The sequence below is a fragment of the Phyllobates terribilis genome, unplaced genomic scaffold (assembly GCF_046119375.1).
Source record: "Phyllobates terribilis strain yellow unplaced genomic scaffold, ASM4611937v1 Scaffold_11__3_contigs__length_659146591, whole genome shotgun sequence".
Taxonomy (NCBI): Eukaryota; Metazoa; Chordata; class Amphibia; order Anura; family Dendrobatidae; genus Phyllobates; species Phyllobates terribilis.
Window position 1 is genome coordinate 289,575,321 of NW_027362771.1, and position 72,089 is coordinate 289,647,409.

The window sequence follows — 72,089 nt, forward strand, 5'->3', positions numbered from 1 at the left end:
TAACATAAAGTCAGCCATGCGTACCAGACTGGTAACGGGCAAGATTTCCGTGTCCTCACCAAGATGACGACTGACCATGCTCTCCTCCTCCTCCTCCTCCTCCCCTCTGTCCTCAAGCCACCCACGCTGAACCGACGATATGACACTTGTCAGGTACTACCGTCTAAAGCGCATGATAGCAGCTCCTGTTCTTCCTCCTCCTCCTCCTCCCCCCCTCATTGTCCCCCAATGCACGTTGGGATGAGATGAGGCTGGGCTGTGTGTAATCGCCCACTACGGCTCCTTGATCCATCTCATCATACTCTGGCTGCAATACCTCCTCTTTAATTCTCTGCAGAGAGCGTTGCAAAAGACAGACAAGTGGGATGCTGACACTAATGATGGCATCATCGCCACTCACCATCTTGGTGGCCTCCTCAAAGTTTGTCAGGATGGTACATATGTCAGACATCCAGGTCCACTCCTGAGGTCTTATGTGTGGAGTCTGACCTGAATATCGACGGCCTTGTTGCATCTGGTACTCCACAACTGATCTCTTCTGCTCACAAATCCTTTGCAACATGTGGAGGGTAGAGTTCCAATGTGTGGGGACATCACACACCAGTCGGTGTGCCGCAAGCTGCAAACGCTGCTGTAACACAGCAAGGGCAGTGGAAGCTGTAGCTGACTTGCGAAAATGAGCTGACAGGCGGCGTACTTTCACGAGCAGATCTGGCAACTCGGGGTACGATTTAAGAAACTGCTGAACCACGAGGTTAAGCACATGAGCCAGGCATGGTACGTGTGTGTTCTCACCTCGCCTCAGAGCCGCCACCAGGTTACGGCCATTGTCACACACGACCATGCCGGGATGTAGGTTCAGCGGTCTCAGCCACAGATCTGTCTGCTCTTTCACAGCTGTCCACAACTCACAAGCATTGTGAGGTTTATCACCTAAGTTTCAGCACAGCCTGTTGCCGCTTGGCGGAGGCAGTATTGCAGTGCTTCCAGCTTGTAACTGATGTGGTGATACCTGAGATGGAGGCTGAACATGAGGAGGAGGAGGAAGATGATGCGCAGGAGCTATACACTGTGGGGACAACTATGACTGACATAGGGCCCGCAATCCTCGGTGTGGGGAAGACGTGTTCCGACCCAAGGTCCGACTGGGTCCCGGCTTCCACTATGTGTACCCAGTGTGCCGTCAGGGAGATGTACCATCCCTGGCCACAAGCAATTGTCCACTTGTCCGTTGTCAGGTGGACTCTCCCAGTAACTGCATTGTTGAGGGCACGGCAAATGCTTTAGGACACGTGCTAGTGTAGTGCGGGGATGGCACACCGGGCAAAATAGTGTCGGCTGGGGACCGAGTACCGAGGGGCGGCCACCGCCATAAGATTGCAGAAGGATTCCGTCTCCACCAGCCTAAAAGGCAGCATTTCCAACGCAAGCAGTCATGAAATGTGCGAATTCAGGACTGTGGCCTGTGGGGCGTTAGGTGCGAATTTCCGCTTTCATTCAAAGGTCTGGGATATGGACAATTGAACGCTGCGGTGGGACGTGGACGTGGACGTTGATGCATTTTCTTGAGAAACTGCCATAACAAGCGAAGACTGAGAGGAGGGGGCATCTTTACATGCAGTATGGACAGGGGATTGCCTTGCACACACAACAGGGGGATGTATTGCACGCACAACAGTGGAAGAAGCAGTGGTGACACCAGCTGACACTGGTCGTCGACCCTGGGTTTCGCCCCACAAAGTCGGGTGCTTTGCTGCCATGTGCCGGATCATGCTGGTGGTGGTCAGGCTGGTAGTTTTGTCACCCCTGCTGATGCTGGCATGGCAGGTGGAACATGTGGCCTTTTTGGGGTTATCAGCAGAGTCTTTAAAAAAATTCCAGTCTCTGGAAGACCTACCGCTTGTACTGGCAACGTCCCTCGTGTTGGTGTTTTGGGGAACGGTTGCCCGCCTTCTGTCTACGGCCACCACACTGCTTCTTCCTGCCTGTTGGGGTACTCTGCCTCCCTCCCCCTGTGTGCTGCTGGCCTCACTCTGCATGTCCTCCTGCCACGTTGGGTCAGTTACTAGATCATCCACCACCTCCTCCTCTTCCACTTGCGCACCACGATGCTCCTCCTCACTTCCTGGCAATTGTGTCTCGTCATCGTCCACCTCTTGTGACAAATTGCCAGCGTCAACTTCCTGTGGCCGTGGCTGTTGAAATATTTGGACATCGCTACATGGGATCTCCTCTTCCACCACTTCAAGCGTATCAGGCGAGGGGCACAAATATGGAAATGGACCAGTGAACAGCTCTTCACAGTGTCCAAGTGTGGGATCAATTGCTGTTTGACGACACTCGGCATGGTGGGAGGAAGGAGCATCAGGGTGAGGAGGAGTAGGAGGTCGAGACTCATGGCTACTAATAGTTAACCGTGTGGAAGACAGACCGGAGGTGGTGGTGCCCATGTAACTGGAAGTATTATCTGCTATCCAATTAATAACCTGTTCACACTGATCAGTTTTCAATACTGGTGTTGTTTAGTGCTTCCCTAGTAATTCGGTCAAGAAGTGGGAGCGAGAAGATGTAGCTGTTGGTTGTGGCACATTTTCACCTTGGCCACGGCCCCATCCTCTGCACGAACCATGACCAGAACGTCCACTTCCACGTCCCTTGCCACGCGCCTTGCCTTGTAAAGGAAGTAAAATAGCTTACACTTGCACTAGCAATGGAAAAAGGGTAATAAAAAGTAAATTAGAACCGTGGAAGAGGAAAACCACAGATCTATTTCTGTGGCCTATACACGACACTTTTAAAAAATCTGAACAATCAGGGAGAAACTATTACTGTTTTTCTTTACATAAAAAATAACAAAACCTGAATAATAGAGATTTTTTACCGTGGGATTGCAAAACCACAGTTATTGTTTACTGGGGTATACCAGACTTTTTTAAATATATAGATTTGCGGCTGAACAGTGAGCGACACACTCAAACTGTGTTTTTTTAGATACCAAAGGCCCAAAACTGGATAGTACAGAGATTTGACCCGTGGAACTGCAAAACCACAGTGGGATTTGTCGAGCCTACACCAGACTATTTTCAACAGATATACTTTTGTGTCACAACAGTCAGGAGACACTACTGTTTTTCTTTACGTAAAATATACCAAAACCTGAATAATAGAGGTTTTTTACCGTGGGATGGCAAAATCACAGTTATTGTTTACTGGGGTATACCAGACTTTTTTAAATATATAGATTTGCGGCTGAACAGTGAGCGACACACTCAAACTGTGTTTTTTTAGATACCCAAGGCCCAAAACTGGATAATACAGAGATTTGACCCGTGGAACTGCAAAACCACACAGGGATTTGTCAAGCCTACACCAGACTATTTTCAACAGATATATTTTCTTGTCACAACAGTCAGGAGACACTACTGTTTTTCTTTACGGAAAATATACCAAAACCTGAATAATAGAGATTTTTTACCGTGGGATGGCAAAACCACAGTTATTGTTTACTGGGGTATACCAGACTTTTTTAAATATATAGATTTGCGGCTGAACATTGAGCGACACACTCAAACTGTGTTTTTTTAGATACCAAAGGCCCAAAACTGGATAGTACAGAGATTTGACCCGTGGAACTGCAAAACCACAGTGGGATTTGTCGAGTCTACACCAGACTATTTTCAAAAGATATATTTTTGTGTCACAACAGTCAGGAGACACTACTGTTTTTCTTTACGGAAAATATACTAAAACCTGAATAATAGAGATTTTTTTACTGTGGGATAGCAAAAACACAGTTATTGATTACTGGGGTATACCAGACTTTTTAAAATTTATAAATTTGCGGCTGAACAGTGAGCAACACACTCAAACTGTGTTTTTTTAGATACCAAAGGCCCAAAACTGGATAGTGCAGGGATTTGACCCATGGAACTGCAAAACCACACTGGGATTTGTCGGGCCTACACGAGACTATTTTCAACAGATATATTTTTGTGTCACAACAGTCAGGAGACACTACTGTCTTTCTTTACGGAAAATATGCCAAAACCTGAATAATAGAGGTTTTTTACCGTGGGATGGCAAAACCACAGTTATTGTTTACTGGGTATACCAGACTTTTTTAAATATATAGATTTGTGGCTGAACAGTGAGCGACACACTCAAACTGTGTTTTTTTAGATACCAAAGGCCCAAAACTGAATAGTGCAGGGATTTGACCCGTGGAACTGCAAAACCACACTGGGATTTGTCGGGCCTACACCAGACTATTTTCAACAGATATATTTTTGTGTCACAACAGTCAGGAGACACTACTGTTTTTCTTTACGGAAAATATACCAAAACCTGAATAATACAGATTTTTTACCGTGGGATGGCAAAGCCACAGTTATTGTTTACTGGGGTATACCAGACTTTTTTAAATATATAGATTTGCGGCTGAACAGTGAGCGACACACTCAAACTGTGTTTTTTTACATACCAAAGGCCCAAAACTGGATAGTACAGAGATTTGACCCGTGGAACTACAAAACCACACTGGGATTTGTTGGGCCTACACCAGACTATTTTCAACAGATATATTTTTGTGTCACAACAGTCAGGAGACAATACTGTTTTTCTTTACGTAAAATATACCAAAACCTGAATAATAGAGATTTTTTACCGTGGGATGGCAAAACCACAGTTATTGTTTACTCGGGTATACCAGACTTTTTTAAATATATAGATTTGCGGCTGAACAGTGAGTGACACACTCAAACTGTGTTTTTTTAGATACCAAAGGCCCAAAACTGGATAGTGCAGGGATTTGACCCGTGGAATTGCAAAACCACACTGGGATTTGTCGGGCCTACACGAGACTATTTTCAACAGATATATTTTTGTGTCACAACAGTCAGGAGACACTACTGTCTTTCTTGACGGAAAATATGCCAAAACCTGAATAATAGAGGTTTTTTACCGTGGGATGGCAAAACCACAGTTATTGTTTACTGGGGTATACCAGACTTTTTTAAATATATAGATTTGCGGCTGAACAGTGAGTGACACACTCAAACTGTGTTTTTTTAGATAACAAAGGCCCAAAACTGGATAGTGCAGGGATTTGACCCGTGGAACTGCAAAACCACGCTGGGATTTGTCGGGCCTACACCAGACTATTTTCAACAGATATATTTTTGTGTCACAACAGTCAGCAGACACTACTGTTTTTCTTTACGGAAAATATATCAAAACCTGAATAATAGAGATTTTTTACCGTGGGATGGCAAAACCACAGTTATTGTTTACTGGGGTATACCAGACTTTTTTAAATATATAGATTTGCGGCTGAACAGTGAGCAACACACTCAAACTGTGTTTTTTTAGATACCAAAGGCCCAAAACTGGATAGTACAGAGATTTGACCCGTGGAACTGCAATACCACACTGGGATTTGTTGGGCCTACACCAGACTATTTTCAACAGATATATTTTTGTGTCACAACAGTCAGGAGACACTACTGTTTTTCTTTACGGAAAACATACCAAAACCTGAATAATAGAGATTTTTTACCGTGGGATGGCAAAACCACAGTTATTGTTTACTGGGGTATACCAGACTTTTTTAAATATAAAGATTTGCAGCTGAAAAGTGAGCGACATACTCAAACTGTTTTTTTTTTAGATACCAAAGGCCCAAAACTGGATAGTACAGAGATTTGACTAATGGAGCTGCAAAACAACACTGGGACTTGTCGAGCCTACACCAGACTATTTTCAACAAATATATTTTTGTGTCACAACAGTCAGGAGACACTACTGTTTTTCTTTACGTAAAATATACAAAAACCTGAATAATAGAGGTTTTTACCGTGGGATGGCAAAACCACAGTTATTGTTTACTGGGGTATACCAGACTTTTTTAAATATATAGATTTGCGGCTGAACAGTGAGCAACACACTCAAACTGTGTTTTTTTAGATACCAAAGGCCCAAAACTGGATAGTACAGAGATTTGACCCGTGGAACTGAAATACCACACTGGGATTTATCGGGCCTACACCAGACTATTTTCAACAGATATATTTTTGTGTCACAGCAGTCAGGAGACACTACTGTTTTTCTTTACGGAAAATATACCAAAACCTGAATAATACAGATTTTTTACCGTGGGATGGCAAAACCACAGTTATTGTTTACTGGGGTATACCAGACTTTTTTAAATATATAGATTTGCGGCTGAACAGTGAGCGACACACTCAAGCTGTGTTTTTTTACATGCCAAAGGCCCAAAACTGGATAGTACAGAGATTTGACCCGTGGAACTGCAAAACCACACTGGGATTTGTTGGGCGTACACCAGACTATTTTCAACAGATATATTTTTGTGTCACAACTGTCAGAAGACACTACTGTTTTTCTTTACGGAAAATATACCAAAACCTGAATAATAGAGATTTTTTACCGTGGGATGGCAAAACCACAGTTATTGTTTACTGGGGTATACCAGACTTTTTTAAATATATATATTTGCGGCTGAACAGTGAGCGACACACTCAAACTGTGTTTTTTTAGATACCAAAGGCCCAAAACTGGATAGTGCAGGGATTTGACCCGTGGAACTGCAAAACCACACTGGGATTTGTCGGGCCTACACCAGACTATTTTCAACAGATATATTTTTGTGTCACAACAGTCAGGAGACACTACTGTTTTTCTTTACGGAAAATATACCAAAACCTGAATAATAGAGATTTTTTACCGTGGGATGGCAAAACCACAGTTATTGTTTACTGGGGTATACCAGACTTTTTTAAATATATAGATTTGCGGCTGAACAGTGAGCAACACACTCAAACTGTGTTTTTTTAGATACCAAAGGGCCAAAACTGGATAGTACAGAGATTTGACGCGTGGAACTGCAATACCACACTCGGATTTGTCGGGCCTACACCAGACTATTTTCAACAGATATATTTTTGTTTCATAGCAGTCAGGAGACACTACTGTTTTTCTTTACGGAAAATATACCAAAACCTGAATAATAGAGATTTTTTACCGTGGGATGGCAAAACCACAGTTTTTCTTTACTGGGGTATACCAGAATTTTTTAAATATATAGATTTGCGGCTGAACAGTGAGCGACAATCTCTAACTGTGTTTTTTTTAGAAACCAAAGGCCCAAAACTGGATAGTACAGAGATTTGACCCGTGGAACTGCAATACCACACTGGGATTTGTCGGGCCTACACCAGACTACTTTCAAAAGATATATTTTTGTGTCACAACAGTCAGGAGACACTACTGCTTTTCTTTACGGAAAATATACCAAAACCTGAATAATAGAGATTTTTTACCGTAGGATGGCAAAACCACAGTTTTTGTTTACTGGGGTATACCAGAATTTTTTAAATTTATAGATTTGCGGCTGAACAGTGAGCGACAATCTCTAACTGTGTTTTTTTAGAAACCAAAGGCCCAAAACTGGATAGTACAGAGATTTAACCCGTGGAACTGCAATACCACACTGGGATTTGTCGGGCCTACACCAGACTATTTTCAACAGATATATTTTTATGTCACAACAGTCAGGAGACACTACTGTTTTTCTTTACAGAAAATATACCAAAACCTGAATAATAGAGATTTTTTACCATGGGATGGCAAAACCACAGTTATTGTTTACTGGGGTATACCAGACTTTTTTAAATATATAGATTTGCGGCTGAACAGTGAGTGACCCACTCAAACTGTGTTTTTTTACATACCAAATGCCCAAAACTGGATAGTACAGAGATTTGACCCGTGGAACTGCAAAACCACACTGGAATTTGTTGGGCCTACACCAGACTATTTTCAACAGATATATTTTTGTGTCACAACAGTCAGGAGACACTACTGTTTTTCTTTACGGAAAACATACCAAAACCTGAATAATAGAGATTTTTTACCGTGGGATGGCAAAACCACAGTTATTGTTTACTGGGGTATACCAGATTTTTTTAAATATATAGATTTGCAGCTGAACAGTGAGCGACATAATCACACTGTTTTTTTTTTAGATACCAAAGGCCCAAAACTGGATAGTACAGAGATTTGACTCATGAAGCTGCAAAACAACACTGGGACTTGTCGAGCCTACACCAGACTATTTTCAACAGATATATTTTTGTGTCACAGCAGTCAGGAGACACTACTGTTTTTCTTTACGGAAAATATACCAAAACCTGAATAATACAGATTTTTTACCGTGGGATGGCAAAACCACAGTTATTGTTGACTGGGGTATACCAGACTTTTTTAAATATATAGATTTGCGGCTCAACAGTGAGCGACACACTCAAACTGTGTTTTTTTAGATACCAAAGGCCCAAAACTGGATAGTACAGGGATTTGACCCGTGGATCTGCAAAACCACACTGGGATTTGTCGGGCCTACACCAGACTATTTTCAACAGATATATTTTTGTGTCACAACAGTCAGGAGAAACTACTGTTTTTCTTTACGGAAAATATGCCAAAACCTGAATAATAGAGATTTTTTACCATGGGATGGCAAAACCACAGTTATTGTTTACTGGGGTATACCAGACTTTTTTAAATATATAGATTTGCGGCTGAACAGTGAGCAACACACTCAAACTGTGTTTTTTTAGATACCAAAGGCCCAAAACTGGATAGTACAGAGATTTGACCGTGGAACTGCAAAACCACCCTGGGATTTGTCGGGCCTACATCAGACTGTTTTCAACAGATATATTTTTGTGTCATAACAGTCAGGAGACACTACTGTTTTTCTTTATGGAAAATATACCAAAACCTGAATAATAGAGATTTTTTACTGTGTGATGGCAAAACCACAGTTATTTTTTACTGGGGTATACCAGACTTTTTTAAATATACAGATTTGCGGATGAACAGTGAGAGACACACTCAAACTGTTTTTTTTTAGATGCCAAAGGCCCAAAACTGGATAGTACAGAGATTTAACCGTGGAACTGCAAAACCACACTGGGATTTGTCGGGCCTACACCAGACTATTTTCAACAGATATATTTTTGTGTCACAACAGTCAGGAGACGCTACTGTTTTTTTTAACGGAAAATATACCAAAACCTGAATAATAGAGATTTTTTACCGTGGGATGGCAAAACCACAATTATTGTTTACTGGGGTAAACCAGACTTTTTAAAATGAATAGATTTGTGCTGAACAGTGAGCGACACAATCAAACTGTGTTTTTTTAGATACCAAAGGCCCAAAACTGGATAGTACAGAGATTTGACACGTGGAACGGCAAAACCACATTGGGATTTGCCGGGCCTACACCAGACTATTTTCAACAGATATATTTTTGTGTCACAACAGTCAGGAGACGCTACTGTTTTTCTTTACGGAAAATATACCAAAACCTGAATAATAGAGATTTTTTACCGTGGGATGGCAAAACCACAGTTTTTGTTTACTGGGGTATACCAGAATTTTTTAAATATATAGATTTGCGGCTGAACAGTGAGCGACAATCTCTAACTGTGTTTTTTTAGAAACCAAAGGCCTAAAACTAGATAGTACAGAGATTTGACCCGTGGAACTGCAATACCACACTGGGATTTGTTGGGCCTACACCAGACTATTTTCAACAGATATATTTTTGTGTCACAACAGTCAGGAGACACTACTGTTTTTCTTTACGGAAAATATACCAAAACCTGAATAATAGAGATTTTTTACCGTGCGATGGCAAAACCACAGTTATTGTTTACTGGGGTATACCAGACTTTTTTAAATATATAGATTTGCGGCTGAACAGTGAGCGACACACTCAAACTGTGTTTTTTTAGATACCAAAGGCCCAAAACTGGATAGTACAGAGATTTGACCCGTGGAACGGCCAAACCACATTGGGATTTGCCGGGACTACACAAGACTAATTTCAACAGATATATTTTTGTGTCACAACAGTCAGGAGACACTACTGATTTTTTTTACGGAAAATATAACAAAACCTGAATAATAGAGATTTTTTACCGTGGGATGGCAAAACCACAGTTATTGTTTACTGGGGTATACCAGACTTTTTTATATATATAGATTTGCAGCTGAACAGTGAGCAACACAGTCAAACTGTGTTTTTTTAGATACCAAAGGCCCAAAACTGGATAGTACAGAGATTTGACCGTGGAACTGCAAAACCACCCTGGTATTTGTCGGGCCTACACCAGACTGTTTTCAACAGATATATTTTTGTGTCATAACAGTCAGGAGACACTACTGTTTTTCTTTACGGAAAATATACCAAAATCTGAATAATAGAGATTTTTTACTGTGCGATGGCAAAACCACAGTTATTGTTTACTGGGGTATACCAGACTTTTTTAAATATATAGATTTGCGGCTGAACAGTGAGCGACACACTCAAACTGTGTTTTTTTAGATACCAAAGGCCCAAAACTGGATAGTACAGAGATTTGACCCGTGGAACGGCCAAACCACATTGGGATTTGCCGGGCCTACACCAGACTAATTTCAACAGATATATTTTTGTGTCACAACAGTCAGGAGACACTACTGATTTTTTTTACGGAAAATATAACAAAACCTGAATAATAGAGATTTTTTACCGTGGGATGGCAAAACCACAGTTATTGTTTACTGGGGTATACCAGACTTTTTTAAATATATAGATTTGCAGCTGAACAGTGAGCAACACAGTCAAACTGTGTTTTTTTAGATACCAAAGGCCCAAAACTGGATAGTACAGAGATTTGACCGTGGAACTGCAAAACCACCCTGGGATTTGTCGGGCCTACACCAGACTATTTTCAACAGATATATTTTTGTGTCATAACAGTCAGGAGAAACTACTGTTTTTCTTTATGGAAAATATACCAAAACCTAAATAATAGAGATTTTTTACTGTGTGATGGCAAAACCACAGTTATTTTTTACTGGGGTATACCAGACTTTTTTAAATATACAGATTTGCGGCTGAACAGTGAGAGAAACACTCAAACTGGTTTTTTTTAGATGCCAAAGGCCCAAAACTGGATAGTACAGAGATTTGACCCGTGGAACTGCAAAACCACACTGGGATTTGTAGGGCCTACACCAGACTATTTTCAACAGATAAATTTTTGTGTCACAACAGTCAGTAGACGCTACTGTTTTTCTTTACGGAAAATATACCAAAACCTGAATAATAGAGATTTTTTACCGTGGGATGGCAAAACCACAGTTATTGTTTACTGGGGTATACCAGACTTTTTTAAATAAATAGATTTGTGGTTGAACAGTGAGCGACACAATCAAACTGTGTTTTTTTAGATAACAAAGGCCCAAAACTGGATAGTACAGAGATTTGACCCGTGGAACTGGAAAACCACACTGGGATTTGTCGGGCCTACACCAGACTGTTTTCAACAGATATATTTTTGTGTCACAACAGTCAGGAGACACTACTGTTTTTCTTTACGGAAAATATACCAAAACCTGAATAATAGAGATTTTTTACCGTGGGATGGCAAAACCACAGTTATTGTTTACTGGGGTATACCAGACTTTTTTAAATATATAGATTTGTGGCTGAACAGTGAGCGACACACTCAAACTGTGTTTTTTCAGATACCAAAGGCCCAAAACTGGATAGTACAGAGATTTGACCCGTGGAACTGCAAAACCACACTGGGATTTGTCGGGCCTACACCAGACTGTTTTCAACAGATATATTTTTGTGTCACAACAGTCAGGAGACACTACTGTTTTTCTTTACGGAAAATATACCAAAACCTGAATAATAGAGATTTTTTACCGTGGGATGGCAAAACCACAGTTATTGTTTACTGGGGTATACCAGACTTTTTTAAATATATAGATTTGCGGCTGAACAGTGAGTGACCCACTCAAAATGTGTTTTTTAACATAACAAAGGCCCAAAACTGGATAGTACAGAGATTTGACCCGTGGTACTGCAAAACCACACTGGAATTTGTTGGGCCTACACCAGACTATTTTCAACAGATATATTTTTGTGTCACAACAGTCAGGAGACACTACTGTTTTTCTTTACGGAAAACATACCAAAACCTGAATAATAGAGATTTTTTACCGTGGGATGGCAAAACCACAGTTATTGTTTACTGGGGTATACCAGACTTTTTTAAATATATAGATTTGCAGCTGAACAGTGAGCGACATACTCAAACTGTTTTTTTTTTAGATACCAAAGGCCCAAAACTGGATAGTACAGAGATTTGACTCATGGAACTGCAAAACAACACTGGAACTTGTCGAGCCTACACCAGACTATTTTCAACAGATATATTTTTGTGTCACAACAGTCAGGAGACACTACTGTTTTTCTTTACGTAAAATATACCAAAACCTGAATAATAGAGTTTTTTTACCATGGGATGGCAAAACCACAGATATTGTTTACTGGGGTATACCAGACTTTTTTAAATATATAGATTTGCGGCTAAGCAGTGAGCGACACACTCAAACTGTGTTTTTTTAGATACCAAATGCCCAAAACTGGATAGTACAGAGATTTGACCCGTGGAACTGCAAAACCACACTGGGATTTGTCGAGCCTACACCAGTCTATTTTCAACAGATATATTTTTGTGTCACAACAGTCAGGAGACACTACTGTTTTTCTTTACGGAAAACATACCAAAACCTGAATAATAGAGATTTTTTACCGTGGGATGGCAAAACCACAGTTATTGTTTACTGGGGTATACCAGACTTTTTTAAATATATAGATTTGCGGCTGAACAGTGAGCAACACACTCAAACTGTGTTTTTTTAGATACAAAAGGCCCAAAACTGGATAGTACAGAGAATTAACCCGTGGAACTGCAATACCACACTGGGATTTGTCGGGCCTACACCAGACTATTTTCAACAGATATATTTTTGTGTCACAACAGTCAGGAGACACTACTGTTTTTCTTTACGGAAAATATACAAAAACCTGAATAATAGAGATTTTTTACCGTGGGATGGCAAAACCACAGTTATTGTTTACTGGGGTATACCAGACTTTTTTAAATATATAGATTTGCAGCTGAACAGTGAGCGACATACTCAAACTGTTTTTTTTTTAGATACCAAAGGCCCAAAACTGGATAGTACAGAGATTTGACTCATGGAACTGCAAAACAACACTGGGACTTGTCGAGCCTACACCAGACTATTTTCAACAGATATATTTTTGTGTCACAACAGTCAGGAGACACTACTGTTTTTCTTTACGTAAAATATACCAAAACCTGAATAATAGAGTTTTTTTACCGTGGGATGGCAAAACCACAGTTATTGTTTACTGGGGTATACCAGACTTTTTTAAATATATAGATTTGCGGCTGAGCAGTGAGCGACACACTCAATCTGTGTTTTTTTAGATACCAAATGCCCAAAACTGGATAGTACAGAGATTTGACCCGTGGAACTGCAAAACCACACTGGGATTTGTCGAGCCTACACCAGTCTATTTTCAACAGATATATTTTTGTGTCACAACAGTCAGGAGACACTACTGTTTTTCTTTACGGAAAACATACCAAAACCTGAATAATAGAGATTTTTTACCGTGGGATGGCAAAACCACAGTTATTGTTTACTGGGGTATACCAGACTTTTTTAAATATATAGATTTGCGGCTGAACAGTGAGCAACACACTCAAACTGTGTTTTTTTAGATACAAAAGGCCCAAAACTGGATAATACAGAGATTTAACCCGTGGAACTGCAATACCACACTGGGATTTGTCGGGCCTACACCAGACTATTTTCAACAGATATATTTTTGTGTCACAACAGTCAGGAGACACTACTGTTTTTCTTTACGGAAAATATACCAAAACCTGAATAATAGAGATTTTTTACCGTGGGATGGCAAAACCACAGTTATTGTTTACTGGGGTATACCAGACTTTTTTAAATATATAGATTTGCGGCTGAACAGTGAGTGACCCACTCAAAATGTGTTTTTTAACATCACAAAGGCCCAAAACTGGATAGTACAGAGATTTGACCCGTGGTACTTCAAAACCACACTGGAATTTGTTGGGCCTACACCAGACTATTTTCAACAGATATATTTTTGTGTCACAACAGTCAGGAGACACTACTGTTTTTCTTTACGGAAAACATACCAAAACCTGAATAATAGAGATTTTTTACCGTGGGATGGCAAAACCACAGTTATTGTTTACTGGGGTATACCAGCCTTTTTTAAATATATAGATTTGCAGCTGAACAGTGAGCGACATACTCAAACTGTTTTTTTTTTAGATACCAAAGGCCCAAAACTGGATAGTGCAGAGATTTGACTCATGGAACTGCAAAACAACACTGGGACTTGACGAGCCTACACCAGACTATTTTCAACAGATATATTTTTGTGTCACAACAGTCAGGAGACAATACTGTTTTTCTTTACGTAAAATATACCAAAACCTGAATAATAGAGTTTTTTTACCGTGGGATGGCAAAACCACAGTTATTGTTTACTGGGGTATACCAGACTTTTTTAAATATATAGATTTGTGGCTGAACAGTGAGTGACCCACTCAAAATGTGTTTTTTAACATAACAAAGGCCCAAAACTGGATAGTACAGAGATTTGACCCGTGGTACTGCAAAACCACACTGGAATTTGTTGGGCCTACACCAGACTATTTTCAACAGATATATTTTTGTGTCACAACAGTCAGGAGACACTACTGTTTTTCTTTACGGAAAACATACCAAAACCTGAATAATAGAGATTTTTTACCGTGGGATGGCAAAACCACAGTTATTGTTTACTGGGGTATACCAGACTTTTTTAAATATATAGATTTGCAGCTGAACAGTGAGCGACATACTCAAACTGTTTTTTTTTTAGATACCAAAGGCCCAAAACTGGATAGTACAGAGATTTGACTCATGGAACTGCAAAACAACACTGGAACTTGTCGAGCCTACACCAGACTATTTTCAACAGATATATTTTTGTGTCACAACAGTCAGGAGACACTACTGTTTTTCTTTACGTAAAATATACCAAAACCTGAATAATAGAGTTTTTTTACCATGGGATGGCAAAACCACAGATATTGTTTACTGGGGTATACCAGACTTTTTTAAATATATAGATTTGCGGCTAAGCAGTGAGCGACACACTCAAACTGTGTTTTTTTAGATACCAAATGCCCAAAACTGGATAGTACAGAGATTTGACCCGTGGAACTGCAAAACCACACTGGGATTTGTCGAGCCTACACCAGTCTATTTTCAACAGATATATTTTTGTGTCACAACAGTCAGGAGACACTACTGTTTTTCTTTACGGAAAATATACAAAAACCTGAATAATAGAGATTTTTTACCGTGGGATGGCAAAACCACAGTTATTGTTTACTGGGGTATACCAGACTTTTTTAAATATATAGATTTGCAGCTGAACAGTGAGCGACATACTCAAACTGTTTTTTTTTTAGATACCAAAGGCCCAAAACTGGATAGTACAGAGATTTGACTCATGGAACTGCAAAACAACACTGGGACTTGTCGAGCCTACACCAGACTATTTTCAACAGATATATTTTTGTGTCACAACAGTCAGGAGACACTACTGTTTTTCTTTACGTAAAATATACCAAAACCTGAATAATAGAGTTTTTTTACCGTGGGATGGCAAAACCACAGTTATTGTTTACTGGGGTATACCAGACTTTTTTAAATATATAGATTTGCGGCTGAGCAGTGAGCGACACACTCAATCTGTGTTTTTTTAGATACCAAATGCCCAAAACTGGATAGTACAGAGATTTGACCCGTGGAACTGCAAAACCACACTGGGATTTGTCGAGCCTACACCAGTCTATTTTCAACAGATATATTTTTGTGTCACAACAGTCAGGAGACACTACTGTTTTTCTTTACGGAAAACATACCAAAACCTGAATAATAGAGATTTTTTACCGTGGGATGGCAAAACCACAGTTATTGTTTACTGGGGTATACCAGACTTTTTTAAATATATAGATTTGCGGCTGAACAGTGAGCAACACACTCAAACTGTGTTTTTTTAGATACAAAAGGCCCAAAACTGGATAGTACAGAGATTTAACCCTTGGAACTGCAATACCACACTGGGATTTGTCGGGCCTACACCAGACTATTTTCAACAGATATATTTTTGTGTCACAACAGTCAGGAGACACTACTGTTTTTCTTTACGGAAAATATACCAAAACCTGAATAATAGAGATTTTTTACCGTGGGATGGCAAAACCACAGTTATTGTTTACTGGGGTATACCAGACTTTTTTAAATATATAGATTTGCGGCTGAACAGTGAGTGACCCACTCAAAATGTGTTTTTTAACATCACAAAGGCCCAAAACTGGATAGTACAGAGATTTGACCCGTGGTACTTCAAAACCACACTGGAATTTGTTGGGCCTACACCAGACTATTTTCAACAGATATATTTTTGTGTCACAACAGTCAGGAGACACTACTGTTTTTCTTTACGGAAAACATACCAAAACCTGAATAATAGAGATTTTTTACCGTGGGATGGCAAAACCACAGTTATTGTTTACTGGGGTATACCAGCCTTTTTTAAATATATAGATTTGCAGCTGAACAGTGAGCGACATACTCAAACTGTTTTTTTTTTAGATACCAAAGGCCCAAAACTGGATAGTGCAGAGATTTGACTCATGGAACTGCAAAACAACAATGGGACTTGACGAGCCTACACCAGACTATTTTCAACAGATATATTTTTGTGTCACAACAGTCAGGAGACAATACTGTTTTTCTTTACGTAAAATATACCAAAACCTGAATAATAGAGTTTTTTTACCGTGGGATGGCAAAACCACAGTTATTGTTTACTGGGGTATACCAGACTTTTTTAAATATATAGATTTGTGGCTGAACAGTGAGTGACCCACTCAAAATGTGTTTTTTAACATAACAAAGGCCCAAAACTGGATAGTACAGAGATTTGACCCGTGGTACTGCAAAACCACACTGGAATTTGTTGGGCCTACACCAGACTATTTTCAACAGATATATTTTTGTGTCACAACAGTCAGGAGACACTACTGTTTTTCTTTACGGAAAACATACCAAAACCTGAATAATAGAGATTTTTTACCGTGGGATGGCAAAACCACAGTTATTGTTTACTGGGGTATACCAGACTTTTTTAAATATATAGATTTGCAGCTGAACAGTGAGCGACATACTCAAACTGTTTTTTTTTTAGATACCAAAGGCCCAAAACTGGATAGTACAGAGATTTGACTCATGGAACTGCAAAACAACACTGGGACTTGTCGAGCCTACACCAGACTATTTTCAACAGATATATTTTTGTGTCACAACAGTCAGGAGACACTACTGTTTTTCTTTACGTAAAATATACCAAAACCTGAATAATAGAGTTTTTTTACCATGGGATGGCAAAACCACAGTTATTGTTTACTGGGGTATACCAGACTTTTTTAAATATATAGATTTGCGGCTGAGCAGTGAGCGACACACTCAAACTGTGTTTTTTTAGATACCAAAGGCCCAAAACTGGATAGTACAGAGATTTGACCGTGGAACTGCAAAACCACCCTGGGATTTGTCGGGCCTACACCAGACTGTTTTCAACAGATATATTTTTGTGTCATAACAGTCAGGAGACACTACTGTTTTTCTTTACGGAAAATATACCAAAATCTGAATAATAGAGATTTTTTACTGTGCGATGGCAAAACCACAGTTATTGTTTACTGGGGTATACCAGACTTTTTTAAATATATAGATTTGCGGCTGAACAGTGAGCGACACACTCAAACTGTGTTTTTTTAGATACCAAAGGCCCAAAACTGGATAGTACAGAGATTTGACCCGTGGAACGGCCAAACCACATTGGGATTTGCCGGGCCTACACCAGACTAATTTCAACAGATATATTTTTGTGTCACAACAGTCAGGAGACACTACTGATTTTTTTTACGGAAAATATAACAAAACCTGAATAATAGTGATTTTTTACCGTGGGATGGCAAAACCACAGTTATTGTTTACTGGGGTATACCAGACTTTTTTAAATATATAGATTTGCAGCTGAACAGTGAGCAACACAGTCAAACTGTGTTTTTTTAGATACCAAAGGCCCAAAACTGGATAGTACAGAGATTTGACCGTGGAACTGCAAAACCACCCTGGGATTTGTCGGGCCTACACCAGACTATTTTCAACAGATATATTTTTGTGTCATAACAGTCAGGAGACACTACTGTTTTTCTTTATGGAAAATATACCAAAACCTGAATAATAGAGATTTTTTACTGTGTGATGGCAAAACCACAGTTATTTTTTACTGGGGTATAACAGACTTTTTTAAATATACAGATTTGCGGCTGAACAGTGAGAGAAACACTCAAACTGGTTTTTTTTAGATGCCAAAGGCCCAAAACTGGATAGTACAGAGATTTGACCCGTGGAACTGCAAAACCACACTGGGATTTGTAGGGCCTACACCAGACTATTTTCAACAGATAAATTTTTGTGTCACAACAGTCAGTAGACGCTACTGTTTTTCTTTACGGAAAATATACCAAAACCTGAATAATAGAGATTTTTTACCGTGGGATGGCAAAACCACAGTTATTGTTTACTGGGGTATACCAGACTTTTTTAAATATATAGATTTGCGGCTGAACAGTGAGCAACACACTCAAACTGTGTTTTTTTAGATACCAAAGGCCCAAAACTGGATAGTACAGAGATTTGACCGTGGAACTGCAAAACCACCCTGGGATTTGTCGGGCCTACATCAGACTGTTTTCAACAGATATATTTTTGTGTCATAACAGTCAGGAGACACTACTGTTTTTCTTTATGGAAAATATACCAAAACCTGAATAATAGAGATTTTTTACTGTGTGATGGCAAAACCACAGTTATTTTTTACTGGGGTATACCAGACTTTTTTAAATATACAGATTTGCGGATGAACAGTGAGAGACACACTCAAACTGTTTTTTTTTAGATGCCAAAGGCCCAAAACTGGATTGTACAGAGATTTAACCGTGGAACTGCAAAACCACACTGGGATTTGTCGGGCCTACACCAGACTATTTTCAACAGATATATTTTTGTGTCACAACAGTCAGGAGACGCTACTGTTTTTTTTAACGGAAAATATACCAAAACCTGAATAATAGAGATTTTTTACCGTGGGATGGCAAAACCACAATTATTGTTTACTGGGGTAAACCAGACTTTTTAAAATGAATAGATTTGTGCTGAACAGTGAGCGACACAATCAAACTGTGTTTTTTTAGATACCAAAGGCCCAAAACTGGATAGTACAGAGATTTGACACGTGGAACGGCAAAACCACATTGGGATTTGCCGGGCCTACACCAGACTATTTTCAACAGATATATTTTTGTGTCACAACAGTCAGGAGACGCTACTGTTTTTCTTTACGGAAAATATACCAAAACCTGAATAATAGAGATTTTTTACCGTGGGATGGCAAAACCACAGTTTTTGTTTACTGGGGTATTCCAGAATTTTTTAAATATATAGATTTGCGGCTGAACAGTGAGCGACAATCTCTAACTGTGTTTTTTTAGAAACCAAAGGCCTAAAACTAGATAGTACAGAGATTTGACCCGTGGAACTGCAATACCACACTGGGATTTGTTGGGCCTACACCAGACTATTTTCAACAGATATATTTTTGTGTCACAACAGTCAGGAGACACTACTGTTTTTCTTTACGGAAAATATACCAAAACCTGAATAATAGAGATTTTTTACCGTGCGATGGCAAAACCACAGTTATTGTTTACTGGGGTATACCAGACTTTTTTAAATATATAGATTTGCGGCTGAACAGTGAGCGACACACTCAAACTGTGTTTTTTTAGATACCAAAGGCCCAAAACTGGATAGTACAGAGATTTGACCCGTGGAACGGCCAAACCACATTGGGATTTGCCGGGACTACACCAGACTAATTTCAACAGATATATTTTTGTGTCACAACAGTCAGGAGACACTACTGATTTTTTTTACGGAAAATATAACAAAACCTGAATAATAGAGATTTTTTACCGTGGGATGGCAAAACCACAGTTATTGTTTACTGGGGTATACCAGACTTTTTTATATATATAGATTTGCAGCTGAACAGTGAGCAACACAGTCAAACTGTGTTTTTTTAGATACCAAAGGCCCAAAACTGGATAGTACAGAGATTTGACCGTGGAACTGCAAAACCACCCTGGTATTTGTCGGGCCTACACCAGACTGTTTTCAACAGATATATTTTTGTGTCATAACAGTCAGGAGACACTACTGTTTTTCTTTACGGAAAATATACCAAAATCTGAATAATAGAGATTTTTTACTGTGCGATGGCAAAACCACAGTTATTGTTTACTGGGGTATACCAGACTTTTTTAAATATATAGATTTGCGGCTGAACAGTGAGCGACACACTCAAACTGTGTTTTTTTAGATACCAAAGGCCCAAAACTGGATAGTACAGAGATTTGACCCGTGGAACGGCCAAACCACATTGGGATTTGCCGGGCCTACACCAGACTAATTTCAACAGATATATTTTTGTGTCACAACAGTCAGGAGACACTACTGATTTTTTTTACGGAAAATATAACAAAACCTGAATAATAGAGATTTTTTACCGTGGGATGGCAAAACCACAGTTATTGTTTACTGGGGTATACCAGACTTTTTTAAATATATAGATTTGCAGCTGAACAGTGAGCAACACAGTCAAACTGTGTTTTTTTAGATACCAAAGGCCCAAAACTGGATAGTACAGAGATTTGACCGTGGAACTGCAAAACCACCCTGGGATTTGTCGGGCCTACACCAGACTATTTTCAACAGATATATTTTTGTGTCATAACAGTCAGGAGAAACTACTGTTTTTCTTTATGGAAAATATACCAAAACCTAAATAATAGAGATTTTTTACTGTGTGATGGCAAAACCACAGTTATTTTTTACTGGGGTATACCAGACTTTTTTAAATATACAGATTTGCGGCTGAACAGTGAGAGAAACACTCAAACTGGTTTTTTTTAGATGCCAAAGGCCCAAAACTGGATAGTACAGAGATTTGACCCGTGGAACTGCAAAACCACACTGGGATTTGTAGGGCCTACACCAGACTATTTTCAACAGATAAATTTTTGTGTCACAACAGTCAGTAGACGCTACTGTTTTTCTTTACGGAAAATATACCAAAACCTGAATAATAGAGATTTTTTACCGTGGGATGGCAAAACCACAGTTATTGTTTACTGGGGTATACCAGACTTTTTTAAATAAATAGATTTGTGGTTGAACAGTGAGCGACACAATCAAACTGTGTTTTTTTAGATAACAAAGGCCCAAAACTGGATAGTACAGAGATTTGACCCGTGGAACTGGAAAACCACACTGGGATTTGTTGGGCCTACACCAGACTGTTTTCAACAGATATATTTTTGTGTCACAACAGTCAGGAGACACTACTGTTTTTCTTTACGGAAAATATACCAAAACCTGAATAATAGAGATTTTTTACCGTGGGATGGCAAAACCACAGTTATTGTTTACTGGGGTATACCAGACTTTTTTAAATATATAGATTTGTGGCTGAACAGTGAGCGACACACTCAAACTGTGTTTTTTCAGATACCAAAGGCCCAAAACTGGATAGTACAGAGATTTGACCCGTGGAACTGCAAAACCACACTGGGATTTGTCGGGCCTACACCAGACTGTTTTCAACAGATATATTTTTGTGTCACAACAGTCAGGAGACACTACTGTTTTTCTTTACGGAAAATATACCAAAACCTGAATAATAGATATTTTTTACCGTGTAATGGCAAAACCACAGTTATTGTTTACTGGGGTGTACCAGACTTTTTGAAACATATAGATTTGCGGCTGAGCAGTGAGCGACACACTCAAACTGTGTTTTTTTAGATACCAAATGCCCAAAACTGGATAGTACAGAGATTTGACCCGTGGAACTGCAAAACCACACTGGGATTTGTCGAGCCTACACCAGTCTATTTTCAACAGATATATTTTTGTGTCACAATAGTCAGGAGACACTACTGTTTTTCTTTACGGACAACATAGCAAAACCTGAATAATAGAGATTTTTTACCGTGGGATGGCAAAACCACAGTTATTGTTTACTGGGGTATACCAGACTTTTTTAAATATATAGATTTGCGGCTGAACAGTGAGTGACCCACTCAAAATGTGTTTTTTAACATAACAAAGGCCCAAAACTGGATAGTACAGAGATTTGACCCGTGGTACTGCAAAACCACACTGGAATTTGTTGGGCCTACACCAGACTATTTTCAACAGATATATTTTTGTGTCACAACAGTCAGGAGACACTACTGTTTTTCTTTACGGAAAACATACCAAAACCTGAATAATAGAGATTTTTTACCGTGGGATGGCAAAACCACAGTTATTGTTTACTGGGGTATACCAGACTTTTTTAAATATATAGATTTGCAGCTGAACAGTGAGCGACATACTCAAACTGTTTTTTTTTTAGATACCAAAGGCCCAAAACTGGATAGTACAGAGATTTGACTCATGGAACTGCAAAACAACACTGGAACTTGTCGAGCCTACACCAGACTATTTTCAACAGATATATTTTTGTGTCACAACAGTCAGGAGACACTACTGTTTTTCTTTACGTAAAATATACCAAAACCTGAATAATAGAGTTTTTTTACCATGGGATGGCAAAACCACAGATATTGTTTACTGGGGTATACCAGACTTTTTTAAATATATAGATTTGCGGCTAAGCAGTGAGCGACACACTCAAACTGTGTTTTTTTAGATACCAAATGCCCAAAACTGGATAGTACAGAGATTTGACCCGTGGAACTGCAAAACCACACTGGGATTTGTCGAGCCTACACCAGTCTATTTTCAACAGATATATTTTTGTGTCACAACAGTCAGGAGACACTACTGTTTTTCTTTACGGAAAACATACCAAAACCTGAATAATAGAGATTTTTTACCGTGGGATGGCAAAACCACAGTTATTGTTTACTGGGGTATACCAGACTTTTTTAAATATATAGATTTGCGGCTGAACAGTGAGCAACACACTCAAACTGTGTTTTTTTAGATACAAAAGGCCCAAAACTGGATAGTACAGAGAATTAACCCGTGGAACTGCAATACCACACTGGGATTTGTCGGGCCTACACCAGACTATTTTCAACAGATATATTTTTGTGTCACAACAGTCAGGAGACACTACTGTTTTTCTTTACGGAAAATATACAAAAACCTGAATAATAGAGATTTTTTACCGTGGGATGGCAAAACCACAGTTATTGTTTACTGGGGTATACCAGACTTTTTTAAATATATAGATTTGCAGCTGAACAGTGAGCGACATACTCAAACTGTTTTTTTTTTAGATACCAAAGGCCCAAAACTGGATAGTACAGAGATTTGACTCATGGAACTGCAAAACAACACTGGGACTTGTCGAGCCTACACCAGACTATTTTCAACAGATATATTTTTGTGTCACAACAGTCAGGAGACACTACTGTTTTTCTTTACGTAAAATATACCAAAACCTGAATAATAGAGTTTTTTTACCGTGGGATGGCAAAACCACAGTTATTGTTTACTGGGGTATACCAGACTTTTTTAAATATATAGATTTGCGGCTGAGCAGTGAGCGACACACTCAATCTGTGTTTTTTTAGATACCAAATGCCCAAAACTGGATAGTACAGAGATTTGACCCGTGGAACTGCAAAACCACACTGGGATTTGTCGAGCCTACACCAGTCTATTTTCAACAGATATATTTTTGTGTCACAACAGTCAGGAGACACTACTGTTTTTCTTTACGGAAAACATACCAAAACCTGAATAATAGAGATTTTTTACCGTGGGATGGCAAAACCACAGTTATTGTTTACTGGGGTATACCAGACTTTTTTAAATATATAGATTTGCGGCTGAACAGTGAGCAACACACTCAAACTGTGTTTTTTTAGATACAAAAGGCCCAAAACTGGATAGTACAGAGATTTAACCCGTGGAACTGCAATACCACACTGGGATTTGTCGGGCCTACACCAGACTATTTTCAACAGATATATTTTTGTGTCACAACAGTCAGGAGACACTACTGTTTTTCTTTACGGAAAATATACCAAAACCTGAATAATAGAGATTTTTTACCGTGGGATGGCAAAACCACAGTTATTGTTTACTGGGGTATACCAGACTTTTTTAAATATATAGATTTGCGGCTGAACAGTGAGTGACCCACTCAAAATGTGTTTTTTAACATCACAAAGGCCCAAAACTGGATAGTACAGAGATTTGACCCGTGGTACTTCAAAACCACACTGGAATTTGTTGGGCCTACACCAGACTATTTTCAACAGATATATTTTTGTGTCACAACAGTCAGGAGACACTACTGTTTTTCTTTACGGAAAACATACCAAAACCTGAATAATAGAGATTTTTTACCGTGGGATGGCAAAACCACAGTTATTGTTTACTGGGGTATACCAGCCTTTTTTAAATATATAGATTTGCAGCTGAACAGTGAGCGACATACTCAAACTGTTTTTTTTTTAGATACCAAAGGCCCAAAACTGGATAGTGCAGAGATTTGACTCATGGAACTGCAAAACAACACTGGGACTTGACGAGCCTACACCAGACTATTTTCAACAGATATATTTTTGTGTCACAACAGTCAGGAGACAATACTGTTTTTCTTTACGTAAAATATACCAAAACCTGAATAATAGAGTTTTTTTACCGTGGGATGGCAAAACCACAGTTATTGTTTACTGGGGTATACCAGACTTTTTTAAATATATAGATTTGTGGCTGAACAGTGAGTGACCCACTCAAAATGTGTTTTTTAACATAACAAAGGCCCAAAACTGGATAGTACAGAGATTTGACCCGTGGTACTGCAAAACCACACTGGAATTTGTTGGGCCTACACCAGACTATTTTCAACAGATATATTTTTGTGTCACAACAGTCAGGAGACACTACTGTTTTTCTTTACGGAAAACATACCAAAACCTGAATAATAGAGATTTTTTACCGTGGGATGGCAAAACCACAGTTATTGTTTACTGGGGTATACCAGACTTTTTTAAATATATAGATTTGCAGCTGAACAGTGAGCGACATACTCAAACTGTTTTTTTTTTAGATACCAAAGGCCCAAAACTGGATAGTACAGAGATTTGACTCATGGAACTGCAAAACAACACTGGAACTTGTCGAGCCTACACCAGACTATTTTCAACAGATATATTTTTGTGTCACAACAGTCAGGAGACACTACTGTTTTTCTTTACGTAAAATATACCAAAACCTGAATAATAGAGTTTTTTTACCATGGGATGGCAAAACCACAGATATTGTTTACTGGGGTATACCAGACTTTTTTAAATATATAGATTTGCGGCTAAGCAGTGAGCGACACACTCAAACTGTGTTTTTTTAGATACCAAATGCCCAAAACTGGATAGTACAGAGATTTGACCCGTGGAACTGCAAAACCACACTGGGATTTGTCGAGCCTACACCAGTCTATTTTCAACAGATATATTTTTGTGTCACAACAGTCAGGAGACACTACTGTTTTTCTTTACGGAAAACATACCAAAACCTGAATAATAGAGATTTTTTACCGTGGGATGGCAAAACCACAGTTATTGTTTACTGGGGTATACCAGACTTTTTTAAATATATAGATTTGCGGCTGAACAGTGAGCAACACACTCAAACTGTGTTTTTTTAGATACAAAAGGCCCAAAACTGGATAGTACAGAGAATTAACCCGTGGAACTGCAATACCACACTGGGATTTGTCGGGCCTACACCAGACTATTTTCAACAGATATATTTTTGTGTCACAACAGTCAGGAGACACTACTGTTTTTCTTTACGGAAAATATACAAAAACCTGAATAATAGAGATTTTTTACCGTGGGATGGCAAAACCACAGTTATTGTTTACTGGGGTATACCAGACTTTTTTAAATATATAGATTTGCAGCTGAACAGTGAGCGACATACTCAAACTGTTTTTTTTTTAGATACCAAAGGCCCAAAACTGGATAGTACAGAGATTTGACTCATGGAACTGCAAAACAACACTGGGACTTGTCGAGCCTACACCAGACTATTTTCAACAGATATATTTTTGTGTCACAACAGTCAGGAGACACTACTGTTTTTCTTTACGTAAAATATACCAAAACCTGAATAATAGAGTTTTTTTACCGTGGGATGGCAAAACCACAGTTATTGTTTACTGGGGTATACCAGACTTTTTTAAATATATAGATTTGCGGCTGAGCAGTGAGCGACACACTCAATCTGTGTTTTTTTAGATACCAAATGCCCAAAACTGGATAGTACAGAGATTTGACCCGTGGAACTGCAAAACCACACTGGGATTTGTCGAGCCTACACCAGTCTATTTTCAACAGATATATTTTTGTGTCACAACAGTCAGGAGACACTACTGTTTTTCTTTACGGAAAACATACCAAAACCTGAATAATAGAGATTTTTTACCGTGGGATGGCAAAACCACAGTTATTGTTTACTGGGGTATACCAGACTTTTTTAAATATATAGATTTGCGGCTGAACAGTGAGCAACACACTCAAACTGTGTTTTTTTAGATACAAAAGGCCCAAAACTGGATAGTACAGAGATTTAACCCGTGGAACTGCAATACCACACTGGGATTTGTCGGGCCTACACCAGACTATTTTCAACAGATATATTTTTGTGTCACAACAGTCAGGAGACAATACTGTTTTTCTTTACGTAAAATATACCGAAACCTGAATAATAGAGTTTTTTTACCGTGGGATGGCAAAACCACAGTTATTGTTTACTGGGGTATACCAGACTTTTTTAAATATATAGATTTGTGGCTGAACAGTGAGTGACCCACTCAAAATGTGTTTTTTAACATAACAAAGGCCCAAAACTGGATAGTACAGAGATTTGACCCGTGGTACTGCAAAACCACACTGGAATTTGTTGGGCCTACACCAGACTATTTTCAACAGATATATTTTTGTGTCACAACAGTCAGGAGACACTACTGTTTTTCTTTACGGAAAACATACCAAAACCTGAATAATAGAGATTTTTTACCGTGGGATGGCAAAACCACAGTTATTGTTTACTGGGGTATACCAGACTTTTTTAAATATATAGATTTGCAGCTGAACAGTGAGCGACATACTCAAACTGTTTTTTTTTTAGATACCAAAGGCCCAAAACTGGATAGTACAGAGATTTGACTCATGGAACTGCAAAACAACACTGGGACTTGTCGAGCCTACACCAGACTATTTTCAACAGATATATTTTTGTGTCACAACAGTCAGGAGACACTACTGTTTTTCTTTACGTAAAATATACCAAAACCTGAATAATAGAGTTTTTTTACCATGGGATGGCAAAACCACAGTTATTGTTTACTGGGGTATACCAGACTTTTTTAAATATATAGATTTGCGGCTGAGCAGTGAGCGACACACTCAAACTGTGTTTTTTTAGATACCAAATGCCCAAAACTGGATAGTACAGAGATTTGACCCGTGGAACTGCAAAACCACACTGGGATTTGTCGAGCCTACACCAGTCTATTTTCAACAGATATATTTTTGTGTCACAACAGTCAGGAGACACTACTGTTTTTCTTTACGGAAAACATACCAAAACCTGAATAATAGAGATTTTTTACCGTGGGATGGCAAAACCACAGTTATTGTTTACTGGGGTATACCAGACTTTTTTAAATATATAGATTTGCGGCTGAACAGTGAGCAACACACTCAAACTGTGTTTTTTTAGATACCAAAGGCCCAAAACTGGATAGTACAGAGATTTGACCGTGGAACTGCAAAACCACCCTGGGATTTGTCGGGCCTACACCAGACTGTTTTCAACAGATATATTTTTGTGTCATAACAGTCAGGAGACACTACTGTTTTTCTTTACGGAAAATATACCAAAATCTGAATAATAGAGATTTTTTACTGTGCGATGGCAAAACCACAGTTATTGTTTACTGGGGTATACCAGACTTTTTTAAATATATAGATTTGCGGCTGAACAGTGAGCGACACACTCAAACTGTGTTTTTTTAGATACCAAAGGCCCAAAACTGGATAGTACAGAGATTTGACCCGTGGAACGGCCAAACCACATTGGGATTTGCCGGGCCTACACCAGACTAATTTCAACAGATATATTTTTGTGTCACAACAGTCAGGAGACACTACTGATTTTTTTTACGGAAAATATAACAAAACCTGAATAATAGTGATTTTTTACCGTGGGATGGCAAAACCACAGTTATTGTTTACTGGGGTATACCAGACTTTTTTAAATATATAGATTTGCAGCTGAACAGTGAGCAACACAGTCAAACTGTGTTTTTTTAGATACCAAAGGCCCAAAACTGGATAGTACAGAGATTTGACCGTGGAACTGCAAAACCACCCTGGGATTTGTCGGGCCTACACCAGACTATTTTCAACAGATATATTTTTGTGTCATAACAGTCAGGAGACACTACTGTTTTTCTTTATGGAAAATATACCAAAACCTGAATAATAGAGATTTTTTACTGTGTGATGGCAAAACCACAGTTATTTTTTACTGGGGTATACCAGACTTTTTTAAATATACAGATTTGCGGCTGAACAGTGAGAGAAACACTCAAACTGGTTTTTTTTAGATGCCAAAGGCCCAAAACTGGATAGTACAGAGATTTGACCCGTGGAACTGCAAAACCACACTGGGATTTGTAGGGCCTACACCAGACTATTTTCAACAGATAAATTTTTGTGTCACAACAGTCAGTAGACGCTATTGTTTTTCTTTACGGAAAATATACCAAAACCTGAATAATAGAGATTTTTTACCGTGGGATGGCAAAACCACAGTTATTGTTTACTGGGGTATACCAGACTTTTTTAAATAAATAGATTTGTGGTTGAACAGTGAGCGACACAATCAAACTGTGTTTTTTTAGATAACAAAGGCCCAAAACTGGATAGTACAGAGATTTGACCCGTGGAACTGGAAAACCACACTGGGATTTGTCGGGCCTAAACCAGACTGTTTTCAACAGATATATTTTTGTGTCACAACAGTCAGGAGACACTACTGTTTTTCTTTACGGAAAATATACCAAAACCTGAATAATAGAGATTTTTTACCGTGGGATGGCAAAACCACAGTTATTGTTTACTGGGGTATACCAGACTTTTTTAAATATATAGATTTGTGGCTGAACAGTGAGCGACACACTCAAACTGTGTTTTTTCAGATACCAAAGGCCCAAAACTGGATAGTACAGAGATTTGACCCGTGGAACTGCAAAACCACACTGGGATTTGTCGGGCCTACACCAGACTGTTTTCAACAGATATATTTTTGTGTCACAACAGTCAGGAGACACTACTGTTTTTCTTTACGGAAAATATACCAAAACCTGAATAATAGATATTTTTTACCGTGTAATGGCAAAACCACAGTTATTGTTTACTGGGGTGTACCAGACTTTTTGAAACATATAGATTTGCGGCTGAGCAGTGAGCGACACACTCAAACTGTGTTTTTTTAGATACCAAATGCCCAAAACTGGATAGTACAGAGATTTGACCCGTGGAACTGCAAAACCACACTGGGATTTGTCGAGCCTACACCAGTCTATTTTCAACAGATATATTTTTGTGTCACAATAGTCAGGAGACACTACTGTTTTTCTTTACGGACAACATACCAAAACCTGAATAATAGAGATTTTTTACCGTGGGATGGCAAAACCACAGTTATTGTTTACTGGGGTATACCAGACTTTTTTAAATATATAGATTTGCGGCTGAACAGTGAGTGACCCACTCAAAATGTGTTTTTTAACATAACAAAGGCCCAAAACTGGATAGTACAGAGATTTGACCCGTGGTACTGCAAAACCACACTGGAATTTGTTGGGCCTACACCAGACTATTTTCAACAGATATATTTTTGTGTCACAACAGTCAGGGGACACTACTGTTTTTCTTTACGGAAAACATACCAAAACCTGAATAATAGAGATTTTTTACCGTGGGATGGCAAAACCACAGTTATTGTTTACTGGGGTATACCAGACTTTTTTAAATATATAGATTTGCAGCTGAACAGTGAGCGACATACTCAAACTGTTTTTTTTTTAGATACCAAAGGCCCAAAACTGGATAGTACAGAGATTTGACTCATGGAACTGCAAAACAACACTGGGACTTGTCGAGCCTACACCAGACTATTTTCAACAGATATATTTTTGTGTCACAACAGTCAGGAGACACTACTGTTTTTCTTTACGTAAAATATACCAAAACCTGAATAATAGAGTTTTTTTACCATGGGATGGCAAAACCACAGTTATTGTTTACTGGGGTATACCAGACTTTTTTAAATATATAGATTTGCGGCTGAGCAGTGAGCGACACACTCAAACTGTGTTTTTTTAGATACCAAATGCCCAAAACTGGATAGTACAGAGATTTGACCCGTGGAACTGCAAAACCACACTGGGATTTGTCGAGCCTACACCAGTCTATTTTCAACAGATATATTTTTGTGTCACAACAGTCAGGAGACACTACTGTTTTTCTTTACGGAAAACATACCAAAACCTGAATAATAGAGATTTTTTACCGTGGGATGGCAAAACCACAGTTATTGTTTACTGGGGTATACCAGACTTTTTTAAATATATAGATTTGCGGCTGAACAGTGAGCAACACACTCAAACTGTGTTTTTTTAGATACAAAAGGCCCAAAACTGGATAGTACAGAGAATTAACCCGTGGAACTGCAATACCACACTGGGATTTGTCGGGCCTACACCAGACTATTTTCAACAGATATATTTTTGTGTCACAACAGTCAGGAGACACTACTGTTTTTCTTTACGGAAAATATACAAAAACCTGAGTAATAGAGATTTTTTACCGTGGGATGGCAAAACCACAGTTATTGTTTACTGGGGTATACCAGACTTTTTTAAATATATAGATTTGCAGCTGAACAGTGAGCGACATACTCAAACTGTTTTTTTTTTAGATACCAAAGGCCCAAAACTGGATAGTACAGAGATTTGACTCATGGAACTGCAAAACAACACTGGGACTTGTCGAGCCTACACCAGACTATTTTCAACAGATATATTTTTGTGTCACAACAGTCAGGAAACACTACTGTTTTTCTTTACGTAAAATATACCAAAACCTGAATAATAGAGTTTTTTTACCGTGGGATGGCAAAACCACAGTTATTGTTTACTGGGGTATACCAGACTTTTTTAAATATATAGATTTGCGGCTGAGCAGTGAGCGACACACTCAAACTGTGTTTTTTTAGATACCAAATGCCCAAAACTGGATAGTACAGAGATTTGACCCGTGGAACTGCAAAACCACACTGGGATTTGTCGAGCCTACACCAGTCTATTTTCAACAGATATATTTTTGTGTCACAACAGTCAGGAGACACTACTGTTTTTCTTTACGGAAAACATACCAAAACCTGAATAATAGAGATTTTTTACCGTGGGATGGCAAAACCACAGTTATTGTTTACTGGGGTATACCAGACTTTTTTAAATATATAGATTTGCGGCTGAACAGTGAGCAACACACTCAAACTGTGTTTTTTTAGATACAAAAGGCCCAAAACTGGATAGTACAGAGATTTAACCCGTGGAACTGCAATACCACACTGGGATTTGTCGGGCCTACACCAGACTATTTTCAACAGATATATTTTTGTGTCACAACAGTCAGGAGACACTACTGTTTTTCTTTACGGAAAATATACCAAAACCTGAATAATACAGATTTTTTACCGTGGGATGGCAAAACCACAGTTATTGTTTACTGGGGTATACCAGACTTTTTTAAATATATAGATTTGCGGCTGAACAGTGAGTGACCCACTCAAAATGTGTTTTTTAACATAACAAAGGCCCAAAACTGGATAGTACAGAGATTTGACCCGTGGTACTGCAAAACCACACTGGAATTTGTTGGGCCTACACCAGACTATTTTCAACAGATATATTTTTGTGTCACAACAGTCAGGAGACACTACTGTTTTTCTTTACGGAAAACATACCAAAACCTGAATAATAGAGATTTTTTACCGTGGGATGGCAAAACCACAGTTATTGTTTACTGGGGTATACCAGCCTTTTTTAAATATATAGATTTGCAGCTGAACAGTGAGCGACATACTCAAACTGTTTTTTTTTTAGATACCAAAGGCCCAAAACTGGATAGTGCAGAGATTTGACTCATGGAACTGCAAAACAACACTGGGACTTGACGAGCCTACACCAGACTATTTTCAACAGATATATTTTTGTGTCACAACAGTCAGGAGACAATACTGTTTTTCTTTACGTAAAATATACCAAAACCTGAATAATAGAGTTTTTTTACCGTGGGATGGCAAAACCACAGTTATTGTTTACTGGGGTATACCAGACTTTTTTAAATATATAGATTTGTGGCTGAACAGTGAGTGACCCACTCAAAATGTGTTTTTTAACATAACAAAGGCCCAAAACTGGATAGTACAGAGATTTGACCCGTGGTACTGCAAAACCACACTGGAATTTGTTGGGCCTACACCAGACTATTTTCAACAGATATATTTTTGTGTCACAACAGTCAGGAGACACTACTGTTTTTCTTTACGGAAAACATACCAAAACCTGAATAATAGAGATTTTTTACCGTGGGATGGCAAAACCACAGTTATTGTTTACTGGGGTATACCAGACTTTTTTAAATATATAGATTTGCAGCTGAACAGTGAGCGACATACTCAAACTGTTTTTTTTTTAGATACCAAAGGCCCAAAACTGGATAGTACAGAGATTTGACTCATGGAACTGCAAAACAACACTGGGACTTGTCGAGCCTACACCAGACTATTTTCAACAGATATATTTTTGTGTCACAACAGTCAGGAGACACTACTGTTTTTCCTTACGTAAAATATACCAAAACCTGAATAATAGAGTTTTTTTACCATGGGATGGCAAAACCACAGTTATTGTTTACTGGGGTATACCAGACTTTTTTAAATATATAGATTTGCGGCTGAGCAGTGAGCGACACACTCAAACTGTGTTTTTTTAGATACCAAATGCCCAAAACTGGATAGTACAGAGATTTGACCCGTGGAACTGCAAAACCACACTGGGATTTGTCGAGCCTACACCAGTCTATTTTCAACAGATATATTTTTGTGTCACAACAGTCAGGAGACACTACTGTTTTTCTTTACGGAAAACATACCAAAACCTGAATAATAGAGATTTTTTACCGTGGGATGGCAAAACCACAGTTATTGTTTACTGGGGTATACCAGACTTTTTTAAATATATAGATTTGCGGCTGAACAGTGAGCAACACACTCAAACTGTGTTTTTTTAGATACAAAAGGCCCAAAACTGGATAGTACAGAGATTTAACCCGTGGAACTGCAATACCACACTGGGATTTGTCGGGCCTACACCAGACTATTTTCAACAGATATATTTTTGTGTCACAACAGTCAGGAGACACTACTGTTTTTCTTTACGGAAAATATACAAAAACCTGAATAATAGAGATTTTTTACCGTGGGATGGCAAAACCACAGTTATTGTTTACTGGGGTATACCAGACTTTTTTAAATATATAGATTTGCAGCTGAACAGTGAGCGACATACTCAAACTGTTTTTTTTTTAGATACCAAAGGCCCAAAACTGGATAGTACAGAGATTTGACTCATGGAACTGCAAAACAACACTGGGACTTGTCGAGCCTACACCAGACTATTTTCAACAGATATATTTTTGTGTCACAACAGTCAGGAGACACTACTGTTTTTCTTTACGTAAAATATACCAAAACCTGAATAATAGAGTTTTTTTACCGTGGGATGGCAAAACCACAGTTATTGTTTACTGGGGTATACCAGACTTTTTTAAATATATAGATTTGCGGCTGAGCAGTGAGCGACACACTCAAACTGTGTTTTTTTAGATACCAAATGCCCAAAACTGGATAGTACAGAGATTTGACCCGTGGAACTGCAAAACCACACTGGGATTTGTCGAGCCTACACCAGTCTATTTTCAACAGATATATTTTTGTGTCACAACAGTCAGGAGACACTACTGTTTTTCTTTACGGAAAACATACCAAAACCTGAATAATAGAGATTTTTTACCGTGGGATGGCAAAACCACAGTTATTGTTTACTGGGGTATACCAGACTTTTTTAAATATATAGATTTGCGGCTGAACAGTGAGCAACACACTCAAACTGTGTTTTTTTAGATACAAAAGGCCCAAAACTGGATAGTACAGAGATTTAACCCGTGGAACTGCAATACCACACTGGGATTTGTCGGGCCTACACCAGACTATTTTCAACAGATATATTTTTGTGTCACAACAGTCAGGAGACACTACTGTTTTTCTTTACGGAAAATATACCAAAACCTGAATAATAGAGATTTTTTACCGTGGGATGGCAAAACCACAGTTATTGTTTACTGGGGTATACCAGACTTTTTTAAATATATAGATTTGCGGCTGAACAGTGAGTGACCCACTCAAAATGTGTTTTTTAACATAACAAAGGCCCAAAACTGGATAGTACAGAGATTTGACCCGTGGTACTGCAAAACCACACTGGAATTTGTTGGGCCTACACCAGACTATTTTCAACAGATATATTTTTGTGTCACAACAGTCAGGAGACACTACTGTTTTTCTTTACGGAAAACATACCAAAACCTGAATAATAGAGATTTTTTACCGTGGGATGGCAAAACCACAGTTATTGTTTACTGGGGTATACCAGCCTTTTTTAAATATATAGATTTGCAGCTGAACAGTGAGCGACATACTCAAACTGTTTTTTTTTTAGATACCAAAGGCCCAAAACTGGATAGTGCAGAGATTTGACTCATGGAACTGCAAAACAACACTGGGACTTGACGAGCCTACACCAGACTATTTTCAACAGATATATTTTTGTGTCACAACAGTCAGGAGACAATACTGTTTTTCTTTACGTAAAATATACCAAAACCTGAATAATAGAGTTTTTTTACCGTGGGATGGCAAAACCACAGTTATTGTTTACTGGGGTATACCAGACTTTTTTAAATATATAGATTTGTGGCTGAACAGTGAGCAACACACTCAAGCTGTGTTTTTTTAGATACCAAAGGCCCAAAACTGAATAGTGCAGGGATTTGACCCGTGGAACTGCAAAACCACACTGGGATTTGTCGGGCCTACACCAGACTATTTTCAACAGATATATTTTTTGTGTCACAACAGTCAGGAGACACTACTGTTTTTCTTTACGGAAAATATACCAAAACCTGAATAATAGAGATTTTTTACCGTGGGATGGCAAAACCACAGTTATTGTTTACTGGGGTATACCAGACTTTTTTAAATATATAGATTTGCGGCTGAACAGTGAGCGACACACTCAAACTGTGTTTTTTTACATACTAAAGGCCCAAAACTGGATAGTACAGAGATTTGACCCGTGGAACTGCAAAACCACACTGGGATTTGTTGGGCCTACACCAGACTATTTTCAACAGATATATTTTTGTGTCACAACTGTCAGGAGACACTACTGTTTTTCTTTACGTAAAATATACCAAAACCTGAATAATAGAGATTTTTTACCGTGGGATGGCAAAACCACAGTTATTGTTTACTGGGGTATACCAGATTTTTTTAAATATATAGATTTGCGGCTGAACAGTGAGTAACACACTCAAACTGTGTTTTTTTAGATACCAAAGGCCCAAAACTGGATAGTGCAGTGATTTGACCCGTGGAACTGCAAAACCACACTGGGATTTGTCGGGCCTACACCAGACTATTTTCAACAGATATATTTTTTGTGTCACAACAGTCAGGAGACACTACTGTTTTTCTTTACGGAAAATATACCAAAACCTGAATAATAGAGATTTTTTACCGTGGGATGGCGAAACCACAGTTATTGTTTACTGGGGTATACCAGACTTTTTTAAATATATAGATTTGCGGCTGAACAGTGAGCAACACACTCAAACTGTGTTTTTTTAGATACAAAAGGCTCAAAACTGGATAGTACAGAGATTTAACCCGTGGAACTGCAATACCACACTGGGATTTGTCGGGCCTACACCAGACTATTTTCAACAGATATAATTTTGTGTCACAACAGTCAGGAGACACTACTGTTTTTCTTTACGGAAAATATACCAAAATCTGAATAATAGAGATTTTTTACCGTGGGATGGCAAAAACACAGTTATTGTTTACTGGGGTATACCAGACTTTTTTAAATATATAGATTTGCGGCTGAACAGTGAGCGACACACTCAAACTGTGTTTTTTCAGATACCAAAGGCCCAAAACTGGATAGTACAGAGATTTGCCCCGTGGAACTGCAAAACCACACTGGAATTTGTTGGGCCTACACCAGACTATTTTCAACAGATATATTTTTGTGTCACAACAGTCAGGAGACACTACTGTTTTTCTTTACGGAAAACATACCAAAACCTGAATAATAGAGATTTTTTACCGTGGGATGGCAAAACCACAGTTATTGTTTACTGGGGTATACCAGACTTTTTTAAATATATAGATTTGCAGCTGAACAGTGAGCGACATACTCAAACTGTTTTTTTTTTAGATACCAAAGGCCCAAAACTGGATAGTACAGAGATTTGACTCATGGAACTGCAAAACAACACTGGGACTTGTCGAGTCTACACCAGACTATTTTCAACAGATATATTTTTGTGTCACAACAGTCAGGAGACACTACTGTTTTTCTTTACGTAAAATATACCAAAACCTGAATAATAGAGTTTTTTTACCGTGGGATGGCAAAACCACAGTTATTGTTTACTGGGGTATAACAGACTTTTTTAAATATATAGATTTGCGGCTGAGCAGTGAGCGACACACTCAAACTGTGTTTTTTTAGATACCAAATGCACAAAACTGGATAGTACAGAGATTTGACCCGTGGAACTGCAAAACCACACTGGGATTTGTCGAGCCTACACCAGTCTATTTTCAACAGATATATTTTTGTGCGACAACAGTCAGGAGACACTACTGTTTTTCTTTACGGAAAACATACCAAAACCTGAATAATAGAGATTTTTTACCATGGGATGGCAAAACCACAGTTATTGTTTACTGGGGTATACCAGACTTTTTTAAATATATAGATTTGCGGCTGAACAGTGAGCAACACACTCAAACTGTGTTTTTTTAGATACAAAAGGCCCAAAACTGGATAGTACAGAGATTTAACCCGTGGAACTGCAATACCACACTGGGATTTGTCGGGCCTACACCAGACTATTTTCAACAGATATATTTTTGTGTCACAACAGTCAGGAGACACTACTGTTTTTCTTTACGGAAAATATACCAAAACCTGAATAATAGAGATTTTTTACCGTGGGATGGCAAAACCACAGTTATTGTTTACTGGGGTATACCAGACTTTTTTAAATATATAGATTTGCAGCTGAACAGTGAGCGACATACTCAAACTGTTTTTTTTTTAGATACCAAATGCCCAAAACTGGATAGTACAGAGATTTGACCCGTGGAACTGCAAAACCACACTGGGATTTGTCGAGCCTACACCAGTCTATTTTCAACAGATATATTTTTGTGTCACAACAGTCAGGAGACACTACTGTTTTTCTTTACGGAAAACATACCAAAACCTGAATAATAGAGATTTTTTACCGTGGGATGGCAAAACCACAGTTATTGTTTACTGGGGTATACCAGACTTTATTAAATATATAGATTTGCGGCTGAACAGTGAGCAACACACTCAAACTGTGCTTTTTTAGATACAAAAGGCCCAAAACTGGATAGTACAGAGATTTAACCCGTGGAACTGCAATACCACACTGGGATTTGTCGGGCCTACACCAGACTATTTTCAACAGATATATTTTTGTGTCACAACAGTCAGGAGACACTACTGTTTTTCTTTACGGAAAATATACCAAAACCTGAATAATAGAGATTTTTTACCGTGGGATGGCAAAACCACAGTTATTGTTTACTGGGGTATACCAGACTTTTTTAAATATATAGATTTGCGGCTGAACAGTGAGTGACCCACTCAAAATGTGTTTTTTAACATAACAAAGGCCCAAAACTGGATAGTACAGAGATTTGACCCGTGGTACTGCAAAACCACACTGGAATTTGTTGGGTATACACCAGACTATTTTCAACAGATATATTTTTGTGTCACAACAGTCAGGAGACACTACTGTTTTTCTTTACGGAAAACATACCAAAACCTGAATAATAGAGATTTTTTACCGTGGGATGGCAAAACCACAGTTATTGTTTACTGGGGTATACCAGACTTTTTTAAATATATAGATTTGCAGCTGAACAGTGAGCGACATACTCAAACTGTTTTTTTTTTAGATACCAAAGGCCCAAAACTGGATAGTACAGAGATTTGACTCATGGAACTGCAAAACAACACTGGGACTTGTCGAGCCTACACCAGACTATTTTCAACAGATATATTTTTGTGTCACAACAGTCAGGAGACACTACTGTTTTTCTTTACGTAAAATATACCAAAACCTGAATAATAGAGATTTTTACCATGGGATGGCAAAACCACAGTTATTGTTTACTGGGGTATACCAGACTTTTTTAAATATATAGATTTGCGGCTGAGCAGTGAGCGACACACTCAAACTGTGTTTTTTTAGATACCAAATGCCCAAAACTGGATAGTACAGAGATTTGACCCGTGGAACTGCAAAACCACACTGGGATTTGTCGAGCCTACACCAGTCTATTTTCAACAGATATATTTTTGTGTCACAACAGTCAGGAGACACTACTGTTTTTCTTTACGGAAAACATACCAAAACCTGAATAATAGAGATTTTTTACCGTGGGATGGCAAAACCACAGTTATTGTTTACTGGGGTATACCAGACTTTTTTAAATATATAGATTTGCGGCTGAACAGTGAGCAACACACTCAAACTGTGTTTTTTTAGATACAAAAGGCCCAAAACTGGATAGTACAGAGATTTAACCCGTGGAACTGCAATACCACACTGGGATTTGTCGGGCCTACACCAGACTATTTTCAACAGATATATTTTTGTGTCACAACAGTCAGGAGACACTACTGTTTTTCTTTACGGAAAATATACAAAAACCTGAATAATAGAGATTTTTTACCGTGGGATGGCAAAACCACAGTTATTGTCTACTGGGGTATACCAGACTTTTTTAAATATATAGATTTGCAGCTGAACAGTGAGCGACATACTCAAACTGTTTTTTTTTTAGATACCAAAGGCCCAAAACTGGATAGTACAGAGATTTGACTCATGGAACTGCAAAACAACACTGTGACTTGTCGAGCCTACACCAGACTATTTTCAACAGATATATTTTTGTGTCACAACAGTCAGGAGACACTACTGTTTTTCTTTACGTAAAATATACCAAAACCTGAATAATAGAGTTTTTTTACCGTGGGATGGCAAAACCACAGTTATTGTTTACTGGGGTATACCAGACTTTTTTAAATATATAGATTTGCGGCTGAGCAGTGAGCGACACACTCAAACTGTGTTTTTTTAGATACCAAATGCCCAAAACTGGATAGTACAGAGATTTGACCCGTGGAACTGCAAAACCACACTGGGATTTGTCGAGCCTACACCAGTCTATTTTCAACAGATATATTTTTGTGTCACAACAGTCAGGAGACACTACTGTTTTTCTTTACGGAAAACATACCAAAACCTGAATAATAGAGATTTTTTACCGTGGGATGGCAAAACCACAGTTATTGTTTACTGGGGTATACCAGACTTTTTTAAATATATAGATTTGCGGCTGAACAGTGAGCAACACACTCAAACTGTGTTTTTTTAGATACAAAAGGCCCAAAACTGGATAGTACAGAGATTTAACCCGTGGAACTGCAATACCACACTGGGATTTGTCGGGCCTACACCAGACTATTTTCAACAGATATATTTTTGTGTCACAACAGTCAGGAGACACTACTGTTTTTCTTTACGGAAAATATACCAAAACCTGAATAATAGAGATTTTTTAACGTGGGATGGCAAAACCACAGTTATTGTTTACTGGGGTATACCAGACTTTTTTAAATATATAGATTTGCGGCTGAACAGTGAGTGACCCACTCAAAATGTGTTTTTTAACATAACAAAGGCCCAAAACTGGATAGTACAGAGATTTGACCCGTGGTACTGCAAAACCACACTGGAATTTGTTGGGCCTACACCAGACTATTTTCAACAGATATATTTTTGTGTCACAACAGTCAGGAGACACTACTGTTTTTCTTTACGGAAAACATACCAAAACCTGAATAATAGAGATTTTTTACCGTGGGATGGCAAAACCACAGTTATTGTTTACTGGGGTATACCAGCCTTTTTTAAATATATAGATTTGCAGCTGAACAGTGAGCGACATACTCAAACTGTTTTTTTTTTAGATACCAAAGGCCCAAAACTGGATAGTGCAGAGATTTGACTCATGGAACTGCAAAACAACACTGGGACTTGTCGAGCCTACACCAGACTATTTTCAACAGATATATTTTTGTGTCACAACAGTCAGGAGACAATACTGTTTTTCTTTACGTAAAATATACCAAAACCTGAATAATAGAGTTTTTTTACCGTGGGATGGCAAAACCACAGTTATTGTTTACTGGGGTATACCAGACTTTTTTAAATATATAGATTTGTGGCTGAACAGTGAGCGACACACTCAAGCTGTGTTTTTTTAGATACCAAAGGCCCAAAACTGGATAGTGCAGGGATTTGACCCGTGGAACTGCAAAACCACACTGGGATTTGTCGGGCCTACACCAGACTATTTTCAACAGATATATTTTTTGTGTCACAACAGTCAGGAGACACTACTGTTTTTCTTTACGGAAAATATACCAAAACCTGAATAATAGAGATTTTTTACCGTGGGATGGCAAAACCACAGTTATTGTTTACTGGGGTATACCAGACTTTTTTAAATATATAGATTTGCGGCTGAACAGTGAGCGACACACTCAAACTGTGTTTTTTTACATACCAAAGGCCCAAAACTGGATAGTACAGAGATTTGACCCGTGGAACTGCAAAACCACACTGGGATTTGTTGGGCCTACACCAGACTATTTTCAACAGATATATTTTTGTGTCACAACTGTCAGGAGACACTACTGTTTTTCTTTACGTAAAATATACCAAAACCTGAATAATAGAGATTTTTTACCGTGGGATGGCAAAACCACAGTTATTGTTTACTGGGGTATACCAGACTTTTTTAAATATATAGATTTGCGGCTGAACAGTGAGTAACACACTCAAACTGTGTTTTTTTAGATACCAAAGGCCCAAAACTGGATAGTGCAGTGATTTGACCCGTGGAACTGCAAAACCACACTGGGATTTGTCGGGCCTACACCAGACTATTTTCAACAGATATATTTTTTGTGTCACAACAGTCAGGAGACACTACTGTTTTTCTTTACGGAAAATATACCAAAACCTGAATAATAGAGATTTTTTACCGTGGGATGGCAAAACCACAGTTCTTGTTTACTGGGGTATACCAGACTTTTTTAAATATATAGATTTGCGGCTGAACAGTGAGCAACACACTCAAACTGTGTTTTTTTAGATACAAAAGGCTCAAAACTGGATAGTACAGAGATTTAACCCGTGGAACTGCAATACCACACTGGGATTTGTCGGGCCTACACCAGACTATTTTCAACAGATATAATTTTGTGTCACAACAGTCAGGAGACACTACTGTTTTTCTTTACGGAAAATATACCAAAATCTGAATAATAGAGATTTTTTACCGTGGGATGGCAAAAACACAGTTATTGTTTACTGGGGTATACCAGACTTTTTTAAATATATAGATTTGCGGCTGAACAGTGAGCGACACACTCAAACTGTGTTTTTTCAGATACCAAAGGCCCAAAACTGGATAGTACAGAGATTTGCCCCGTGGAACTGCAAAACCACACTGGAATTTGTTGGGCCTACACCAGACTATTTTCAACAGATATATTTTTGTGTCACAACAGTCAGGAGACACTACTGTTTTTCTTTACGGAAAACATACCAAAACCTGAATAATAGAGATTTTTTACCGTGGGATGGCAAAACCACAGTTATTGTTTACTGGGGTATACCAGACTTTTTTAAATATATAGATTTGCAGCTGAACAGTGAGCGACATACTCAAACTGTTTTTTTTTTAGATACCAAAGGCCCAAAACTGGATAGTACAGAGATTTGACTCATGGAACTGCAAAACAACACTGGGACTTGTCGAGTCTACACCAGACTATTTTCAACAGATATATTTTTGTGTCACAACAGTCAGGAGACACTACTGTTTTTCTTTACGTAAAATATACCAAAACCTGAATAATAGAGTTTTTTTACCGTGGGATGGCAAAACCACAGTTATTGTTTACTGGGGTATAACAGACTTTTTTAAATATATAGATTTGCGGCTGAGCAGTGAGCGACACACTCAAACTGTGTTTTTTTAGATACCAAATGCACAAAACTGGATAGTACCGAGATTTGACCCGTGGAACTGCAAAACCACACTGGGATTTGTCGAGCCTACACCAGTCTATTTTCAACAGATATATTTTTGTGCGACAACAGTCAGGAGACACTACTGTTTTTCTTTACGGAAAACATACCAAAACCTGAATAATAGAGATTTTTTACCATGGGATGGCAAAACCACAGTTATTGTTTACTGGGGTATACCAGACTTTTTTAAATATATAGATTTGCGGCTGAACAGTGAGCAACACACTCAAACTGTGTTTTTTTAGATACAAAAGGCCCAAAACTGGATAGTACAGAGATTTAACCCGTGGAACTGCAATACCACACTGGGATTTGTCGGGCCTACACCAGACTATTTTCAACAGATATATTTTTGTGTCACAACAGTCAGGAGACACTACTGTTTTTCTTTACGGAAAATATACCAAAACCTGAATAATAGAGATTTTTTACCGTGGGATGGCAAAACCACAGTTATTGTTTACTGGGGTATACCAGACTTTTTTAAATATATAGATTTGCAGCTGAACAGTGAGCGACATACTCAAACTGTTTTTTTTTTAGATACCAAATGCCCAAAACTGGATAGTACAGAGATTTGACCCGTGGAACTGCAAAACCACACTGGGATTTGTCGAGCCTACACCAGTCTATTTTCAACAGATATATTTTTGTGTCACAACAGTCAGGAGACACTACTGTTTTTCTTTACGGAAAACATACCAAAACCTGAATAATAGAGATTTTTTACCGTGGGATGGCAAAACCACAGTTATTGTTTACTGGGGTATACCAGACTTTATTAAATATATAGATTTGCGGCTGAACAGTGAGCAACACACTCAAACTGTGCTTTTTTAGATACAAAAGGCCCAAAACTGGATAGTACAGAGATTTAACCCGTGGAACTGCAATACCACACTGGGATTTGTCGGGCCTACACCAGACTATTTTCAACAGATATATTTTTGTGTCACAACAGTCAGGAGACACTACTGTTTTTCTTTACGGAAAATATACCAAAACCTGAATAATAGAGATTTTTTACCGTGGGATGGCAAAACCACAGTTATTGTTTACTGGGGTATACCAGACTTTTTTAAATATATAGATTTGCGGCTGAACAGTGAGTGACCCACTCAAAATGTGTTTTTTAACATAACAAAGGCCCAAAACTGGATAGTACAGAGATTTGACCCGTGGTACTGCAAAACCACACTGGAATTTGTTGGGTATACACCAGACTATTTTCAACAGATATATTTTTGTGTCACAACAGTCAGGAGACACTACTGTTTTTCTTTACGGAAAACATACCAAAACCTGAATAATAGAGATTTTTTACCGTGGGATGGCAAAACCACAGTTATTGTTTACTGGGGTATACCAGACTTTTTTAAATATATAGATTTGCAGCTGAACAGTGAGCGACATACTCAAACTGTTTTTTTTTTAGATACCAAAGGCCCAAAACTGGATAGTACAGAGATTTGACTCATGGAACTGCAAAACAACACTGGGACTTGTCGAGCCTACACCAGACTATTTTCAACAGATATATTTTTGTGTCACAACAGTCAGGAGACACTACTGTTTTTCTTTACGTAAAATATACCAAAACCTGAATAATAGAGATTTTTACCATGGGATGGCAAAACCACAGTTATTGTTTACTGGGGTATACCAGACTTTTTTAAATATATAGATTTGCGGCTGAGCAGTGAGCGACACACTCAAACTGTGTTTTTTTAGATACCAAATGCCCAAAACTGGATAGTACAGAGATTTGACCCGTGGAACTGCAAAACCACACTGGGATTTGTCGAGCCTACACCAGTCTATTTTCAACAGATATATTTTTGTGTCACAACAGTCAGGAGACACTACTGTTTTTCTTTACGGAAAACATACCAAAACCTGAATAATAGAGATTTTTTACCGTGGGATGGCAAAACCACAGTTATTGTTTACTGGGGTATACCAGACTTTTTTAAATATATAGATTTGCGGCTGAACAGTGAGCAACACACTCAAACTGTGTTTTTTTAGATACAAAAGGCCCAAAACTGGATAGTACAGAGATTTAACCCGTGGAACTGCAATACCACACTGGGATTTGTCGGGCCTACACCAGACTATTTTCAACAGATATATTTTTGTGTCACAACAGTCAGGAGACACTACTGTTTTTCTTTACGGAAAATATACAAAAACCTGAATAATAGAGATTTTTTACCGTGGGATGGCAAAACCACAGTTATTGTCTACTGGGGTATACCAGACTTTTTTAAATATATAGATTTGCAGCTGAACAGTGAGCGACATACTCAAACTGTTTTTTTTTTAGATACCAAAGGCCCAAAACTGGATAGTACAGAGATTTGACTCATGGAACTGCAAAACAACACTGGGACTTGTCGAGTCTACACCAGACTATTTTCAACAGATATATTTTTGTGTCACAACAGTCAGGAGACACTACTGTTTTTCTTTACGTAAAATATACCAAAACCTGAATAATAGAGTTTTTTTACCGTGGGATGGCAAAACCACAGTTATTGTTTACTGGGGTATAACAGACTTTTTTAAATATATAGATTTGCGGCTGAGCAGTGAGCGACACACTCAAACTGTGTTTTTTTAGATACCAAATGCACAAAACTGGATAGTACCGAGATTTGACCCGTGGAACTGCAAAACCACACTGGGATTTGTCGAGCCTACACCAGTCTATTTTCAACAGATATATTTTTGTGCGACAACAGTCAGGAGACACTACTGTTTTTCTTTACGGAAAACATACCAAAACCTGAATAATAGAGATTTTTTACCATGGGATGGCAAAACCACAGTTATTGTTTACTGGGGTATACCAGACTTTTTTAAATATATAGATTTGCGGCTGAACAGTGAGCAACACACTCAAACTGTGTTTTTTTAGATACAAAAGGCCCAAAACTGGATAGTACAGAGATTTAACCCGTGGAACTGCAATACCACACTGGGATTTGTCGGGCCTACACCAGACTATTTTCAACAGATATATTTTTGTGTCACAACAGTCAGGAGACACTACTGTTTTTCTTTACGGAAAATATACCAAAACCTGAATAATAGAGATTTTTTACCGTGGGATGGCAAAACCACAGTTATTGTTTACTGGGGTATACCAGACTTTTTTAAATATATAGATTTGCAGCTGAACAGTGAGCGACATACTCAAACTGTTTTTTTTTTAGATACCAAATGCCCAAAACTGGATAGTACAGAGATTTGACCCGTGGAACTGCAAAACCACACTGGGATTTGTCGAGCCTACACCAGTCTATTTTCAACAGATATATTTTTGTGTCACAACAGTCAGGAGACACTACTGTTTTTCTTTACGGAAAACATACCAAAACCTGAATAATAGAGATTTTTTACCGTGGGATGGCAAAACCACAGTTATTGTTTACTGGGGTATACCAGACTTTATTAAATATATAGATTTGCGGCTGAACAGTGAGCAACACACTCAAACTGTGCTTTTTTAGATACAAAAGGCCCAAAACTGGATAGTACAGAGATTTAACCCGTGGAACTGCAATACCACACTGGGATTTGTCGGGCCTACACCAGACTATTTTCAACAGATATATTTTTGTGTCACAACAGTCAGGAGACACTACTGTTTTTCTTTACGGAAAATATACCAAAACCTGAATAATAGAGATTTTTTACCGTGGGATGGCAAAACCACAGTTATTGTTTACTGGGGTATACCAGACTTTTTTAAATATATAGATTTGCGGCTGAACAGTGAGTGACCCACTCAAAATGTGTTTTTTAACATAACAAAGGCCCAAAACTGGATAGTACAGAGATTTGACCCGTGGTACTGCAAAACCACACTGGAATTTGTTGGGTATACACCAGACTATTTTCAACAGATATATTTTTGTGTCACAACAGTCAGGAGACACTACTGTTTTTCTTTACGGAAAACATACCAAAACCTGAATAATAGAGATTTTTTACCGTGGGATGGCAAAACCACAGTTATTGTTTACTGGGGTATACCAGACTTTTTTAAATATATAGATTTGCAGCTGAACAGTGAGCGACATACTCAAACTGTTTTTTTTTTAGATACCAAAGGCCCAAAACTGGATAGTACAGAGATTTGACTCATGGAACTGCAAAACAACACTGGGACTTGTCGAGCCTACACCAGACTATTTTCAACAGATATATTTTTGTGTCACAACAGTCAGGAGACACTACTGTTTTTCTTTACGTAAAATATACCAAAACCTGAATAATAGAGATTTTTACCATGGGATGGCAAAACCACAGTTATTGTTTACTGGGGTATACCAGACTTTTTTAAATATATAGATTTGCGGCTGAGCAGTGAGCGACACACTCAAACTGTGTTTTTTTAGATACCAAATGCCCAAAACTGGATAGTACAGAGATTTGACCCGTGGAACTGCAAAACCACACTGGGATTTGTCGAGCCTACACCAGTCTATTTTCAACAGATATATTTTTGTGTCACAACAGTCAGGAGACACTACTGTTTTTCTTTACGGAAAACATACCAAAACCTGAATAATAGAGATTTTTTACCGTGGGATGGCAAAACCACAGTTATTGTTTACTGGGGTATACCAGACTTTTTTAAATATATAGATTTGCGGCTGAACAGTGAGCAACACACTCAAACTGTGTTTTTTTAGATACAAAAGGCCCAAAACTGGATAGTACAGAGATTTAACCCGTGGAACTGCAATACCACACTGGGATTTGTCGGGCCTACACCAGACTATTTTCAACAGATATATTTTTGTGTCACAACAGTCAGGAGACACTACTGTTTTTCTTTACGGAAAATATACAAAAACCTGAATAATAGAGATTTTTTACCGTGGGATGGCAAAACCACAGTTATTGTCTACTGGGGTATACCAGACTTTTTTAAATATATAGATTTGCAGCTGAACAGTGAGCGACATACTCAAACTGTTTTTTTTTTAGATACCAAAGGCCCAAAACTGGATAGTACAGAGATTTGACTCATGGAACTGCAAAACAACACTGTGACTTGTCGAGCCTACACCAGACTATTTTCAACAGATATATTTTTGTGTCACAACAGTCAGGAGACACTACTGTTTTTCTTTACGGAAAATATACCAAAACCTGAATAATAGAGATTTTTTACCGTGGGATGGCAAAACCACAGTTATTGTTTACTGGGGTATACCAGACTTTTTTAAATATATAGATTTGCAGCTGAACAGTGAGCGACATACTCAAACTGTTTTTTTTTTAGATACCAAATGCCCAAAACTGGATAGTACAGAGATTTGACCCGTGGAACTGCAAAACCACACTGGGATTTGTCGAGCCTACACCAGTCTATTTTCAACAGATATATTTTTGTGTCACAACAGTCAGGAGACACTACTGTTTTTCTTTACTTAAAATATACCAAAACCTGAATAATAGAGTTTTTTTACCTTGGGATGGCAAAACCACAGTTATTGTTTACTGGGGTATACCAGACTTTTTTAAATATATAGATTTGTGGCTGAACAGTGAGCGACACACTCAAGCTGTGTTTTTTTAGATACCAAAGGCCTAAAACTGACTAGTGCAGGGATTTGACCCGTGGAACTGCAAAACCACACTGGGATTTGTCGGGCCTGCACCAGACTATTTTCAACAGATATATTTTTTGTGTCACAACAGTCAGGAGACACTACTGTTTTTCTTTACGGAAAATATACCAAAACCTGAATAATAGAGATTTTTTACCGTGGGATGGCAAAACCACAGTTATTGTTTTCTGGGGTATACCAGACTTTTTTAAATATATAGATTTGCAGCTGAACAGTGAGCGACACACTCAAACTGTGTTTTTTTACATACCAAAGGCCCAAAACTGGATAGTACAGAGATTTGACCCGTGGAACTGCAAAACCACACTGGGATTGGTTGGGCCTACACCAGACTATTTTCAACAGATATATTTTTGTGTCACAACTGTCAGGAGACACTACTGTTTTTCATTACGTAAAATATACCAAAACCTGAATAATAGAGATTTTTTACCGTGGGATGGCAAAACCACAGTTATTGTTTACTGGGGTATACCAGACTTTTTTAAATATATAGATTTGCGGCTGAACAGTGAGTAACACACTCAAACTGTGTTTTTTTAGATACCAAAGGCCCAAAACTGGATAGTGCAGGGATTTGACCCGTGGAACTGCAAAACCACACTGGGATTTGTCGGGCCTACACCAGACTATTTTCAACAGATATATTTTTTGTGTCACAACAGTCAGGAGACACTACTGTTTTTCTTTACGGAAAATAAACCAAAACCTGAATAATAGAGATTTTTTACCGTGGGATGGCAAAACCACAGTTATTGTTTACTGGGGTATACCAGACTTTTTTAAATATATAGATTTGCGGCTGAACAGTGAGCAACACACTCAAACTGTGTTTTTTTAGATACAAAAGGCTCAAAACTGGATAGTACAGAGATTTAACCCGTGGAACTGCAATACCACACTGGGATTTGTCGGGCCTACACCAGACTATTTTCAACAGATATAATTTTGTGTAACAACAGTCAGGAGACACTACTGTTTTTCTTTATGGAAAATATACCAAAACCTGAATAATAGAGATTTTTTACCGTGTGATGGCAAAACCACAGTTATTGTTTACTGGGGTATACCAGACTTTTTTAAATATATAGATTTGTGGCTGAACAGTGAGCGACACACTCAAACTGTGTTTTTTCAGATACCAAAGGCCCAAAACTGGAAAGTACAGAGATTTGCCGCATGGAACTGCAAAACCACACTGGGATTTGTCGGGCCTACACCAGACTGTTTTCAACAGATATATTTTTGTGTCACAACAGTCAGGAGACACTACTGTTTTTCTTTACGGAAAATATACCAAAACCTGAATAATAGAGATTTTTTACCGTGTAATGGCAAAACCACCGTTATTGTATACTGGGGTGTACCAGACTTTTTGAAACATATAGATTTGCGGCTGAGCAGTGAGCGACACACTCAAACTGTGTTTTTTTAGATACCAAATGCCCAAAACTGGATAGTACAGAGATTTGACCCGTGGAACTGCAAAACCACACTGTGATTTGTCGAGCCTACACCAGTCTATTTTCAACAGATATATTTTTGTGTCACAACAGTCCGGAGACACTACTGTTTTTCTTTACGGAAAACATACCAAAACCTGAATAATAGAGATTTTTTACCGTGGGATGGCAAAACCACAGTTATTGTTTACTGGGGTATACCAGACTTTTTTAAATATATAGATTTGCGGCTGAACAGTGAGCAACACACTCAAACTGTGTTTTTTTAGATACAAAAGGCCCAAAACTGGATAGTACAGAGATTTAACCCGTGGAACTGCAATACCACACTGGGATTTGTCGGGCCTACACCAGACTATTTTCAACAGATATATTTTTGTGTCACAACAGTCAGGAGACACTACTGTTTTTCTTTACGGAAAATATACCAAAACCTGAATAATAGAGATTTTTTACCGTGGGATGGCAAAACCACAGTTATTGTTTACTGGGGTATACCAGACTTTTTTAAATATATAGATTTGCAGCTGAACAGTGAGCGACATACTCAAACTGTTTTTTTTTTAGATACCAAATGCCCAAAACTGGATAGTACAGAGATTTGACTCGTGGAACTGCAAAACCACACTGGGATTTGTCGAGCCTACACCAGTCTATTTTCAACAGATATATTTTTGTGTCACAACAGTCAGGAGACACTACTGTTTTTCTTTACGGAAAACATACCAAAACCTGAATAATAGAGATTTTTTACCGTGGGATGGCAAAACCACAGTTATTGTTTACTGGGGTATACCAGACTTTTTTAAATATATAGATTTGCGGCTGAACAGTGAGCAACACACTCAAACTGTGTTTTTTTAGATACAAAAGGCCCAAAACTGGATAGTACAGAGATTTAACCCGTGGAACTGCAATACCACACTGGGATTTGTCGGGCCTACACCAGACTATTTTCAACAGATATATTTTTGTGTCACAACAGTCAGGAGACACTACTGTTTTTCTTTACGGAAAATATACCAAAACCTGAATAATAGAGATTTTTTACCGTGGGATGGCAAAACCACAGTTATTGTTTACTGGGGTATACCAGACTTTTTTAAATATATAGATTTGCGGCTGAACAGTGAGTGACCCACTCAAAATGTGTTTTTTAACATAACAAAGGCCCAAAACTGGATAGTACAGAGATTTGACCCGTGGTACTGCAAAACCACACTGGAATTTGTTGGGCCTACACCAGACTATTTTCAACAGATATATTTTTGTGTCACAACAGTCAGGAGACACTACTGTTTTTCTTTACGGAAAACATACCAAAACCTGAATAATAGAGATTTTTTACCGTGGGATGGCAAAACCACAGTAATTGTTTACTGGGGTATACCAGCCTTTTTTAAATATATAGATTTGCAGCTGAACAGTGAGCGACATACTCAAACTGTTTTTTTTTTAGATACCAAAGGCCCAAAACTGGATAGTACAGAGATTTGACTCATGGAACTGCAAAACAACACTGTGACTTGTCGAGCCTACACCAGACTATTTTCAACAGATATATTTTTGTGTCACAACAGTCAGGAGACACTACTGTTTTTCTTTACTTAAAATATACCAAAACCTGAATAATAGAGTTTTTTTACCTTGGGATGGCAAAACCACAGTTATTGTTTACTGGGGTATACCAGACTTTTTTAAATATATAGATTTGTGGCTGAACAGTGAGCGACACACTCAAGCTGTGTTTTTTTAGATACCAAAGGCCTAAAACTGAATAGTGCAGGGATTTGACCCGTGGAACTGCAAAACCACACTGGGATTTGTCGGGCCTGCACCAGACTATTTTCAACAGATATATTTTTTGTGTCACAACAGTCAGGAGACACTACTGTTTTTCTTTACGGAAAATATACCAAAACCTGAATAATAGAGATTTTTTACCGTGGGATGGCAAAACCACAGTTATTGTTTTCTGGGGTATACCAGACTTTTTTAAATATATAGATTTGCAGCTGAACAGTGAGCGACACACTCAAACTGTGTTTTTTTACATACCAAAGGCCCAAAACTGGATAGTACAGAGATTTGACCCGTGGAACTGCAAAACCACACTGGGATTTGTTGGGCCTACACCAGACTATTTTCAACAGATATATTTTTGTGTCACAACTGTCAGGAGACACTACTGTTTTTCTTTACGTAAAATATACCAAAACCTGAATAATAGAGATTTTTTACCGTGGGATGGCAAAACCACAGTTATTGTTTACTGGGGTATACCAGACTTTTTTAAATATATAGATTTGCGGCTGAACAGTGAGTAACACACTCAAACTGTGTTTTTTTAGATACCAAAGGCCCAAAACTGGATAGTGCAGGGATTTGACCCGTGGAACTGCAAAACCACACTGGGATTTGTCGGGCCTACACCAGACTATTTTCAACAGATATATTTTTTGTGTCACAACAGTCAGGAGACACTACTGTTTTTCTTTACGGAAAATAAACCAAAACCTGAATAATAGAGATTTTTTACCGTGGGATGGCAAAACCACAGTTATTGTTTACTGGGGTATACCAGACTTTTTTAAATATATAGATTTGCGGCTGAACAGTGAGCAACACACTCAAACTGTGTTTTTTTAGATACAAAAGGCTCAAAACTGGATAGTACAGAGATTTAACCCGTGGAACTGCAATACCACACTGGGATTTGTCGGGCCTACACCAGACTATTTTCAACAGATATAATTTTGTGTAACAACAGTCAGGAGACACTACTGTTTTTCTTTACGGAAAATATACCAAAACCTGAATAATAGAGATTTTTTACCGTGTGATGGCAAAACCACAGTTATTGTTTACTGGGGTATACCAGACTTTTTTAAATATATAGATTTGTGGCTGAACAGTGAGCGACACACTCAAACTGTGTTTTTTCAGATACCAAAGGCCCAAAACTGGAAAGTACAGAGATTTGCCCCGTGGAACTGCAAAACCACACTGGGATTTGTCGGGCCTACACCAGACTGTTTTCAACAGATATATTTTTGTGTCACAACAGTCAGGAGACACTACTGTTTTTCTTTACGGAAAATATACCAAAACCTGAATAATAGAGATTTTTTACCGTGTAATGGCAAAACCACCGTTATTGTATACTGGGGTGTACCAGACTTTTTGAAACATATAGATTTGCGGCTGAGCAGTGAGCGACACACTCAAACTGTGTTTTTTTAGATACCAAATGCCCAAAACTGGATAGTACAGAGATTTGACCCGTGGAACTGCAAAACCACACTGTGATTTGTCGAGCCTACACCAGTCTATTTTCAACAGATATATTTTTGTGTCACAACAGTCCGGAGACACTACTGTTTTTCTTTACGGAAAACATACCAAAACCTGAATAATAGAGATTTTTTACCGTGGGATGGCAAAACCACAGTTATTGTTTACTGGGGTATACCAGACTTTTTTAAATATATAGATTTGCGGCTGAACAGTGAGCAACACACTCAAACTGTGTATTTTTAGATACAAAAGGCCCAAAACTGGATAGTACAGAGATTTAACCCGTGGAACTGCAATACCACACTGGGATTTGTCGGGCCTACACCAGACTATTTTCAACAGATATATTTTTGTGTCACAACAGTCAGGAGACACTACTGTTTTTCTTTACGGAAAATATACCAAAACCTGAATAATAAAGAGTTTTTACCGTGGGATGGCAAAACCACAGTTATTGTTTACTGGGGTATACCAGACATTTTTAAATATATAGATTTGCGGCTGAACAATGAGTGACCCACTCAAAATGTGTTTTTTAACATAACAAAGGCCCAAAACTGGATAGTATAGAGATTTGACCCGTGGTACTGCAAAACCACACTGGAATTTGTTGGGCCTACACCAGACTATTTTCAACAGATATATTTTTGTGTCACAACAGTCAGGAGACACTACTGTTTTTCTTTACGGAAAACATACCAAAACCTGAATAATAGAGATTTTTTACCGTGGGATGGCAAAACCACAGTTATTGTTTACTGGGGTATACCAGACTTTTTTAAATATATAGATTTGCAGCTGAACAGTGAGCAACACACTCAAACTGTGTTTTTTTAGATACCAAAGGCCCAAAACTGGATAGTACAGAGATTTGACGGTGGAACTGCAAAACCACCCTGGGATTTGTCGGGCCTACATCAGACTGTTTTCAACAGATATATTTTTGTGTCATAACAGTCAGGAGACACTACTGTTTTTCTCTATGGAAAATATACCAAAACCTGAATAATAGAGATTTTTTAGTGTGTGATGGCAAAACCACAGTTATTTTTTACTGGGGTATACCAGACTTTTTTAAATATACAGATTTGCGGATGAACAGTGAGAGACACACTCAAACTGTGTTTTTTTAGATACCAAATGCCCAAAACTGGATAGTACAGAGATTTGACCCGTGGAACTGCAAAACCACACTGTGATTTGTCGAGCCTACACCAGTCTATTTTCAACAGATATATTTTTGTGTCACAACAGTCCGGAGACACTACTGTTTTTCTTTACGGAAAACATACCAAAACCTGAATAATAGAGATTTTTTACCGTGGGATGGCAAAACCACAGTTATTGTTTACTGGGGTATACCAGACTTTTTTAAATATATAGATTTGCGGCTGAACAGTGAGCAACACACTCAAACTGTGTTTTTTTAGATACAAAAGGCCCAAAACTGGATAGTACAGAGATTTAACCCGTGGAACTGCAATACCACACTGGGATTTGTCGGGCCTACACCAGACTATTTTCAACAGATATATTTTTGTGTCACCACAGTCAGGAGACACTACTGTTTTTCTTTACGGAAAACATACCAAAACCTGAATAATAAAGAGTTTTTACCGTGGGATGGCAAAACCACAGTTATTGTTTACTGGGGTATACCAGACTTTTTTAAATATATAGATTTGCGGCTGAACAATGAGTGACCCACTCAAAATGTGTTTTTTAACATAACAAAGGCCCAAAACTGGATAGTATAGAGATTTGACCCGTGGTACTGCAAAACCACACTGGAATTTGTTGGGCCTACACCAGACTATTTTCAACAGATATATTTTTGTGTCACAACAGTCAGGAGACACTACTGTTTTTCTTTACGGAAAACATACCAAAACCTGAATAATAGAGATTTTTTACCGTGGGATGGCAAAACCACAGTTATTGTTTACTGGGGTATACCAGACTTTTTTAAATATATAGATTTGCAGCTGAACAGTGAGCAACACACTCAAACTGTGTTTTTTTAGATACCAAAGGCCCAAAACTGGATAGTACAGAGATTTGACGGTGGAACTGCAAAACCACCCTGGGATTTGTCGGGCCTACATCAGACTGTTTTCAACAGATATATTTTTGTGTCATAACAGTCAGGAGACACTACTGTTTTTCTCTATGGAAAATATACCAAAACCTGAATAATAGAGATTTTTTAGTGTGTGATGGCAAAACCACAGTTATTTTTTACTGGGGTATACCAGACTTTTTTAAATATACAGATTTGCGGATGAACAGTGAGAGACACACTCAAACTGTTTTTTTTTAGATGGCAAAGGCCCAAAACTGAATAGTACAGAGATTTGACCCGTGGAACTGCAATACCACACTCGGATTTGTCGGGCCTGCACCAGACTATTTTCAACAGATATATTTTTGTGTCACAGCAGTCAGGAGACACTACTGTTTTTCTTTACGGAAAATATACCAAAACCTGAATAATAGAGATTTTTTACCGTGGGATGGCAAAACCACAGTTTTTGTTTACTGGGGTATACCAGAATTTTTTAAATATATAGATTTGCGGCTGAACAGTGAGCGACAATCTCTAACTGTGTTTTTTTAGAAACCAAAGGCCCAAAACTTAATAGTACAGAGATTTGACCCGTGGAACGGCAAAACCACATTGGGATTTGCCGGGCCTACACCAGACTATTTTCAACAGATATATTTTTGTGTCACAACAGTCAGGAGACACTACTGATTTTTTTTACGGAAAATATACCAAAACCTGAATAATAGAGATTTTTTACCGTGGGATGGCAAAACCACAGTTATTGTTTACTGGGGCATACCAGACTTTTTTAAATATATAGATTTGCAGCTGAACAGTGAGCAACACAGTCAAACTGTGTTTTTTTAGATACCAAAGGCCCAAAACTGGATAGTACAGAGATTTGACCGTGGAACTGCAAAACCACCCTGGGATTTGTCGGGCCTACACCAGACTGTTTTCAACAGATATATTTTTGTGTCATAACAGTCAGGAGACACTACTGTTTTTCTTTATGGAAAATATACCAAAACCTGTAATATAGAGATTTTTTACTGTGTGATGGCAAAACCACAGTTATTTTTTAATGGGGTATACCAGACTTTTTTAAATATACAGATTTGCGTCTGAACAGTGAGAGAAACACTCAAACTGGTTTTTTTTAGATGCCAAAGGCCCAAAACTGGATAGTACAGAGATTTGACCCGTGGATCTGCAAAACCACACTGAGATTTGTCGGGCCTACACCAGACTATTTTCAACAGATATATTTTTGTGTCACAACAGTCAGGAGACGCTACTGTTTTTCTTTACGGAAAATGTACCAAAACCTGAATAATAGAGATTTTTTACCGTGGGGTGGCAAAACCACAGTTATTGTTTACTGGGGTATACCAGACTTTTTTAAATAAATAGATTTTTGGCTGAACAGTGAGCGACACAATCAAACTGTGTTTTTTTAGATATCAAAGGCCCAAAACTGGATAGTACAGAGATTTGACCCGTGGAACTGCAAAACCACACTGGGATTTGTCGGGCCTACACCAGACTGTTTTCAACAGATATATTTTTGTGTCACAACAGTCAGGAGACACTACTGTTTTTCTTTACGGAAAATATACCAAAACCTGAATAATAGAGATTTTTTACCGTGGGATGGCAAAACCACAGTTATTGTTTACTGGGGTATACCAGACTTTTTTAAATATATAGATTTGTGGCTGAACAGTGAGCGACACACTCAAACTGTGTTTTTTCAGATACCAAAGGCCCAAAACTGGATAGTACAGAGATTTGCCCCGTGGAACTGCAAAACCACACTGGGATTTCTCGGGCCTACACCAGACTGTTTTCAACAGATATATTTTTGTGTCACAACAGTCAGGAGACACTACTGTTTTTCTTTACGGAAAATATACCAAAACCTGAATAATAGAGATTTTTTACCGTGTAATGGCAAAACCACAGTTATTGTTTACTGGGGTGTACCAGACTTTTTGAAACATATAGATTTGCTGCTGAGCAGTGAGCGACACACTCAAACTGTGTTTTTTTAGATACCAAATTCCCAAAACTGGATAGTACAGAGATTTGACCCGTGGAACTGCAAAACCACACTGGGATTTGTCGAGCCTACACCAGTCTATTTTCAACAGATATATTTTTGTGTCACAACAGTCAGGAGACACTACTGTTTTTCTTTACGGAAAACATACCAAAACCTGAATAATAGAGATTTTTTATCGTGAGATGGCAAAACCACAGTTGTTGTTTACTGGGGTATACCAGACTTTTTTAAATATATAGATTTGCGGCTGAACAGTGAGCAACACACTCAAACTGTGTTTTTTTAGATACAAAAGGCCCAAAACTGGATAGTACAGAGATTTAACCCGTGGAACTGCAATACCACACTGGGATTTGTCGGGCCTACACCAGACTATTTTCAACAGATATATTTTTGTGTCACAACAGTCAGGAGACACTACTGTTTTTCTTTACGGAAAATATATCAAAACCTGAATAATAGAGATTTTTTACCGTGGGATGGCAAAACCACAGTTATTGTTTACTGGGGTATACCAGACTTTTTTAAATATATAGATTTGCGGCTGAACAGTGAGTGACCAACTCAAAATGTGTTTTTTAACATACCAAAGGCCCAAAACTGGATAGTACAGAGATTTGACCCGTGGTACTGCAAAACCACACTGGAATTTGTTGGGCCTACACCTGACTATTTTCAACAGATATATTTTTGTGTCACAACAGTCAGGAGACACTACTGCTTTTCTTTACGGAAAACATACCAAAACCTGAATAATAGAGATTTTTTACCGTGGGATGGCAAAACCACAGTTATTGTTTACTGGGGTATACCAGACTTTTTTAAATATATAGATTTGCAGCTGAACAGTGAGCGACATACTCAAACTGTTTTTTTTTTAGATACCAAAGGCACAAAACTGGATAGTACAGAGATTTGACTCATGGAACGGCAAAACAACACTGGGACTTGTCGAGCCTACACCGGACTATTTTCAACAGATATATTTTTGTGTCACAACAGTCAGGAGACACTACTGTTTTTCTTTACGTAAAATATACCAAAACCTGAATAATAGAGTTTTTTTACCGTGGGATGGCAAAACCACAGTTATTGTTTACTGGGGTATACCAGACTTTTTTAAATATATAGATTTGCGGCTGAACAGTGAGCGACGCACTCAAACTGTGTTTTTTTACATACCAAAGGCCCAAAACTGGATAGTACAGAGATTTGACCCGTGGAACTGCAAAACCACACTGGGATTTGTTGGGCCTACACCAGACTATTTTCAACAGATATATTTTTGTGTCACAACTGTCAGGAGACACTACTGTTTTTCTTTACGTAAAATATACCAAAACCTGAATAATAGAGATTTTTTACCGTGGGATGGCAAAACCACAGTTATTGTTTACTGGGGTATACCAGACTTTTTTAAATATATAGATTTGCGGCTGAACAGTGAGTAACACACTCAAACTGTGTTTTTTTAGATACCAAAGGCCCAAAACTGGATAGTGCAGGGATTTGACCCGTGGAACTGCAAAACCACACTGGGATTTGTCGGGCCTACACCAGACTATTTTCAACAGATATATTTTTGTGTCACAACAGTCAGCAGACACTACTGTTTTTCTTTACGGAAAATATATCAAAACCTGAATAATAGAGATTTTTTACCGTGGGATGGCAAAACCACAGTTATTGTTTACTGGGGTATACCAGACTTTTTTAAATATATAGATTTGCGGCTGAACAGTGAGCAACACACTCAAACTGTGTTTTTTTAGATACAAAAGGCCCAAAACTGGATAGTACAGAGATTTAACCCGTGGAACTGCAATACCACACTGGGATTTGTCGGGCCTACACCAGACTATTTTCAACAGATATATTTTTGTGTCACAACAGTCAGGAGACACTACTGTTTTTCTTTACGGAAAATATACCAAAACCTGAATAATAGAGATTTTTTACCGTGGGATGGCAAAACCACAGTTATTGTTTACTGGGGTATACCAGACTTTTTTAAATATATAGATTTGTGGCGGAACAGTGAGTGACCCACTCAAAATGTGCTTTTTAACATACCAAAGGCCCAAAACTGGATAGTACAGAGATTTGACCCGTGGAACTGCAAAACCACACTGGAATTTGTTGGGCCTACACCAGACTATTTTCAACAGATATATTTTTGTGTCACAACAGTCAGGAGACACTACTGTTTTTCTTTACGGAAAACATACCAAAACCTGAATAATAGAGATTTTTTACCGTGGGATGGCAAAACCACAGTTATTGTTTACTGGGGTATACCAGACTTTTTTAATTATATAGATTTGCGGCTGAACAGTGAGCGACGCACTCAAACTGTGTTTTTTTACATACCAAAGGCCCAAAACTGGATAGTACAGAGATTTGACCCGTGGAACTGCAAAACCACACTGGGATTTGTTGGGCCTACACCAGACTATTTTCAACAGATATATTTTTGTGTCACAACTGTCAGGAGACACTACTGTTTTTCTTTACGTAAAATATACCAAAACCTGAATAATAGAGATTTTTTACCGTGGGATGGCAAAACCACAGTTATTGTTTACTGGGGTATACCAGACTTTTTTAAATATATAGATTTGCAGCTGAACAGTGAGTAACACACTCAAACTGTGTTTTTTTAGATACCAAAGGCCCAAAACTGGATGGTGCAGGGATTTGACCCGTGGAACTGCAAAACCACACTGGGATTTGTCGGGCCTACACCAGACTATTTTCAACAGATATATTTTTGTGTCACAACAGTCAGCAGACACTACTGTTTTTCTTTACGGAAAATATATCAAAACCTGAATAATAGAGATTTTTTACCGTGGGATGGCAAAACCACAGTTATTATTTACTGGGGTATACCAGACTTTTTTAAATATATAGATTTGCGGCTGAACAGTGAGCAACACACTCAAACTGTGTTTTTTTAGATACAAAAGGCCCAAAACTGGATAGTACAGAGATTTAACCCGTGGAACTGCAATACCACACTGGGATTTGTCGGGCTTACACCAGACTATTTTCAACAGATATATTTTTGTGTCACAACAGTCAGGAGACACTACTGTTTTTCTTTACGGAAAATATACCAAAACCTGAATAATAGAGATTTTTTACCGTGGGATGGCAAAACCACAGTTATTGTTTACTGGGGTATACCAGACTTTTTTAAATATATAGATTTGTGGCGGAACAGTGAGTGACCCACTCAAAATGTGTTTTTTAACATACCAAAGGCCCAAAACTGGATAGTACAGAGATTTGACCGTGGAACTGCAAAACCACCCTGGGATTTGTCGGGCCTACACCAGACTGTTTTCAACAGATATATTTTTGTGTCATAACAGTCAGGAGACACTACTGTTTTTCTTTATGGAAAATATACCAAAACCTGTAATATAGAGATTTTTTACTGTGTGATGGCAAAACCACAGTTATTTTTTAATGGGGTATACCAGACTTTTTTAAATATACAGATTTGCGTCTGAACAGTGAGAGAAACACTCAAACTGGTTTTTTTTAGATGCCAAAGGCCCAAAACTGGATAGTACAGAGATTTGACCCGTGGAACTGCAAAACCACACTGAGATTTGTCGGGCCTACACCAGACTATTTTCAACAGATATATTTTTGTGTCACAACAGTCAGGAGACGCTACTGTTTTTCTTTACGGAAAATGTACCAAAACCTGAATAATAGAGATTTTTTACCGTGGGGTGGCAAAACCACAGTTATTGTTTACTGGGGTATACCAGACTTTTTTAAATAAATAGATTTGTGGCTGAACAGTGAGCGACACAATCAAACTGTGTTTTTTTAGATATCAAAGGCCCAAAACTGGATAGTACAGAGATTTGACCCGTGGAACTGCAAAACCACACTGGGATTTGTCGGGCCTACACCAGACTGTTTTCAACAGATATATTTTTGTGTCACAACAGTCAGGAGACACTACTGTTTTTCTTTACGGAAAATATACCAAAACCTGAATAATAGAGATTTTTTACCGTGGGATGGCAAAACCACAGTTATTGTTTACTGGGGTATACCAGACTTTTTTAAATATATAGATTTGTGGCTGAACAGTGAGCGACACACTCAAACTGTGTTTTTTCAGATACCAAAGGCCCAAAACTGGATAGTACAGAGATTTGCCCCGTGGAACTGCAAAACCACACTGGGATTTCTCGGGCCTACACCAGACTGTTTTCAACAGATATATTTTTGTGTCACAACAGTCAGGAGACACTACTGTTTTTCTTTACGGAAAATATACCAAAACCTGAATAATAGAGATTTTTTACCGTGTAATGGCAAAACCACAGTTATTGTTTACTGGGGTGTACCAGACTTTTTGAAACATATAGATTTGCTGCTGAGCAGTGAGCGACACACTCAAACTGTGTTTTTTTAGATACCAAATTCCCAAAACTGGATAGTACAGAGATTTGACCCGTGGAACTGCAAAACCACACTGGGATTTGTCGAGCCTACACCAGTCTATTTTCAACAGATATATTTTTGTGTCACAACAGTCAGGAGACACTACTGTTTTTCTTTACGGAAAACATACCAAAACCTGAATAATAGAGATTTTTTATCGTGAGATGGCAAAACCACAGTTGTTGTTTACTGGGGTATACCAGACTTTTTTAAATATATAGATTTGCGGCTGAACAGTGAGCAACACACTCAAACTGTGTTTTTTTAGATACAAAAGGCCCAAAACTGGATAGTACAGAGATTTAACCCGTGGAACTGCAATACCACACTGGGATTTGTCGGGCCTACACCAGACTATTTTCAACAGATATATTTTTGTGTCACAACAGTCAGGAGACACTACTGTTTTTCTTTACGGAAAATATATCAAAACCTGAATAATAGAGATTTTTTACCGTGGGATGGCAAAACCACAGTTATTGTTTACTGGGGTATACCAGACTTTTTTAAATATATAGATTTGCGGCTGAACAGTGAGTGACCAACTCAAAATGTGTTTTTTAACATACCAAAGGCCCAAAACTGGATAGTACAGAGATTTGACCCGTGGTACTGCAAAACCACACTGGAATTTGTTGGGCCTACACCTGACAATTTTCAACAGATATATTTTTGTGTCACAACAGTCAGGAGACACTACTGCTTTTCTTTACGGAAAACATACCAAAACCTGAATAATAGAGATTTTTTACCGTGGGATGGCAAAACCACAGTTATTGTTTACTGGGGTATACCAGACTTTTTTAAATATATAGATTTGCAGCTGAACAGTGAGCGACATACTCAAACTGTTTTTTTTTTAGATACCAAAGGCACAAAACTGGATAGTACAGAGATTTGACTCATGGAACTGCAAAACAACACTGGGACTTGTCGAGCCTACACCAGACTATTTTCAACAGATATATTTTTGTGTCACAACAGTCAGGAGACACTACTGTTTTTCTTTACGTAAAATATACCAAAACCTGAATAATAGAGTTTTTTTACCGTGGGATGGCAAAACCACAGTTATTGTTTACTGGGGTATACCAGACTTTTTTAAATATATAGATTTGCGGCTGAACAGTGAGCGACGCACTCAAACTGTGTTTTTTTACATACCAAAGGCCCAAAACTGGATAGTACAGAGATTTGACCCGTGGAACTGCAAAACCACACTGGGATTTGTTGGGCCTACACCAGACTATTTTCAAAAGATATATTTTTGTGTCACAACTGTCAGGAGACACTACTGTTTTTCTTTACGTAAAATATACCAAAACCTGAATAATAGAGATTTTTTACCGTGGGATGGCAAAACCACAGTTATTGTTTACTGGGGTATACCAGACTTTTTTAAATATATAGATTTGCGGCTGAACAGTGAGTAACACACTCAAACTGTGTTTTTTTAGATACCAAAGGCCCAAAACTGGATAGTGCAGGGATTTGACCCGTGGAACTGCAAAACCACACTGGGATTTGTCGGGCCTACACCAGACTATTTTCAACAGATATATTTTTGTGTCACAACAGTCAGCAGACACTACTGTTTTTCTTTACGGAAAATATATCAAAACCTGAATAATAGAGATTTTTTACCGTGGGATGGCAAAACCACAGTTATTGTTTATTGGGGTATACCAGACTTTTTTAAATATATAGATTTGCGGCTGAACAGTGAGCAACACACTCAAACTGTGTTTTTTTAGATACAAAAGGCCCAAAACTGGATAGTACAGAGATTTAACCCGTGGAACTGCAATACCACACTGGGATTTGTCGGGCCTACACCAGACTATTTTCAACAGATATATTTTTGTGTCACAACAGTCAGGAGACACTACTGTTTTTCTTTACGGAAAATATACCAAAACCTGAATAATAGAGATTTTTTACCGTGGGATGGCAAAACCACAGTTATTGTTTACTGGGGTATACCAGACTTTTTTAAATATATAGATTTGTGGCGGAACAGTGAGTGACCCACTCAAAATGTGCTTTTTAACATACCAAAGGCCCAAAACTGGATAGTACAGAGATTTGACCCGTGGAACTGCAAAACCACACTGGAATTTGTTGGGCCTACACCAGACTATTTTCAACAGATATATTTTTGTGTCACAACAGTCAGGAGACACTACTGTTTTTCTTTACGGAAAACATAACAAAACCTGAATAATAGAGATTTTTTACCGTGGGATGGCAAAACCACAGTTATTGTTTACTGGGGTATACCAGACTTTTTTAATTATATAGATTTGCGGCTGAACAGTGAGCGACGCACTCAAACTGTGTTTTTTTACATACCAAAGGCCCAAAACTGGATAGTACAGAGATTTGACCCGTGGAACTGCAAAACCACACTGGGATTTGTTGGGCCTACACCAGACTATTTTCAACAGATATATTTTTGTGTCACAACTGTCAGGAGACACTACTGTTTTTCTTTACGGAAAATATACCAAAACCTGAATAATAGAGATTTTTTACTGTGGGATGGCAAAACCACAGTTATTGTTTTCTGGGGTATAACAGACTTTTTTAAATATATAGATTTGTGGCGGAACAGTGAGTGACCCACTCAAAATGTGTTTTTTAACATACCAAAGGCCCAAAACTGGATAGTACAGAGATTTGACCCGTGGAACTGCAAAACCACACTGGGATTTGTTGGGCCTACACCAGACTATTTTCAACAGATATATTTTTGTGTCACAACAGTCAGCAGACACTACTGTTTTTCTTTACGGAAAATATATCAAAACCTGAATAATAGAGATTTTTTACCGTGGGATGGCAAAACCACAGTTATTATTTACTGGGGTATACCAGACTTTTTTAAATATATAGATTTGCGGCTGAACAGTGAGCAACACACTCAAACTGTGTTTTTTTAGATACAAAAGGCCCAAAACTGGATAGTACAGAGATTTAACCCGTGGAACTGCAATACCACACTGGGATTTGTCGGGCCTACACCAGACTATTTTCAACAGATATATTTTTGTGTCACAACAGTCAGGAGACACTACTGTTTTTCTTTACGGAAAATATACCAAAACCTGAATAATAGAGATTTTTTACCGTGGGATGGCAAAACCACAGTTATTGTTTACTGGGGTATACCAGACTTTTTTAAATATATAGATTTGTGGCGGAACAGTGAGTGACCCACTCAAAATGTGTTTTTTAACATACCAAAGGCCCAAAACTGGATAGTACAGAGATTTGACCCGTGGAACTGCAAAACCACACTGGGATTTGTTGGGCCTACACCAGACTATTTTCAACAGATATATTTTTGTGTCACAACTGTCAGGAGACACTACTGTTTTTCTTTACGTAAAATATACCAAAACCTGAATAATAGAGATTTTTTACCGTGGGATGGCAAAACCACAGTTATTGTTTACTGGGGTATACCAGACTTTTTTAAATATATAGATTTGCAGCTGAACAGTGAGTAACACACTCAAACTGTGTTTTTTTAGATACCAAAGGCCCAAAACTGGATGGTGCAGGGATTTGACCCGTGGAACTGCAAAACCACACTGGGATTTGTCGGGCCTACACCAGACTATTTTCAACAGATATATTTTTGTGTCACAACAGTCAGCAGACACTACTGTTTTTCTTTACGGAAAATATATCAAAACCTGAATAATAGAGATTTTTTACCGTGGGATGGCAAAACCACAGTTATTGTTTACTGGGGTATACCAGACTTTTTTAAATATATAGATTTGCGGCTGAACAGTGAGCAACACACTCAAACTGTGTTTTTTTAGATACAAAAGGCCCAAAACTGGATAGTACAGAGATTTAACCCGTGGAACTGCAATACCACACTGGGATTTGTCGGGCCTACACCAGACTATTTTCAACAGATATATTTTTGTGTCACAACAGTCAGGAGACACTACTGTTTTTCTTTACGGAAAATATACCAAAACCTGAATAATAGAGATTTTTTACCGTGGGATGGCAAAACCACAGTTATTGTTTACTGGGGTATACCAGACTTTTTTAAATATATAGATTTGTGGCGGAACAGTGAGTGACCCACTCAAAATGTGTTTTTTTAGATACAAAAGGCCCAAAACTGGATAGTACAGAGATTTGACCGTGGAACTGCAAAACCACACTGGAATTTATTGGGCCTACACCAGACTACTTTCAACAGATATATTTTTGTGTCACAACAATCAGGAGACACTACTGTTTTTCTTTACGGAAAACATACCAAAACCTGAATAATAGAGATTTTTTACCGTGGGATGGCAAAACCACACTTATTGTTTACTGGGGTATACCAGATTTTTTTAAATATATAGATTTGCAGCTGAACAGTGAGCGACATAATCACACTGGTTTTTTTTAGATACCAAAGGCCCAAAACTGGATAGTACAGAGATTTGACTCATGGAGCTGCAAAACAACACTGGGACTTGTCGAGCATACACCAGACTATTTTCAACAGATATATTTTTGTGTCACAGCAGTCAGGAGACACTACTCTTTTTCTTTACGGAAAATATACCAAAACCTGAATAATAGAGATTTTTTATCGTGAGATGGCAAAACCACAGTTGTTGTTTACTGGGGTATACCAGACTTTTTTAAATATATAGATTTGCGGCTGAACAGTGAGCAACACACTCAAACTGTGTTTTTTTAGATACAAAAGGCCCAAAACTGGATAGTACAGAGATTTAACCCGTGGAACTGCAATACCACACTGGGATTTGTCGGGCCTACACCAGACTATTTTCAACAGATATATTTTTGTGTCACAACAGTCAGGAGACACTACTGTTTTTCTTTACGGAAAATATATCAAAACCTGAATAATAGAGATTTTTTACCGTGGGATGGCAAAACCACAGTTATTGTTTACTGGGGTATACCAGACTTTTTTAAATATATAGATTTGCGGCTGAACAGTGAGTGACCAACTCAAAATGTGTTTTTTAACATACCAAAGGCCCAAAACTGGATAGTACAGAGATTTGACCCGTGGTACTGCAAAACCACACTGGAATTTGTTGGGCCTACACCTGACAATTTTCAACAGATATATTTTTGTGTCACAACAGTCAGGAGACACTACTGCTTTTCTTTACGGAAAACATACCAAAACCTGAATAATAGAGATTTTTTACCGTGGGATGGCAAAACCACAGTTATTGTTTACTGGGGTATACCAGACTTTTTTAAATATATAGATTTGCAGCTGAACAGTGAGCGACATACTCAAACTGTTTTTTTTTTAGATACCAAAGGCACAAAACTGGATAGTACAGAGATTTGACTCATGGAACTGCAAAACAACACTGGGACTTGTCGAGCCTACACCAGACTATTTTCAACAGATATATTTTTGTGTCACAACAGTCAGGAGACACTACTGTTTTTCTTTACGTAAAATATACCAAAACCTGAATAATAGAGTTTTTTTACCGTGGGATGGCAAAACCACAGTTATTGTTTACTGGGGTATACCAGACTTTTTTAAATATATAGATTTGCGGCTGAACAGTGAGCGACGCACTCAAACTGTGTTTTTTTACATACCAAAGGCCCAAAACTGGATAGTACAGAGATTTGACCCGTGGAACTGCAAAACCACACTGGGATTTGTTGGGCCTACACCAGACTATTTTCAAAAGATATATTTTTGTGTCACAACTGTCAGGAGACACTACTGTTTTTCTTTACGTAAAATATACCAAAACCTGAATAATAGAGATTTTTTACCGTGGGATGGCAAAACCACAGTTATTGTTTACTGGGGTATACCAGACTTTTTTAAATATATAGATTTGCGGCTGAACAGTGAGTAACACACTCAAACTGTGTTTTTTTAGATACCAAAGGCCCAAAACTGGATAGTGCAGGGATTTGACCCGTGGAACTGCAAAACCACACTGGGATTTGTCGGGCCTACACCAGACTATTTTCAACAGATATATTTTTGTGTCACAACAGTCAGCAGACACTACTGTTTTTCTTTACGGAAAATATATCAAAACCTGAATAATAGAGATTTTTTACCGTGGGATGGCAAAACCACAGTTATTGTTTATTGGGGTATACCAGACTTTTTTAAATATATAGATTTGCGGCTGAACAGTGAGCAACACACTCAAACTGTGTTTTTTTAGATACAAAAGGCCCAAAACTGGATAGTACAGAGATTTAACCCGTGGAACTGCAATACCACACTGGGATTTGTCGGGCCTACACCAGACTATTTTCAACAGATCTATTTTTGTGTCACAACAGTCAGGAGACACTACTGTTTTTCTTTACGGAAAATATACCAAAACCTGAATAATAGAGATTTTTTACCGTGGGATGGCAAAACCACAGTTATTGTTTACTGGGGTATACCAGACTTTTTTAAATATATAGATTTGTGGCGGAACAGTGAGTGACCCACTCAAAATGTGCTTTTTAACATACCAAAGGCCCAAAACTGGATAGTACAGAGATTTGACCCGTGGAACTGCAAAACCACACTGGAATTTGTTGGGCCTACACCAGACTATTTTCAACAGATATATTTTTGTGTCACAACAGTCAGGAGACACTACTGTTTTTCTTTACGGAAAACATAACAAAACCTGAATAATAGAGATTTTTTACCGTGGGATGGCAAAACCACAGTTATTGTTTACTGGGGTATACCAGACTTTTTTAATTATATAGATTTGCGGCTGAACAGTGAGCGACGCACTCAAACTGTGTTTTTTTACATACCAAAGGCCCAAAACTGGATAGTACAGAGATTTGACCCGTGGAACTGCAAAACCACACTGGGATTTGTTGGGCCTACACCAGACTATTTTCAACAGATATATTTTTGTGTCACAACTGTCAGGAGACACTACTGTTTTTCTTTACGGAAAATATACCAAAACCTGAATAATAGAGATTTTTTACTGTGGGATGGCAAAACCACAGTTATTGTTTACTGGGGTATAACAGACTTTTTTAAATATATAGATTTGTGGCGGAACAGTGAGTGACCCACTCAAAATGTGTTTTTTAACATACCAAAGGCCCAAAACTGGATAGTACAGAGATTTGACCCGTGGAACTGCAAAACCACACTGGGATTTGTTGGGCCTACACCAGACTATTTTCAACAGATATATTTTTGTGTCACAACAGTCAGCAGACACTACTGTTTTTCTTTACGGAAAATATATCAAAACCTGAATAATAGAGATTTTTTACCGTGGGATGGCAAAACCACAGTTATTATTTACTGGGGTATACCAGACTTTTTTAAATATATAGATTTGCGGCTGAACAGTGAGCAACACACTCAAACTGTGTTTTTTTAGATACAAAAGGCCCAAAACTGGATAGTACAGAGATTTAACCCGTGGAACTGCAATACCACACTGGGATTTGTCGGGCCTACACCAGACTATTTTCAACAGATATATTTTTGTGTCACAACAGTCAGGAGACACTACTGTTTTTCTTTACGGAAAATATACCAAAACCTGAATAATAGAGATTTTTTACCGTGGGATGGCAAAACCACAGTTATTGTTTACTGGGGTATACCAGACTTTTTTAAATATATAGATTTGTGGCGGAACAGTGAGTGACCCACTCAAAATGTGTTTTTTAACATACCAAAGGCCCAAAACTGGATAGTACAGAGATTTGACCCGTGGAACTGCAAAACCACACTGGGATTTGTTGGGCCTACACCAGACTATTTTCAACAGATATATTTTTGTGTCACAACTGTCAGGAGACACTACTGTTTTTCTTTACGTAAAATATACCAAAACCTGAATAATAGAGATTTTTTACCGTGGGATGGCAAAACCACAGTTATTGTTTACTGGGGTATACCAGACTTTTTTAAATATATAGATTTGCAGCTGAACAGTGAGTAACACACTCAAACTGTGTTTTTTTAGATACCAAAGGCCCAAAACTGGATGGTGCAGGGATTTGACCCGTGGAACTGCAAAACCACACTGGGATTTGTCGGGCCTACACCAGACTATTTTCAACAGATATATTTTTGTGTCACAACAGTCAGCAGACACTACTGTTTTTCTTTACGGAAAATATATCAAAACCTGAATAATAGAGATTTTTTACCGTGGGATGGCAAAACCACAGTTATTGTTTACTGGGGTATACCAGACTTTTTTAAATATATAGATTTGCGGCTGAACAGTGAGCAACACACTCAAACTGTGTTTTTTTAGATACAAAAGGCCCAAAACTGGATAGTACAGAGATTTAACCCGTGGAACTGCAATACCACACTGGGATTTGTCGGGCCTACACCAGACTATTTTCAACAGATATATTTTTGTGTCACAACAGTCAGGAGACACTACTGTTTTTCTTTACGGAAAATATACCAAAACCTGAATAATAGAGATTTTTTACCGTGGGATGGCAAAACCACAGTTATTGTTTACTGGGGTATACCAGACTTTTTTAAATATATAGATTTGTGGCGGAACAGTGAGTGACCCACTCAAAATGTGTTTTTTTAGATACAAAAGGCCCAAAACTGGATAGTACAGAGATTTGACCGTGGAACTGCAAAACCACACTGGAATTTATTGGGCCTACACCAGACTACTTTCAACAGATATATTTTTGTGTCACAACAATCAGGAGACACTACTGTTTTTCTTTACGGAAAACATACCAAAACCTGAATAATAGAGATTTTTTACCGTGGGATGGCAAAACCACATTTATTGTTTACTGGGGTATACCAGATTTTTTTAAATATATAGATTTGCAGCTGAACAGTGAGCGACATAATCACACTGGTTTTTTTTAGATACCAAAGGCCCAAAACTGGATAGTACAGAGATTTGACTCATGGAGCTGCAAAACAACACTGGGACTTGTCGAGCATACACCAGACTATTTTCAACAGATATATTTTTGTGTCACAGCAGTCAGGAGACACTACTCTTTTTCTTTACGGAAAATATACCAAAACCTGAATAATACAGATTTTTTACCGTGGGATGGCAAAACCACAGTTATTGTTGACAGGGGTATACCAGACTTTTTTAAATATATAGATTTGCGGCTCAACAGTGAGCGACACACTCAAACTGTGTTTTTTTAGATACCAAAGGCCCAAAACTGGATAGTACAGGGATTTGACCCGTGGAACTGCAAAACCACACTGGGATTTGTCGGGCCTACACCAGACTATTTTCAACAGATATATTTTTGTGTCACAACAGTCAGGAGAAACTACTGTTTTTCTTTACGGAAAATATACCAAAACCTGAATAATAGAGATTTTTTACCATGGGATGGCAAAACCACAGTTATTGTTTACTGGGGTATACCAGACTTTTTTAAATATATAGATTTGCAGCTGAACAGTGAGCAACACACTCAAACTGTGTTTTTTTAGATACCAAAGGCCCAAAACTGGATAGTACAGAGATTTGACGGTGGAACTGCAAAACCACCCTGGGATTTGTCGGGCCTACATCAGACTGTTTTCAACAGATATATTTTTGTGTCATAACAGTCAGGAGACACTATTGTTTTTCTTTATGGAAAATATACCAAAACCTGAATAATAGAGATTTTTTACTGTGTGATGGCAAAACCACAGTTATTTTTTACTGGGGTATACCAGACTTTTTTAAATATACAGATTTGCGGATGAACAGTGAGAGACACACTCAAACTGTTTTTTTTTAGATGCCAAAGGCCCAAAACTGGATAGTACAGAGATTTAACCGTGGAACTGCAAAACCACACTGGGATTTGTCGGGCCTACACCAGACTATTTTCAACAGATATATTTTTGTGTCACAACAGTCAGGAGACGCTACTGTTTTTCTTTACGGAAAATATACCAAAACCTGAATAATAGAGATTTTTTACCGTGGGATGGCAAAACCACAGTTATTATTTACTGGGGTATACCAGACTTTTTTAAATAAATAGATTTGTGGCTGAACAGTGAGCGACACAATCAAACTGTGTTTTTTTAGATACCAAAGGCCCAAAACTGGATAGTACAGAGATTTGACCCGTGGAACTGCAATACCACACTCGGATTTGTCGGGCCTACACCAGACTATTTTCAACAGATATATTTTTGTGTCACAGGAGTCAGGAGACACTACTGTTTTTCTTTACGGAAAATATACCAAAACCTGAATA